At 44.6% G+C, this 55825-nt stretch overlaps 1 protein-coding gene across 2 annotated transcripts; it reads left to right on the top strand.

Moving 5' to 3' along the window:
- Positions 1 to 560: 560 nt before the first annotated feature.
- TESPA1 (thymocyte expressed, positive selection associated 1) lies at positions 561 to 40866 on the top strand. Of its 2 annotated transcripts, none has more exons than XM_069972219.1 (9): positions 561 to 596; positions 18703 to 18886; positions 19195 to 19240; positions 22184 to 22224; positions 27361 to 27414; positions 33146 to 33182; positions 34012 to 34095; positions 34734 to 34942; positions 39848 to 40866. In XM_069972219.1, the coding sequence occupies exons 2-9, from the start codon at positions 18739 to 18741 to the stop codon at positions 39955 to 39957; spliced, it is 729 nt and encodes a 242-aa protein (XP_069828320.1). In that variant the 5' UTR covers positions 561 to 596; positions 18703 to 18738; the 3' UTR covers positions 39958 to 40866. The 2 variants fall into 2 exon arrangements, with proteins under 2 accessions (XP_069828320.1, XP_069828319.1); XM_069972218.1 differs by lacking the exon at positions 561 to 596 and adding an exon at positions 15194 to 15266.
- The last annotated feature ends 14959 nt before the right edge of the window (positions 40867 to 55825 follow it).

Here is a 55825-nt window from a genome sequence, read left to right as displayed (position 1 = left end):
GGGGTACGCAGATGGCCTGGGATTGTAACGCTGTCCTGAGAGCACCTGCAGCTGTCAGCACCATGGAGGCAGACCACTCTGTACTACGGGGGCCCAGGCCACCTCAGTCCCTTAGTGGGTGCGTGGTTTGCCTCCATGGTAGCTATGCCACTGTGTGCACATAGCCATAGGGCTGCTGCTGGTGTCATTTTTTTTCTGAATCCAATGTTGTTGTGGACACCTGTGAGCAGCAGATGATTCAGAACACTACATGGACCAGGTGAACCAGTATTTCTTGTTACAGTATACACCTCAGCTTGCCTGCCAGCCTCTGTACAGGAGCATCTCTCCATGTCTTCCCTGACTCCTCTGTCATTCTTAACCAATTAACTTTTCTTACGTAAACCAAAAAACCTCCTTCTACTTGGGCGCTGCTCTCTACATCAGAGATACGCTGCTGACTCAGCTCTTTGTTTATTGTGACAAAATGACAACACGTTTCACCATGCAGCGCTTTGTCAGGTCATATTGATGCCACTGACAAGATGCTTTTATATATAATAAGCACTGCCCAGACAATGGTGTTCCTGGAAGAACCGGGTTACATCAGATTTCAGGTGAGTAAATGATAATCCACAGGCAGTTTTATTAAAAAATGACACATAAAAACTTAAATGGTAAAAAACTTGCATAAATAAATATATAATACCTAAATACCACAAATGAACAAGTTAACCCTATTAATTTCTTTTGTATCTGCGCTCAATCTCACTAGTCAGAAATAACATCAGATAAACTGATAAGCTTATATATAAACTCGCAGAACCCTTTAAGATAGAGCAATAGGTTTGTAGATTGTAAGTCCTCCTGGGCAGGGTCCTTTCTCCCTATGTCCCAGTCTATCATTTACCTTATTCATATCTTTATTTTTAGTTTGCAGTATGTGACATTCAAACATGTGATATATTCTGTATATAACCCCTTGATATATGTACATAAAATAAAATAAATAACTAATAATAACAATTTTACCTAAAAAGACATTGGGAACATAGCCTCAAAGTGTATGGCTGGATTTGTGTTACAAACGTTTCATATAGAAGAGGAGTATAAGATCTAAAATATCATAGTTTGGTGTTTTAGGCTATGTTCACACTACGTAAAACTACGGCCGTAGTTCTCGCCGCAGAACTACGGCCATAGTTTTGTGGTGTGGAACATAGCTTATCTTCAATGGGATCCCGGCCGGAGCGTACACACATCATACACGCTCCGGCTGGGATCTGTGCGGCCCCGCAAATAACTGACAGGTCAGTTTCTGCGGCCGGAATTCAGTGATTTCCGGCCGCAGAAAGACCTGTCAGTTCACACAGTGAAGCGAGCGGCCCCGGCCGCTTGCTTTACTGTGAGCTATGGGAAGCTCTAATGCGGGCGCGCACTGATGTACTTAAGATGATCCGGCCAGAGACCGGCCGTTCCATGACCCGGCCGGGGTCACGGAACGGCCGGTCTCTTACGTAGTGTGAACATAGCCTTAATATGTAGCTCTAATGGCCATTGTAGTCTAATAGAGGCCATTTAGGCTAGGTTCACACAATGTTTTTTGAGGCAAAAATATGGTTGTATTGTGATCATTACGGCCATAAATAAAGAGAATGATCATTAAACTTTGGTGGCTATGTTCAGCGGGCTTGCTGTAAAGCATATTTCTAAATACTGTTAAAACTGTCCCTATAATAGTGTACAAAAAGGGAAATAAAAAATGTCAATTAAAAAATGGAAAAAAATATATATAGCATTTTGATATATATTTAAGTTTTAATATATAATTTTTAATACCAGTGGGTGTGGATTGCTGTTTACCTACATGTAACCTGACTGATGTCACCAGGAATTCTTTGAAATACCATTTTTAGGGAAGTACTTAGAACATCAAATGTATCTTGTCCGTGGTATCAATGTTACCTAAGAAAGGTGTGAGGTACACGCTGAAATGTCATTTCATCACATTAAACTAGGAGTTGCTGTAAACTAAGATTGACTCACACAGCATACCTTTCTATGAGGAACTCAGCAACTCCTGGGAATAGGAAGTTTGTGTTGTGAAGAGTCAATTAGTTGAATCCCCCCAAGTACTCCTAGGGATTTAAGGGCTGTATTACCAGGCACGATATTGAGGAGAAAGCAAACACCGACCTGTCAGGTCAGTGCTTGCTTCCTCCTCGTTCCTCGCTTACTGCCTGTGCTATTACACACACAGACATCTAGCGAGGAGGAATGGGGAGTTGGGGGCGCAGGAACTGAGGGAGGGGCAGCTTGGACGATCCGGGCAGCCTATTCAAGAGAGTGGTGGTCTACTGCCGCCGCTCCTATTACACGGAGTGATGGGTGGCAAACTGTCGCTATCATGATCAATTTGATAGGTCATGTTTAAAGACAACGATCAGCCAACATTGTGCACGTCAGTTAATTGTTGCCTTTTTATATGACCAATAATATTAAACGATTATCGGCCAGAATGGGCGGTAATTAGCCAAATATGGCCGATAATTGGTTGGTGTAATAGGGCTCTAAGTGTAACAGTTCTGTCTGGTGCAGCAGCCCATTGCAGGCAATCGGACAGACAAGCACCCCATAGGGATGCCATGCTTTGATAGGTAGAGATTGTCCAAAAATAGAAAAACACGGTTGTTTTTTTCCTATACATGTTAATTTATAGTAATAGCAGAATCAGCTGCCTTACTGTACCTTTTTTAATTCTATGGCTGCTGGAATTGATGTACTCCATAGCATTCTTGTTTCAGCATGACCCGGTCTGGTCTGTGGTGCCATTTTGGGTCGTGACGTTGCTGATGCTCGTCACTGTTTGCGGCGTTCATTCTTCTGGAACGTCGCCTCCCTCCAGCCATTCTCAGTGGAATTGAGGAATTGAGGGCCCACCTACCTGGTGTCATAGGTGTTACTAGGTGAGGTACGGAGCAGCGTGTGGCTCTGTGCTATAAGCAGAAGTTCACCGGGCCAACAGTGTTACCATAAGTGAATTCAGGGGGCTTAGCAGCTGTTTTCAACTACAAACATCTGCAGAAATGAGGTAAGTATGAACCATTGCATAGATGTTTTTTATAGTTTGCCCGGATTTCTCCTTTAAAAACTTTGGATTCTGATCCAGTGTTGGTGGCCCACTTTATGTTCTCATGTATGTTCATAGCCATCGAGACCAGAAATTGCTCTAGCAAAGTGAAATTTCCTTCTGATCCAGCAGCCCTGATGACAGGTGCACGTTTTAAGCCACAGTTGATGTCCAAAGAGTTATATACTGTACAGTATGTTAGGAAAATGTACTCAGGAAAATGTACAATTGTGTTTGCACTTATTGTAAAATCTGCTAAAAGTTTGCATTTGCCGCTCATAGCAGACACATTTGCACTAAATGTATTGTGTCTTTTAGGGGGTGCCTTTACGCAGATAGATGTATCTGACAGATTTATGAAGCCAAAGCCAGGAATGGATTTTAAAAGAGGAGACATCTCAGTATTTCCTTTATGACCTGATCTCTGTTTGTAGTCTGTTCCTGGCTTTGGCTTCAAAAATCTGTCAGATAGGAAATAGTACTTTAGCAGGGAAAAGGGCATGGTAAAAAAAGACCAAAAAATCATCATAACATTTTAGCACTGACTATACATAAAAAGTAAGCCAAGTCTAATGATGCTCTAAATTATCATACAGTATTAAAACACATTGGGTCTTCCATATTGATTCCATTGTCTAACCCTCAAGCTATGTTCACACAGTCTTTGTTTTTGGACATACAGTATGATAGACGTCCAAAAATACTTCCGAAAACAAACATATATACATATTCTCAATGCATAACTTGAAATGGCATTAATGACATATTTTCCATATAATAAATGAAGACAAGGGGGAATTAGTTGGCAGTGCACTCACTGTATAAAATAATGATAATAATTGATTACGACCTTCCAAATAATGAACATACTTATTATATATGACCTGTATTTGCAAAATATGGATTTTTAAAAAAATCTGTTCATTGGTTTATTTTCACTCAAAATTATGGCCGTATGTTGCTTTTATTTAAATCGTTAGGCTATGTTCCCCCTTTGAGAACTTATCGTGGAAGGGCGGCCATCTTGTAATATAGATGGCCGCTAATAATGTTCATGATCATTATTAGTGTCCATCTATATATTTCTCAATGCTCAAGTGCTCAACTCAAATAACAAGCCCCCTTAAGAACAATGGGACATAACAATTTAACCAGGTGCCCTCTGCTCAGCAGAGCGAAGGGTACCTAGTTAATCTGAACTCTTACAAAGTGACAGTCTGGCCCTCAGGGGGTTAAGTTAACCACTGGGTGGGGGGGCAGACTGTGCTCTGTTGGGGGGAAATTATACTTACTGCTCTGGTTTTCCATCTTCTATGTCCACTATGGCTGCTCAGCTAATCTGTGCCTGCAGCGATGTCCCACCTCAGACACTGATTGGCTGAGCATAGCTCCCTCCCATTGGGTTTAAGGCTGTGTAAATGTATTGTGCATTATTATTATGCATTATAAACAAGCTTTTATATACTAAGCACCTCAGCAGCATAAGGAACTTGGTTGAGCATCGAGCTTGACCAAGCCCCATGCCTGACCGAGCATCGAGCTCATCTTTAGTTTGCATAATTATTCTGTGTTATATCAAATGACTCTAGATCTATAGTATAGACTCCATGTGTTATTATACAGGTTACATGAACACAGCTCTGCGATCTCACATAGCAATGCATGAGGTACAGATGGCTCTGTCTCTGGAAATTGTAACTAGCCATTCCTTCAACCAAGGAAAAGATCCAGTCTTATGCCAGGCCAAGGTAGGGTAGACTGCAGATAACCTTTATGGAACTCAACATTTGGGGCAAATGTACTACCATCTCTTAGTGGTTCCCCCATGCAGAAAGCTGTCACTATATTAGACAATATTTATGAGCAAGCGTTAACATAATCTGACAGTATTACCAATTAAACAACTCTGGAAATTCATCAGAACATAATACAGTCATCTCATGACATAAAAGGATTTCAGAAGTCCACGTGGCCCTCATAGCATAACGTTTTATAGCATCCTTATAATGCTTCTTTATGCCCTTATAAATGTTACTAAGAAAATTGTCAGAATAATGCAATAGTACATGGAGTTACCAGGAAAGAGTTACCAAACTGTGTCTAACAAGTCAAGTAATCCTTCTATAAATTGTTGGCTATGGAACAGCAGCCATGTTGTGGAGGAGGTTGACAGGCAACCTGATGTCTTAATACACAGGCTCAGGTTGTACAGCCAAATGTGCTGTGTTATCTTTTTCCCATTTCTCCTTGGCATATGGCGCTCCGCTCTGCAGTTCCCGTAGCATACACGTCCCTGTCACCTGGGCACAATTATATAACACTGCTTAATGAACCCAGTTTATGTGACAGGGGATTATGACAACTTCTGTGTGTGTGGTGCACGGCATGTATTCTAATCCTCTGTTTCCCATGTAGAATTGCGTTGGGGTGCATAATGCTAATTTAGTATAGACACTCTGATATTTACGGATGACCAAACGACATCTGGCAATGTATTTTAGAATATTACAAAGTATGTATTGTATGGCTGAAAGTCTGAGCACAAATCTGGGATCATAAATGGAAAATCCTGATGTATCTCATGGACAGTCAGCGCTCCCATATTATGGATGATGTGAGAGGCCATGGAAGGTCCAGTGCAGGTTGATGTCAAGTCACTGGACAACTTATCATCACACCAACTATGACACTGTTATTGGAACAACTAAGTTTAGGCACAATTAGCCTTAAAATTAAAGGCAGATCAGATAAATCCATGATATATTTTTAAGCCAATCAAATGAAGCTAAAAAAACCTAAGTGCAAAGTTATCTGGTCCGTTGCGCCAAGGACAGAACACATCTAGACATCATTCAAGCCTATACACTAACTTAAACTGGTCATACACGTAGAATAGGTGCAGGCCGAAGGCTCGTTTGCCAACAACAATCTCTCCTGGTCCCAACACACATGCACACTCAGCTCAGCTGATATTTTAAGAATGGAAAGAGGGAGAAGTAAGATTTTTCCAAGCTCTTATAGAAGCAAGTAAAATCCAACATGTCTCATCCTTCTCTTTCTCAATACCTGCCTTCGGGGGATAGTTGGCGGCTACTATAAGCATTAGATGGGTGGCCAATTGTAAACAAATCTTTACTTCAGCTGACACATATCCAATATATGGTGGATGTTTGCTCACGGTGTGTGCAACAGGCTTAGGCTATGTTCACACTACGTATATAACCGGCCGTTTCGTGACCTGGCTGGTTGGCACTGTTGGGCCCCTATACTGTATGCTGCTTATAACTGGAAAGTTTTTGATATAGTTATTTGTACAATGTATGACTGTATACCCCTAAAATTATATTAATTTTTGCTCCCAAACATGCACTATATCTTATTTTCAGGGCATGTCTTATTTTTCCATGAAGAATTAACAAAAAAAATGAACAAAAATGTTTTAACATTTATTATATACTGTACAACATAACCAAACATAACCCTGGTGGTGGCGGGGGTCTTACTTTCGGAAGGGTGCCTTATTTTCAGGGGGATGCCTTATTTTAAGCTATCCTGTGAATCTTCCACAGTGTTTTATTTTCTGAGGATGTCTTATTTTTGGGGAAACAGTGTACCATATGGGGAGAGTTGTCAGAAAACATTGCACTGGGCACCATTCCGCACCATGCCAGCCCTTCTAGGGCCAATTTCGTAGAAACCCAATTATCTTCTCTTTATGTCCATGTTTTTGTTTTGAATGATCAGATATTATAGTGTCATATGCACCTAATGTTAACATATAAAGTCCTATTATTCATGTAGTAGAGGCAGGTTGTAACAGGATAGAACTGGATTGTAAATTTTACAGTTCATATGGAAGCTATGTCCATACAGATTCAGCATCTGGATATGTAGGGTTGGCAACCAGGCATTGTTTTTCACGTTTTACTTGATATGTGACACTGGAAGCCAAATAGTTCTTGTACCAACAACTATACAGAAACATAATTATCATTGTTAGTAGTCTCTCCCGACTTCCTTGTGAAGCACTCCACCCTCTTTTTTCCTCTTTCAGTTGAATTTCAAAACTGTAACATATTACAGAAGAATGACTGTGTCACATATCACATATATGTAACATGGTTAATGCAAGCCCAAGTCATCGTCAAATGATGTCATGCATAGTGCTGGAGAAAGGCCAGTTATGTATAAAGGCGTATGATGATCTAATTAATGTTCCTTGTTTTATCAGGTGAAATAATTTCCTCTGATTTTATTGTCACGTAATTTGTCTAGGTTGATTTACATGACTGATATCAGGGCTAAATCAAAAAGGACAAAGACATTACTATAAAATAATGTTTTTTAGGTTATCAGATGTTGAAGTTAAAAGTAGAGATGATCAAACAGCAGAAAATCGTATCAAATTCGAACCTTGCCAAACCTTCCGTATTTGATTCCCGATGCCTTCCCGGTCTGTGGGGAAGGAGGAGACATACCGGGTACCGCCGGGCTGTCTGTTCAGGTGTGGTTTGCAATTAAAGGGGTATTCCACTCAAACATGAATTTTGATATGTTGCTGCCCATGGTGAGACTAACAATTCATTGCATACTTCAGTCTCATTCCCCTAGTTCTTAGCTGCTGCTTTCTGCTGAAGACACAAAAATCTTTTTGTGAGCTTGTCTCTCTGTCTCCCCCTGAAGTTTGGAAAGAAGTGTTAGTCTCACCATGGAAAGCAACATATCAAAAGTCATGTTTGTGTGGAAAACCACTTTAAGCTCCATTTACTTCAATGGAACTCAGCTGCAAAACCTACCCAAATTAGAGACAACATTTGTGCTGCCTCTGGAAGAGAGTGGCCATGTTCTTCTAATGCTGGATAACTCTTTTAATTTTCATTGAATACTGATACTTTGGGTAACGATATAAAGGATGAGCCTCATAGGGTCCAGTGATGTTGGGGGGGGGGGGGGGGGGTGTCATTGTGCTTGTTGTGGCCGTGGGTGACAAATACTTTTAATGGTAAAGCCAGTTTAAAGTGCCAGGTCCCCTTCACCTTCACATCACTTTAAGCAAACAAGCACTGTATATCAAAGTTGAACATACTGCACCATTATCAGAAAATGGCAGCATTATCCTCACAGTGTGAATGTAACAAACACATTGATATCACTGTTAACTGTAATAACATTTACCGCCACATACTGACACAATAGCATGAAACATTTTCTCACTGCACCCCTTGGGCAATGGAGGGCATCAGAACCTCCCACAGCGCCCAATGAAGCTCGCTTCATTGTGTGAACTGACAGGGTTTCCTACGGCCGCCATTCACTGAATGGGCCCTGGGCAACAATTTTGTTGCCCCCCCCCACAAGTAAACCATATAGCAATCTATATAGGTGGCTGATTACTGTAGGGGACTTAGCACCTACCCCTCCTCACTCCTGGCTGTGTGGCTCAGCATTCTCCTCTGTTCTGCATATGATGGTCCCTAGAGGCTGCAGTCCAGAGGAAGATGCCAGGCCCTAGAGACAGGATGAGGAGGGGTGAGCATCATGGTGTGATCCAACTTAGTTCAATGCGAGAACACAGCACTTTAGCACTTTCTGTGCGCTCTTGCCCACTGTGTTAGCCACCACAGCTAGCATGTGCAGTTGTGAATTGCAGGCAGAACCTGGACTTCCCAGAAAGTCCTATCTTCAGTTTCCAACCATATAAACTACCTGAAGCAGTAAAGAGCACCCAGAAAGTACTTAACCCCTTAGTGACCGCCGATACGGCTTTTTACGGCGGTCACTAAGGGTCCTTATTCTGCTGCCATCAGCTTTTTACGGCGATGGCAGAGAATAAGGCTGCGGGGCCGGGACGGCCCCCACCCCAACCCCCCAGCTACCGGAGGTAGCTGAGGGGTTGGGGCAGTGTGTGGGGTCTGTCCCGCCCCCCCCCCCTTACCGACGATCGCCGCTATTAACGTTATAGTGGCGGCCGTCGGTAAAGGGGATTACCGGTGCCGCCGCCGCCTTTCATCTCCCCCCGCCGTGAATCCACGGCGGGGGGAGATGAAATAAGTGTCCCCCAGACCTCAGATCAGACCCCCTAGTAGGGCGATCACTAACCCCCTTCCCCAGGCGGCCATCATTTCCAAGATGGCCGCCGCCATCGCTGTAAACCAACTAATGTCTGTTCACAGCGATGGAAAAGTTAAAATGAATGAAAGCCCCATGCTCTCCGCCACCGAAAGTAGCGGAGAGCATGGGGCAGTGATCGGGGACCCCCCTGTGGCACTTTTTATCCCCTGTACATAACCAGCCCACGTTGCCCGTAACCATCCCACGTTGCCTGTAACCACCCCACGTTGCCTGTAACCACCCCAGGTTGCCGTAACCACAGCAGGTTGCCCGTGACCACAGCAGGTTGCCCGTGACCACCGCACGTCGCCTCTGACCACACCACGTCGCCTCTGACCACGCCACTTCGCCTCTGACCACGCCACGTCGCCTCTGACCACCGCAGGTTGCGTCTGACCACCGCACGTTGCCTCTGACCACCGCACGTTGCCTCTGACCACCCCAAATTGCCAATGACCCCCTCCAGATTGCGGTAACCATGCCAGATTACAGGTACCCACCCGAGATTACCTATAAGCACTTCAGTTTATCCGTAACCACCCCACGTTGCCCGTAGCCACCCCAGATTGTCTGTAAGCACTGCAGGTTGCCCTTAACCACCCCACGTTGCCTGTAACCACCCCACGTTGCCTGTAACCACCCCACGTTGCCGTAACCACAGAAGGTTGCCCGTGACCACAGCAGGTTGCCCGTGACCACCGCACATAGCCTCTGACCACACCACGTCACCTCTGACCACGCCACGTCGCCTCTGACCACGCCACGTCGCCTCTGACCACCGCAGGTTGCCTCTGCCCACCGCACGTTGCCTCTGACCACCCCAATTGCCAATGACCCCCTCCAGATTGCGGTAACCATGGCAGATTACAGGTACCCACCCGAGATTACCTATAAGCACTTCAGTTTATCCGTAACCACCCCACATTGCCCGTAACCACCCCACGTTGCCCGTAGCCACCCCAGATTGTCTGTAAGCACTGCAGGTTGTCCGTAACCACCACACGTTGCCCATAACCACCCCACGTTGCCTGTAACCACCACACGTTGCCCGTAACCACCCCACGTTGCCTGTAACCACCCCACGTTGCCTGTAACCACCCCAGGTTGCCGTAACCACTGCAGGTTGCCCGTGACCACCCCATGTTGTCCGTAACCACCCCAGATTACCTGTAACTACCTCAGGTTGCCCATAACCACCCCAGACTGTCCGTAACCACCCCACATTACCTGTAATCTCATTTTTTTTATTTTATTTTAGTAACTGCGCTATTCTAATAACCATTACTAGCTGCGGTTTTGCTTCAGTAAATTGGCGCTCCTTCCCTTCTGAGCCCTGCTGTGTGCCCATAAAGTGGTTTATACCCACATATGAGGTACCGTTTTACTCAGAAGAACCTGCGTTACAGATTTTTGGGTACATTTTCTCTCCAGTTCCTCGTCAAATTGAGAAATTTCAAACTAAACCAACATATTATTGGAAAAATTTGAGTTTTTCATTTTTACTGGCCAATTTTGAATACTTTCCTCTAATACCTGTGGGGTAAAAATGGTCACCACACCCCAAGATGAATTCTTTGAGGGGTGCACTTTCCAAAATGGGGTGACTTTTGGGGGGAATCTATTCTGCTGAAACTACAGGGGCTCTGCAAACGCACCTGGCGCTCAGAAACTTCAGAAAAATCTGCACTGAAAATGCTTATTGGCGCTCCTTCTCTTCTGAGCCCGGCTGTGTACCCATGCAGTGGTTTATGCCCACATATGGGGTACCGTTCTACTCAGGAGAACCTGCGTTACATATATTGGGGTGACATTTCTCTCCTGTTCCTCGTGAAATTGAGAAATTTCAAACTAAAGGAACATATAATTGGAAAAATTCGATTTTTTTCATTTTTACTGTCTACTTTTGAATACTTTCCTCTAATACCTGTGGGGTCAAAATGCTCACCACACCCCAAAATGAATTCTTTGAGGGGTGCACTTTCCAAAATGGAGTGACTTATTCGGAGATTTTACTCTGCGGACACTACAGGGGCACTGCAAACGCACCTGGCGCTCAGAAACTTCTTCAGCAAAATCTGCATTGAAAAAGCTAATTGGCGCTCCTTTCCTTCTGAGCCCTCCTGTGTGCCCATGCAGTGGTTTATGCCCACATATGAGGTACCCTTTCACTCAGGAGAACCTGCGTTACAAATTTTGGGGTACTTTTTTTCTCTTGTTCCTCATAAAATTGAGAAATTTCAAACTAAAGGAACATATTATTGGAAAAATTAGAGTTTTTCATTTTTACTGTCTAATTTTGAATACTTTCCTCTAATACCTGTGGGGTCAAAATGGTCACCACACCCCAAAATGAATTCTTTGAGGGGTCCACTTTCCAAAATGGGGTGACTTATGGCGAGATTTTACTCTGATGGCACTACAGGGGCACTGCAAACGCACCTGGCGCTCAGAAACTTCTTCAGCAAAATCTGCATTGGAAAAGCTAATTGGCGCTCCCTTCCTTCTGAGCCCGGCTGTGTGCCCATACAGTGGTTTACGCCCACATATGGGTACCGTTGTACTCAAGAGAACATGCGTTACAAATTTTAGGGTGCTTTTTCTCTCATGTTCCTTTTGAAAATGAGAAACTTTAATCTAAACGTATATATTATTGGAAAATTTAAATTTTCCATTTTTTTACTGCCTAATTGTGAATACTTTCCTCCAGCCCCTGTAGGGTTAAAATGCTCATTATACCCCTAGATTAATTCTTTAAGGTGTGTAGTTTCCAAAATGGGGTCACTTATGGGGGTTTTCAGGATACCAGACTTCTAAATCCATTTAAAAAAAGAACTGGTCCCTAAAAAAATCAGTTTTGGAAACTTTCACGAAAATGTGATAATTTGCTGATAAATTTCTAAGCCCCATAACACCCTAAAAAAGTTAAATATGTTTACCAAATTATGCCAGAATAAAAAAGACATATTGGTAATGTGACTTAGTAACTAATTTATGTTCTACGACGTTCTTTTTTTAGAAGTAGAGAATTTCAAAGTTCATAAAGTGCAATTTTTTTTTATTTTTCATGATATTTTGATGTTTTTCACAAAAAACACACAAAGTAGTGACCAAATTTTGCCACTAACATAAAGTGCCATAAAGAATCGCTAGCATACGTTAAAGCATCACTGAGCTATAAGAGCATAAAGTGAGACAGGTCAGATTTTGAAAAATAAGCCTGGTCATTAAGGCCCAAACTAGCTGCAGCACGAAGGGGTTAAAGGCTGTGTAGAATATATAGCAGATATGGTACATGTGAATATACCCTAAGGAGCATGGCATATATAGCTGCACACAGGCTGTATATCATACACTGCACACAGGCTATATGTCATATGCTGCACACAGGCTATATACTACACACAGGCTATATATCATAGGTTGTACACAGGCTATATACCATACACTGCACAAGGCTATATATAATAGGCTGCACACAGGCTCTATATAATATGCTGCACACAGGCTATATATACCATACACTGCACACAAGCTATATATCATAGGATGCCCACAGGCTATTTGTGATATGTTGCACACAGGCTATAGCTATATATATATATATATATATATATATATATATATATATTTATTTATATATATATACTCCTGCTCTGATATATGCCCCCATAGTATATACCCCTGCTCTGATATATGCCCCCATAGTATATGCCCCCTGCTCTGATATATGCCCTTATAGTATATACCCCTGCTCTGATATATGCCCCTATAGTATATACCCCTGCTCTGATATATGCCCCCTGCTCTGATATATGCCCCGATAATGTATGCGCCCTGCTCTGATATATGCCCCTATAGTATATATCCCTGCTCTGATATATGCCCCTATACTATATATCCCTGCTCTGATATATGCCCCTATAGTATATATCCCTGCTCTGATATATGCCCCTATAGTATATATCCCTCCTCTGATGTGCCAATACAAAACAAAGCCTCATATTCACCTGATCTGGCCAGATGACAGGTCTTCTCTCTTCTGGCTCTTCTCTGTTCCTTCAGCCTGAAAGCCACTGTGGCAGATCCTCCAGCATGCTCCATGATATCACATCCCTGCTGGAGAGATCAGGTTTCCTTGCTGAGGTCCCACGCTGCCCTCTCCTCAGTGAGGGGGACGGTCGAGGGGGGAGTGAGGACCTCTGCAGGAGACAGGAAGCTTTACAGGAAGAATCCATTCAAAGACCCACCAGGGGGGAGTCTGAGCCTGCCGGGAGGGAGATTTTTAGGATTAACCCTACACCTCCCTACCTCCCTGGACAGCATGCAGTGTGCCCAGTGCTGTGTCCAGGTAGGGTTTCCACATGCTTTTTGCGCGTGCGACTGGCTCCCAGACACCACTTCTGGGTTTGAGCTGGTGGAGACCCCCTAGTGGTAGAGGTCCCTTGGCACGTGCCTCTGGCGCCCTCCCTTTAATCCGGCCCTTAGTGTATTTGTCATATCGGAACATCTTTGACATATCAAATGTATTCATAGTATTCATCATAGTGTAGTACAGAAGATTGTCAACATGTTAAAGTACAGTGATCAATACATGACCTATGATAACCCCACATTTATTTACAGTGTGTCTCATGCTTCCACGTACATAAACAGAAAATCAAACAAACGTCTGTAATGGTCAAAGAAAAGCTTTATTAGTTATTTTTTTAGTGGAAAAAATGATGAATTGAGCGGACCCTGAGTCCGCACCCCTCACCCCCCCGTTCCGATCCCACATCCCCCCCTCACCCCCCCACCCCCCGGCGGAAAATAGACAGATGCGAATACGCATTTTTTTGCATGATAAATTTCCCCTATTGTGATATCCAATGCAACATGCTGCAATAACAGCATGAAACGTACAGTATATTCATAGGTTGTTTTTTTTTTTTTTACTGAAGAATTGCATTGGATGTACATTTTGGATAGATGTATGGTTACACATACCTATATGTGCAGTTCACATTTGCTAATCTTCTTTACACTTTTATTTCTTTTAGTTCTGCCCAGTCATCAGTGTGAAGGGAGAAAGAGAAGGGGACTTATGGCTGTCACTCATTGCTAATAATGTGTGTTATCTTCCACCAGTTTTACAGTAGACGGTGCTACATTTTATGGAAATTCTCCCTGTAATGAGAATGATATGACTTCCGAAAAGTGTTCTCAACAGAACAGGTAGTGACAGCATGTCATGAGACTAATGATTATTTCACGTAAGTGTATTACGGACACACAAATCTGACCAGTAGAGAGGAGCAAATCTACATAAGGAACAAAGCAAACCGCTGTGTTCTTATCTGTATTCCGCTCATCAGGCTGCGGGGCTTTGAAGTCTGCTCCGCTCTGTGCCGCTCCTCCCAAGGTACTGGAAAAAGATGGATCCAGTCCTGGGAAACTTCTCCGAGTTTTCCAGGACTGGATCCTTCTTTTTCCAGAATCTTAGGAGGAGGGGCACGAAGTGGAGCAGACTTCAAAGCCCACAGCCCGATGAGCGGAATACAGAAAGGAACGAAGTGCTTCACTTAGTTTCTACTGTAGATTCGCTCGTCAACCCCTCTAATGCTGACTGCAATCTCTGCTGGGGTCTCTAGTATTAGGCTCTCTCTTTAAAGCAGCTCAAATACAGTAGGTTGCTTATGTGGGTCCCCAGTTCATTCTTAATAAAACTAGCCCTATATCCACTATACTATACACAGCAGCAATCGTTGTAACACCAGTAATTGAATATATTTAGCAAGACATTAAAAAATATATAATTTTTTGCAGAATCTCCCATTTTAACCATGGTACACTTTGCATGTGCAAATATACACATTTGTTTTAACATGTCTACTGAGAACGAGTGATAAAAATACAGAATGTGCCGTGGGAGGGCCATAAATAACATGTGGTTACTAAAAACTTAATGTTGTAGCTAGATAGGAAGATTGGCATACTGAGCTTCCTGTATATGCGATTCAGCAGATGTGCCTGTCATATCTCTGTAAACAGAGCACAAGAACATGTGGTAAGTTCTATCATGCAAGAATTTCTTTAATAATTTACATAAATACATACATGTTATTTGCTGTATAAGTATTACTTTAATGATATGGTGTGCTCAATGATAGATTTTGCAGTTGGTCATGTTAACTCAACTTTGATTCTCTCTATGTCAATGTTCTTTGTTTATTCATTGGAAACTATTGTTTGTAAAACTAAAATGTTGAAAAAATTTTCAATAAAAACTATTGAAACAGATTTTACAGCTATGCCATTGGTGTCAGAAAGCGATAAAGCTATGGTGGAGTATGAATGCATAACTTATTGATATACCCAAACCAAATATATTGTAAATTGCTTGCCTTTGGACTGCTATGCCTTGTAACTGTTTGTTAGTTTAGTAGTGTTTATTCTTCAACTTTACTGTCAACATGTCCCAGGCCTAGGCATTGTGCCACCTTAATTTATGGATCAGTTTATATAAGTAACTTGTGGGTGACAGTGTGTAGTTACCATAAACAGGCCTCAAATTGTCAAATTAAAAGAAAGAAAATAAACTAAAGTCGATGCCCATGCTATCCTAGATACCAAGTAACTGTAGGAGGTACAGAGATTTGATAAGTAAGGGGCCCTAGGAAAGGTTTGGAATCTGGGTGGTAGGAGCATCAGGATGCGCTTCTGCCTAGGTCAGGGATGGCTGGATGGGGAGCCTTTGACCATCCAGGAATGTTGGGAATTGTAGTTTGGCAACAGCTGAAGGAGCAAAGATTCCCCATCCCTGGCCTATATGTATGCATATTTTCTTTAAATGGTTAATGTAGCCATATTATTAGCCATGTTATTTTGAGGTAAAAGGTAGAAGTCAATTCTATTGCTAAAGCCTCTAACCATGTAATCATGTCTACCCTCCTGCCTCCCAAACATACACATTTCTGCTTTCACCAGGTAGAAAAACAGGATGCTGGGAAATACAGCTGCAGGACCCACAAACTTCTTTGGAAAATGTCCTCATGGGAAAACTCCTTTAGGATATGTTTCACATAGCGTGCATGTATGCTATGGATTATATGATGCAGATTTCATGCTATATTTAATAAATCATTTATATTAATTTATTAATTTATTAATTAGGCTATGTTCACCCTAGGTAAGAGACCGGTTGTTCCGTGACCCCGGCCGGGTCACGAAACGGACGGTCTCTGGCCGGATCATCTCGGCCGATACTTAAGTACCGGACGGATGATCTTTCCAGCCGCAGAGCTTCCCATAGCGCACAGTGAAGCGAGCGGCCAGAGCCGCTTGCTTCACTGTGTGAACTGACAGGGCTTTCTGTGGCCGGAATTCACTGAATTCCGGCCGCAGAAAACTGACCTGTCAGTTTTTTCCCGGCGCCGCATGGGATCCCGGCCGGAGCGTATACGATGTGTGTACGCTCTGGCCGGGATCCCATTGATAATAAGACTATGTTCCACCCCGCAAAACTACGGCCGTAGTTCTGCGGCGAGAACTACGGCCATAGTTTTACGTAGTGTGAACATAGCCTAATAGTGTAATTAAACATAGTATAAAATCTGCTGCATATATTCCGCCAATAATATGCTACATGTGAACATTCCCTTAAAGGGAATGTACTATCATGAACATTTGCTTTAAAGGGAATGTACCATCAGGCCTGGGTTGAAGCACTGGAGGCGGGCTTACCCACCCCCAGTGGGAGGAAACCCCTGCCCCTCTATGACACTGCTCCATTAGAATCAATCGAGCTGTATCATAGAGGGTCAGGGGCTTCCTCCCACTGGGGGTGGGTGGGTCAGCCCGCCTCCAGGGCTTCAGCCCAAGCCTGATGGTGCATTCCCTTTAAGCGTTGCATATGAATAGAACGGAGCTAGAGCGGCGAAGCCAGTGCCGCGGTCCTTTTTTTAACTGCGGCTTGGTTCCTGCGCACGTTGCAGGTTTATTATCGAGCACCAGCCCAGGCTTAAGAACTGGAGGCGGGGCGGCCCATCCCCAGTGGGAGGAAACTCCCTCCCCTCTGTGGCACTGTTACATTCGAATCAATGGAGCCGCATCATAGAGAGGCAGGGGTTTAAACCCACTGGGGGCGGGCCTGACACCATCAGTGCTTCAGCCTGGGTCGTTGCTTGGTAATAGACCAGCACCAGCGCAGGGAAGCCGGTGCTGCGGTCCTTTGTTTTAACCTGATCGTACATTTGCTTAAATCAAACTTATTACACTGCTAAAGTTGGCTGATAATTTAATTCTACCACATATTAGTCAATGGATCACAGTGCTATAGATGTATTTTTTTTTTATTTTTGCATGGATAAAAATATATATATAGATACACAATGCATTTGGAAAGTCTTTACTCATCATTCTGCGCTCAGTACCCCATAATGACAAAGTGAAAACAGATTTTGCTAATTCTTTCAATTGCTAATTTATTCAAATGTAAAACCTAAATTATTTCCATGACATAAATATTCAGACATCACACTCAGTACTTACTGAGTATTTGACAGGCGGCAGAGGAAAAATTAACAAGCAACCTTTGTTTACCTCTCCCCATGCCCATGATGAGCAGCATGACTGGAAGGCATTTTCACCCGAGTTGTAATGATGTCACGACTTAGGGAGAATGTCACAACTTTGTAATGTATGTTATGTTAGTGAATCGCCCCCTTCCCCCTGTTTCCCGGCACCCACACCAGACCCGGAAGTGTAGTGTTCTATACATACCTGGGAAGGGGGGCGATTCACTAACATAACATACATTACAAAGTTGTATAACTTTGTAATGTGTGTTATTTAGTTAATAATTGTTTAGCGATGCACTACCCCTTTAAGAATATCTTTGTACTTTGTTCCTAAGCTTTATTTCAACCCTGACCAGTCTCCCTGTCCCGGCTACAAAAAGACACCCCACAGCATGATGCTGCCACCACCACCATGCTTCACTGTAGGGATGGTGTTGTCCAGGTGATAAGCAGTGTCTGCTTTCCACCAGATACGATGCACAAAATTGAGGCCAAAAAGTTCATGCTTGGTATCACTAGATGAAAGAATATTGCTTATTTTTTTGCAAACCTCAGGCAGCCCTTCACTCCCAATTACCTACTGTAGTTTGGTGAGGTGGCCAGCTTTTGGAAGGGTCCTGGCTTTTTCAGGCCTCTTCTATTCAAGAATTATGGAGGCCATTGTGTTCTTGGGAACTTTTAGTGCAGCAGAAATTTGTTGTACCCTTCTGCAGATCTGTTCCTCCACACAATCCTGTCTCTGATTTCTTTTTTATGAATATGCATTCTCATTATGTGGTATTGATTGCAGATTGGGGGAGATTGGATTTTCTTTATTTTATCTTAGCACAACATGAAAAATTCAAAAGGTCTAAAGACTTTCCAAATGCATGCAAATATAAAGATAGTCATTGTTTTACCTTACAACAAGTTTTAATTTTTCAGATTTCATAATTCCTACAATCCACAAAATTTTCAGCAATGACGGGCATTATATCACCCCACAGACCATTGGCATGGTCACGGTCACGTCATGCAAACAACATAGTCGAAGTAGAAGACTCATTAGCGCTAATAATGTCCATGTCAGAATTGACTTTCCAAGATATGGATGAAGCTTTTGTGGAAGGTGAGTATAAAAGCATAAGACTTACTCCTTCCCTGCTGCTAAAATCTTCATTTAATTGCTTCTGTTTTATACATACATCATACTTAATAGGCATCATGTGTAGATAATCTATTCTTTTTCTGTGTAATTTTGGATTAGTACGACTAGCACAAGGCCCAGTTTAATATCAAATGATGCTTTGGCCTTTTCTTTGTAATATTTTTTATCCATCTCTTTCTGTTATATAAATAATAATGTGAAGTAAAACAGTAAATGATATTGAATACAACACAAATACAAGATTTTCTTCCCTTTTCTCTTCCTTTCAGAGAGTTGTGCCAAGGAGAAAATACAAACCTGGCTGCAGGACTGCTGGTGGGTGAGCATGGTGCAGCACCAGTCTTTATAATAGTTATGACTATTTTCATTTTTGGACACCATTTAGCCAAGGCGTGCCTGCCGTGTGACCAACAATCACAGCACCATGCAACAGATCAGCAGATTACCCATTTTTCACTTAAATTTTAATGTTGCAGGGTTTTAGCAAGACAAACTGTAGTTATCTGTAAATCTGCAGAAATGTACTAGTCTATGAAAGCTGAGCTGTTTTGCATTAGCTGAATGCCAATATGTACAGTATGTTCTAAGTGTTTCAAATAAAGGACGTTATCAAAATTCCTATAGGCTATGTTAGATGGAATTTGAGGTCCTAAACTTGTGCACTGTCCACTCAGCCAAATAGTGAGTGAGGTGGAATACCACTAGGCCGCTGATTGTGGTAGAGGAAAGGGTTGCCGCCTCAGACAAACACAATGGGAACAGCTCTGGGAGAACAGCAGCAGCAGAGTGAGAAAGGCCAGGGACCTCTTGACGCGAAGATAGATATAGGTGTAGGTCCCTGAGGTGGGACCTACATGTAGAGGGTACTTATGGCATATTCTGTGGATATGCTATAGGTGTCCCAGATAGGTATACCCCTTTAAATATAACCTGTCAGGTATTTATGCTGCCTTGTCAGACAGTAAACATTTACTTGTCCAGTTGCACCATAACCCTTGGTGCACCTGGCCATTGCCTCCTTATGAGTATACATCACTTGCTGTGCATCGACATTCAGTTAAAAATACTCTTGAATAGGCAGCATCCGGATTGAAGCACTGAGGGCTGTAGTACTGCTCCCAGTGCACCCTCTTTAGCATAATAATAGTGGTGCAGCGTAGGGGTCTAATATAAATGTATATTGGTAGTCAGTGCCCCTGCTCTATAAGTTTATAACAGGTTAGATTTGTTTAACCTGCTGCTAGGTTTTCTTAGGCCTGCCTAAAAATTTGGGAGTATGGGGCTGGACAACTACTTTAATTCATATTGGACATTGAGAAAAATTCATGACATATCTCTTGGAAGAAAATAATTACTGTCAGCCCAGTCAGTATCCTCTAATTGTGACATGTGAATAATTCCCAATCTCATAGTAAATCCTCATATACTGTAAATCTTGGCCCTTGCAGATTTTCAACATCCTATTACCTTGTCTGACTAAACGTGTAGGGTAACAATATTTAACAGATTAATGCAAAATCTACAAAACATTACACCTTCTACATAGTGTGCAGTTGTTGTATGTGGAAGTGATTTTTGTTGTTCATGAATATTAACAGAAATTCACTACTTTCACTGGTACATGAGCCCTGCTGAGAACTGACAAGAACAGACAAATCATCTGCCAAGGTTTTTTTTTTGCGGAACATGTTGCCCTATATTTTATCTGTTTGCAAAAATATTCTAGGTAAATACATTGTTAAATATGTATATGGCTATGTTCACACACAGTACTTTTGCTCAGTATTTTGCTCAGTATTTTGCAACTAAAACCAGGAGGGGATTGAAAACACAGAAAGGCTATGTTCACACACTGTTGAAATTTAGTGGATGGTGGTCATTTAATGGCAAATAATGATGGTTGTTTTAAAATAATGGCAATTATTCTTCATTAAATGACGGCCATCAACTCAATTTCAACAATGTGTGAACAGAGCCTTCCTGTGTTTTCAATCCACTCCTGGTTTTAGTTGCAAAATACTGACCGAAATACTGAGCAAAAATACTGTGTGTAACCATAGCCTAACAACACTTTGTGCCCCCCTTTGTGAAGCCCCAATTACACAGGGTGATCTGTGGGAGCAAGTGAGCGCCGACTTGTCAGGTCAGCGCTCGCTTGCTCCTCATTCCCTGCTCGCTGTCAGGGCTAATACATGCCCAGACAGGGAGCAAGTAAATTGGGGGGGGGGGGGGGGGGGGGAGTAGACCGCTGGGAGCTGTGCGGGTGCTCATAGTTAATAATACAGCCGATAATCGTTTCTGGTAATAGGGCCTTTAGCTACTGTAGGTGTCCTCTAGGTACAGTTGCCTGATAGAGTATTACTTGGGAAAACAAGCAGCTTTAACTTTTCTTTTAGCTGACACTGCTTCATGGCCACAGTATTGTATACTGTAATGGTTGTGTACTCTTTCAGCAGTATAATGTATTCTACCACACTGCAAAAAAAATGTTTAGGAACAGTTAGGGAAAAATTACTAAAATTTCAAGTGTTGACTCAATTGCGCAGATCTCATCCCAAATAAACATGAGTCCATGTGTGATTGAGATAAATCTGTTTTGGTGGTAAGAAAGAGACTTGGACCATGTTAGGTGGTTTCAATTTTATTGCTCATCTTAGTAAATTCTTCAAAGCATTATCAATATCAAAGCTGTGACTCAGAATATTGTTACAAATGACATTTGAAGTCATATTTTGTTACAAACACTGTAAGGCTATGTTCACACAACGTTTTTTTCAGCTCCGTTTAAAATGACGTCCATTATTTTGAGTATAAAATTTTGGACGTTTTTCGAAGCCTGGCATCCCCTAAGTGCAATGACTGGTGTTTGCACATTATTTTAGTGTGGGGTTACTAATTGGCCTTTGGTTGTGGCTTAACTGAAAAATCCATTGAATTTAATAGTAAAAACGGAGAAAGAACAGTGACAAAAGAAGAACTGTGTGTGAACAACTAATAAAAAAACGTCCGCTATTTGCAAAAAAAGTCCGAAAATAATGTTCATGTTCATTATTTTGTCGTCCGCAGCAAAAACGTCCGTTTTTCAATGCATTGTGTGCATAGGACGTCCGTCTTCCCATTGACTTCAATGCAATTGCATTGAAGTCAGTTAAATTGCTGCAAAAACAGACTTTTTTTAAACAGCGAAATCGGACGTTTTTTCTCCATTTTTGACGTTGTGTGAACATAGCCTCACCAATGCTTTTCCATGTTTTGCAGTTTAAGTTCTGAAGACTCATGTGAAGATGTTAATCCTAAAGGTAAATCTGTTAAATGAAATATGTTTATTTGTACAAGTCTCATTCCCGAACTGTCTAAACTATAGCACCTGGCCAGGCAGCAATAAAGGGCTACTGAGGTTCTGGCTTGCCATTCTGGTAGAACCAGTTCACTTTATGGGCACTAATGACTGAAGATCCTCGGGCCTGTATTTAACCATCATGCTCGCCCCTGGGTGACATTACCAGCAGAACATCCTTAAAGCATTACTGTGATATGCAGTAACTTTTGACGTGTCATCAGACATCCATCCACAAACCTGCATTTTTTTTTTTGAATGTCTGCGTCAATAAAGCTGTCTTACATGGACTGGTGAGTGCCAAATTTAGTTTTTTCTTGGGCTGTATTAGTAAGTTATATATCTGGGGGTATAATATATACAGTATCTATATATACTGTATGTTTCCTATGCTTGGCAGCTGACTATCAATTGTGGTAACAACAATGAAGACTTTGGTATTCCCTTGGTTGTACGCAGTCACTGCCAAATGTTCGATATCTCAGAATCAGTACTAGTTTCTCGGTCTAAATTTAAACTATCTAACCGTAAATGTCCCTCAGGCGACCATCTTCATTGTGACTACCTCTTTACTTCTATTTAGTGATGGGATCTCCATGGCACACTTTTCACTACCACAACAGAAGTCTCATGGGTCTCTTCCGCCATAGCTTTCTCTCTCTTTGTTAATGTTGTCCATTTCTATGCTGTTGGTTGTCCACTTATCTCTGTTGCTCCAGTAGACATCTCTCTCACACCAATGCACCACTGCTAGGCCATCACACAGACCAGGTATGCTGATGTTTTTTCCACGCTGCTCACACTATGGCACTACACAATCATTTCTAGCTGGGATTCCATGCAGTTTAAAGTAGGCAAAGGGACTTGGTCACATGGTCTCAGCCTCACCAGACAGTCACAGTCTTAATAAAGGCTTCACATGCAAGTCCTGGCTAGCTACCTAATGGCCTCATGGTGACCAGGAGTGAACCTCCCTGCCACTGTGCTGGTAAACTTTGTTGGACACCACCCTAGTAAGTCTTGGAAAACATGAATACAGCCTATAGACTGCATCTGTGTTTTCCTGGCAGCCCTTGGGTGGCATTCCAACTTCTACAGCTGGGAAGAATCAAACACCGAGCGTTTGGGTTCAGACAATGTTGACAAACTTGGAACATTTTGACAAATTCTCTCAACACCAACAAATACCTTGGTTAACAACACCCATAACATTTCTCGGTTTTACATTAGACTAAGCTTACCCAGGGGGTTTCTGCAGTTTGTTGACTTTCAGTTTTAACCTCCTTAGGGTATATTCACACGGGCGGGCTCGCAGCGAGATTCTCGCTGCGAGCCCGGCAGGTCCTGGCAGTTCCCATACACTACATACTTGCTGCGGTCTAAACGACCGCAGCGAGTATGTAATTATACCGCCCTTAACCCCTTCTGCTCCCGCCCGGCTCCCCCGCTGTGTATATACTTTACCTGTCCTCGCTGCACGGGTCCGGCGTCCTGCTCTCCCGCCCGGCCAATCAGTGGCTGCGGCTGGGCGACACACTAATTGGCCGGACAGGAGAGCAGGACGCCGGACCCGTGCAGCAAGGACAGGTAATGTATGCTTACAGCGGGGGAGCCGGGCGGGAGCAGAAGGGGTTGAGGGCGGTATAATTACATACTCGCTGCGGTTATTTAGACCGCAGCAAGTATGTAGTGTATGGGAACTGACAGGACCTGCCAGGCTCGCAGCGAGAATCTCGCTGCGAGCCCGCCCGTGTGAATATACCCTTACAGAATATTTAACCATAAAGTGTATAGCCTCTCCTGAACATTATTGTTTATCTACACCGATTTCTTACAACATTTTTTTATATATCCTCATAGCGGTCAGAGCATTATGTTTCTGATATTGCACCCAAAAAAAGCATTAAAAAGAAATGCTGGTTAATCCTATCCAGTAGCCTATCCAAGAAATGTTTAGTTTTCTCGGCATTCAATGCCAACAAAGATACACAAAAAAACTATAAATATTGGAACATACTGCTCAAATACATCTAACACTTAGGCTGGGTGTTCTCGTACCAGGTCTAATGATTGTCAAGTATGAGGCGTTGCATACAGTACCTACAGGGAATCTAGCCTTTGAAAGTCTGCATATTCACTTGGAACATAGTAGCACACCACCAATCTTGTTGATGACTACTACAGTTGTATGACTGCCGAGATCCCCACTGATCCTGAGACTGAAGACAGAACACTAGTTTAGCACTGAGCCCTTTCACAGTCTTTCCCTGCACAGCTTTGCCCTATACCTACCTGTACCCCCTTCATTCTCAGGACTGGATTTTTTTTCCTTTTGTATCCAATAAATAAACAACACATTTTAATGTCAGTTTATAGTTTTTATACTTGCCTGGTTCTTACGTAACATCACTTTGATGACAACAGATAAAGATAACTCAAAACAGGAAATCCTCACTGCTTCTTGTAACTGAAGTTATTTATAGATAACCACTTGTCAAAACGTTTCTGTTGAAAAGACAAAACCTAAACAAAGTTTGCTTGTGAGTTGGGTCTGTATGAATGATGCAAAATATAGTATGCTTGCAAATGACAACCAAACAAGTTAATCTGAGCTAAATAAAGAATAAACTAAATAAAGAATAAAATAAACAAATTAAAGGGGTATTCCCCCCAAAATTATTTTTGCATTAATACGCAGCCCACCCGTAGCTTTCCATCTTTCCAATATAAAGTTATTATGGATTCTGCACAGTATTGCTGTTATCCAGCTGCATTCACCTCCACGGATTGCATAGAATCATCAGACCTCAGTCCACACCGACACACTCCCTGCTCCTGGCCCCCACCCTCCGTGTCGGCATCAGGTGTGCTCAGTCCCAGCACAGTGAAGTGACTGAGAACACTAATGGGGTGGCTGCTGTTACAGAGGGAGACAGTGATGAGCGCAGCTGTGACTGCATCCCTCTCTAACAGCAGCCACCTGGTCACCCCCAGCCCAGAGCTCACCCCCTGTGTCCAGAGCCTCCCGGCAGCACTCACCCGCAGCACACAGCCCCCCGGCCCACAACCAGCCGCCCCCCCCCATCACCCGTGGCATCCCTCACTCACCCGAGGCATAGCCGCTGCACTCACCCGCGGCGACCCCCCCCCCCGTGGCAAGCTCCGCCCCCGCGATCGCCCGCGGCAAGCTCCGCCCCTGCCCCGCGATCGCCCACGGCAAGCTCCGTCCCCGCGATCGCCCGCAGCAAGCTCCGCCCCCCATCGCCCGCAGCAAGCTCCGCCCCCCCAATCGTCCGCGGCTCTGCTACACTGTCCCCCCCAACTCAGCTCTGCTACACCGTCCCCCCCAACTCAGCTCTGCTACACCGTCCCTCCAACTCAGCTCTGCTACATCGTCACCGCCAACTCAGCTCTGCTACACCGTCATCCCCAACTCAGCTCTGCTACATTGTCATCCCCAACTCAGCTCTGCTACAATGTCACCCCCAACTCATCTCTACTACAATGTCACCCCCAACTCAGCTCTGCTACGCCGTCGCCCCCAACTCAGCTCTGCTACACCGTCATCCCCAACTCAGCTCTGCTACATTGTCATCCCCAACTCATCTCTGCTACAATGTCACCCCCAACTCAGCTCTGCTACAACGTCACTTCCAACTCAGCTCTGCTACACCGACACCGCCATCTCAGCTCTGCTACACTGTCATCATCTCCTTCATTGTCTCAGCTCTGCTACTTCACCATCATCAGGTATAAGCATTGCATGATGGGAAATGTAGTTTCCTATCTTGGATATAGATCGGCTTTTAGAAAAACTTGTAACTCAGGAACGGCAGCAGCTAGAAAGATGGGAGACGGCTCAAAATACTCAGAGGGACTTGGTGAGTAAGACCAGCTAGGTTTGGGAGCATTTATTTGTTTAGCTCTTGGGGGGAGTACCCCTTTAATTAAATAAATGTTTTTATGTTCTGGGGAAAATAATAATAATAATTAAAATTTTATATATATATATATATATATATATATATATATATATATATATATATATATATAGTGGTACCTCGATTTAAGAGTAACTTGTACTGAGAGCGTTTTGCAAAAAGAGCGCCCAGTTTTTCAAAATTGTAACTTGGTTTAAGAGCATTGCTTTGGTTTAAGAGCTCCCTGTACTGGGTGGACTGTGGCGGTAATCTCTTAATAGCTGTAACCCCTCTCTCTCTGGAAAGAGAGGGCTGCTATACTGTGCCTACATCTGCCCTGCTCATTCTATCTTGCTCTATGCAGTCTCTGTCAGCCCTTGTGTTTGCCATCATCTCCATTCCTGCTATAATGTGCCCACTCATACTCAGTTATACACACTGCTGCTATAATTTGCCTGCACTTACACTCAGCTATACACACTTCTGCTATAATCTGCCTGCACTCTCACTTAGGTATACACACTACTATAATGTGCCTGCACTTACATTCAGCCATTCACACTGCTGTATAGAAAAGTTTCTGTCACTGTCCTATAGTGGAGTCTTTCCCTGCAAGGCATGATGTATCAATATGATGCCGGGAGCAGGGAAAATATTTAAATTTTTATTGCACTATAATGACACAGCTGCACAACTGCTTCATTACAGTGCCGCAAAGATTCAAACACTTTCCCTGCTCCCGGCATCATATTAATACATCATGCTGCATGGGGAAAGACTCCACTAAGGGGCTTTCCCATCCATGCTGTTCATGCTTCATGGAATAAGCCCTAAAAGTTAGAAAATGAAGTTAGTAAAGATACCCATAAACATGCCACAAGTATGTGCCCCACAGCAGACTGCATCTCTTATATTAATCATTTTAGTTCAGTAAAATCATGTCATTAAGCACACACATTGGATGCATTTATTACTATACATGCATTTCCTTTCTGCCCTACACTTGTTATCTCACTATATCATACATGTCAGTAAAATAAAGCCCTGTCTGTATCCATTATAATCACTGATGATTTATATCTCTGGTTTCGTCTATGCCTATATACATATGAATTAGTTCTCGGTGCTTCAGCTTCCCCCACCCAAAAAAAATAATGATTATTTTTCTCGTTTTCAAGTGCTATTTTGTAAGGGAAACAGCTTGGATGATGACTTTACCCTTGGAGCTGAAGGTAAGACTAAAAGACGAGCATACTGACAAAGTAGACAATAGAAAAGGATCTTCTTCTGCTCCCGGAAACAGAGCAACTCTTGTTCATGGGCTTTGTGTAATATCAGCTATAGGCCATGTAGAAAGGCCTGATGACAGATTCTGATAACGAAACAGACCATTGTCTAATTTTTTAATTAATACATTGTTTTAACACTAATGTTATTTAGTAATATTCTTGATTAACCCCTTAAGGACAGAGCCTGAAATGGCCTTAATGACAGAGACAAATTTTATGAATATGACCAGTGTCACTTTATTCATTAATAACTTCGGGATGCTTTTACCTATCCGGCTGATCCTGAGATTGTTTTCTCGTGACATATTGTACTTTACATTTCTGGTAAATTCGAGTCGATACTTATAACTAATCTTTATGAAGAAAACCCAAATAACGTGAAAAATTGTGAAAAAAATGCATTTTTCCAACTTTGAAACTTTTTTGCTTATACAGAAAGTGGTTATACCACATAAATTATTTATTTTTATCCACATTAATTATATATTAAATAGCATTAGCAACATGTCTACTTTACGTTGGCGGCATTTATTAAACGATCTTTCATTGTTTTTAGACAATAGAAAGCTTAAAACATAAGCAGCAAATTTCCAAATTTTCAGTAAAATTTCAAAATCAGATATTTTTAGGGACCTGTTCAAGTTTAAAGTGTATTTGAGGGGCCTGTATGTTAGAAAGCCCCACAAAGCACCCCATTTCAGAAACTGCACCCCCCCACACTCTGCAAAAGCACATCCAGAAAGTTTTTTAACCCTTTAGGAGAGTCACAGAAATAAAAGCTAAGTGTGTGAGAAATTTGAAAATTTTAATTTTCTGTGCAGAGATTTTATTGTAATCCAATATTTTTCATATTTATAAACTTACTACCAGAGAAATTCACCCCAATATTGATTGCCCCGTTTCTGCAGTTTATAGAAATACCCCATATGTGGCCCTATTGCGCTATTTGACACAACCACAAGCCTCAGATACAAAGGAGCGCTTAGTGAATTTCAATGGCTCCGTAATATTTGGTCATTTCTGACTGTACCACTTCAGGTTGGCAGAGGCTCTGGGGTGCCAAAACGTAAAAAACACCCCTAAAGGGACACCATTTAGAAAACTACACCCCTCATGGAATGTAACAAGGGGTGCGGTGAGCATCTCAACTCCACAGGTGCTTCACAGATTTTCCTAACAATATAGCGTGAAAAAAGAAAAAAAAAATTTTTACACTAAAACGTTCTAGCCTTCATTTTTCATTTTCACAAAGGGATGAAAGGAAAAAAGAAACACAAAATGTGTAGCGCAGTTTCTCCCGAGTACGGAAATACCCAACATGTGGACATAAAGTGCAATTTGGGTGCAGGGCAAGCCTCCAAAGGGAAGAAGCGCCAATTGGCTTTTGGAAGCTGGATTTCACTGGAATGGATTTCAAGGGCCATGTTGCATTTACAGAGCCCACGTGCTGCCAAAACACTGGAAACCCCCCACACGTGACCATATTCTGGAAACTACACCCCTCAAGGAATCTAACAAGGGGTGCAGTGAGGATATGGACCCCACTGGTGACGGGCACAAATGTAGAAAAATGTGACGTGAAAGTGAAAATTTTCATTTTTTCACTTTCACGGCACATATATGCCCGTCATCCAGGGGTAAATATCCTCACTGCACCCCTTGTTAGATTCCTTGAGGGGTGTAGTTTTCAGAATAAGGTCACCTGTGGGGGTTTCCAGTGTTTTGGCAGCACAAGGGCTCTGTAAATGCGACATGGCGTTCATCATCCATTCTGGCCAAATCCAACCTCCAAAATCCAAATGGCGCTCCTTCCCTTCGGAGGCATTCTCTGCACCCACATGGTGCTTTATGTCCACATGTGGGGTATTTACGGACTCGGGGGAAATTGTTCTACACATTTTGTGGCTTTTTTTCTCTTTTAACCCCTTGTGAAAATGAAAAATTCAAGGCTAGACCTACATTATAGTGTAAAAAATGTAATATTTAATTTTCATGCCACATTGTTCCACATTTGTACCCGTCACCAGTGGGGTCCATATGCTCACTACACCCCTTGTTACATTCCCTGAGGGGTGTAGTTTCCAAAGTGGGGTCACTTGTGGGGGTTTCAACTGTCTTGGCAACACAGGGGCCTTTTAAATGCAACAAGGCCCTCGAAATCCATTCCAGCCAAATCCAGCCTCCAAAAGCCAAATGACGCTCCTTCCCTTCGGAGGCTTACCCTGCACCCGCATGGCGCTTTATGTCCACATGTGGGGTATTTTCGTACTCTACTGAGCTCTACACATTTTGTGTTTTTTTTTTTTATCTTTTAACCCCTTGTGAAAATGAAAAAATCAAGACAAGATCAATGATTTAGTGGTTAGTAATGTTGGTCTAGCCTTGATTTTTTCCATTTCCACAAGGGGTTAAAAAAGAAAATGAATGCAAAACGTGTAGGGTAATTTCCCCTGAGTACAAAAATACCCCATATGTGGACATAATGTGCCATATGGGCACAGGGCAAGCTACCAAAGGGACAGAGCGCCATTTAGAGGCTGGAATGGAGGATGGAGGCCATGTCGCAATTACAAAGCTCCTGTGCTGCCGGGACAGTAGAAACACCCCACAAGTGACCCCATTCTGGAAACTACACCCCATAAGGAATCTAACAAGGGGTACAGTGAGCATATGGACCCCACTGGTGATGGGCACATGTGTAGAACATGTGTCGTGAAAAAAAAAAACAAAACATTTTTTCAATTTCACGGCACAAATGTGCCCGTTACCAGGGGGCCATATCCCCGCTGCCCCCCTCAATAGATTCCTTATGGGGTGTAGTTTCCAGAATGGGGTAACTTGTGGGGAGTTTCTACTGTCCTGGCCGCACAGAGGCTTTGTAATTGCATCATGGCATCCTCTAATGGCAATGGCGGCCATACCTATTTAGCTGGGGAAAAGGGACAATTTTAATATATTTTGGGGGTATTGGGCCAATTATTAGTTTATAAGGTTGAAAATGACAGGTGTCCATCAAATTCAACCTGTGTTGATCCAGAGGAAGGCAAAAAAACCCTTGTGAGGCAGACGACAGAAGCCTCATCACAGGGGAAAAATTCCTTCCTGACTCCATAATGGCAATCAGAATAATCCCTGGATCAACGTGACCCCTGAAATAGGAATAAGGGACAGAATTTAGAAAATGTAGAACCCCAATGACGTGTGGTACGCCTTGAAGCAATCCAGTATGCAGAGGCCGGGGTGATCAGGACAGGCGTCACACTGGAAAATGGCGTCCTTCCTGATCCCCCTGTTACGCCACACTCTGCACTTCTCCTGGGGTCTCCCATTCTCCTGTGTGCGGGACGTCACCTGGAAAATTTTGTCCTGGTGCGATACGGGGTCCTTCATATCTAGAAGCGCTGGGTCCTCTCCATGGCTGCTAAATATTAGGGCTTTATTACTGCTTCTGATATTTTCGGATCGTGCCGCAAGCTACAGTAGCTCGAGCAGCGAGGGACCGGAAGAGGGGGTGCTGGTATAAAAGTTATCCCCGTACAGGTGGTGACCTTTATCCAGCAGTGGGAAGATCAGTTCCCAAACGATCTTCCCACTAACTCCAAGGATTGGGGGGGGGGGGGCATCTGGGGGCTGGATTCGGGTGTCCCTTCCATCATACACTCTAAGGGTACGTGCACACTGCGGAATGGAGAAGGATAACCCTTTGTGCATTCCGCAGCTGGCACCCACCGGCAGACTGATGCAGGCGCACGTCTCCGCTCGTGTCACACTCCATTCTATGCACAGGTGGATTCCCCCCTCCGTCCAAAGAATAAACGTGGTTATTCTTTGGACGGACAACGGAATCCGCCCGTGCATAGAATGGAGTCTATGACACGGGTGGAGACGCGCGCCCGCATCAGTCCGCCGGTGGGTGCCAGCTGCGGACTGCACAAAGGGTTATCCTTCGCCATTCCGCAGTGTGCACGTACCCTAAATCTGTAAGTGTACCCTGAGGTACTCTCACAGAGTTTGGATAATTTCACGCCATACCGTGATCTCTTATTGGGACGGTACTGGTGGAAAAGACGTGTCTGGGGAGCAGCGTACGCTACGCTACCCCCAGACACGTCACTGGATGATGAGGATGAATGGAGGAAAGAAGGATCCCCCCCATTCATCCTCACTGGCTGTTTCGGTGTCGGAGGCAATAATAACGTATGCGTCCAACGCCGAAAACACCCTTGGGGCCATCTTTATACGGGGACTAGTATATGGGGTATGTAAATGTGTACTGGTGTAGTGTAAAACTTTATTCCATGTAGTGTGGTGTAATGTAGTGTTTTTTACGTTTTTTTGACAGTAAGAAAAAAAATATCCCTACGCCAAGAAAGTAGTTGCTGATAAATGCCGCACTTATGTGCAGCACTTATCAGCAGACAGTGGCGGTAGGATATAGGGGGGAAAAACGCCCCTATGCCAAAAAGGAGGAGTTGCTGATCAGTGGCGCACCTACGTGCGATGCTGATCAGCACTCAGTGGCGTTAGGGCGCATAAAAAGTAAAAAAAAAAAAAAATTAGAAAAAAAAACTAAAACAAAAAAACCCACTTTTTTTTAACCTAAAGCAACTGATCAGTGAATAATATTCACTGATCAGCCACTAGAGGCTTTTACAGAGAAGCTGACGAAGACTGACGAAGATAGGGGCCACGGAAAAGCCCGAAGAGCCGGAAATTGCCGACGGGACCCGACCGAACTCGGAAGTGAAGAGAAGAGGACGCGCGGGATCCGATCGCCGCTCCGGACGCCCAGATCTGGTGAGTATAGTGCACCTACACTATACACACCTGTTCTGCACCCCTCAGCTACCTAGCTGAGGGGTGCAGAACCCGGGGACATTGTTTTTTAACGCTTTTATCGCCGTGATGGGCCGGCCGGTACTGGCCGGCCTATCACGGCGATCGTGGGGGTGGCACTGGCGCCATCTTTTCCCCGGACACTAATGGCGATTGGTGCTGTCTCGGACAGCACCAATCGCCAGTGCTTTCCGGGTCACCGGGTCACCGATGACCCGGAAAGCTGTTTTCAGCTGCTATTGGCTGATCTGTATTGATCAGCCTATAGCAGCGATCGTCGGCACGGGAGGGGTTAATCACCCCCCGTGCCGACGAGCATAGATGGCCTGCTATACATTATAGCAGGCCATCTTCCCCGATCGCTGTGTGTGAACACACAGCGATCGGGGAAACATCGGGCGTAAATTTACAGTATGTGTAATTTTCTGTTTACCATTCAACTTCCGTTGAGTGGAAACTTTAGTAATTGCTGAGACGGCTCGCTGCTGTCGGGAACTGCATGGCTGTCTAGATCTTGCATTTTTTAGACCCCTGCTCTGATCAAGCACTGCCATACAGCGCTATATAGGATGGTACATCCGTCTCTCCGACGCTGTGCGCCGCAGACTCCGACAGGAGCTGCATTTTTTTTTTTTTAAATCCATCTTAAGGGTGCCTTTACACATTTTGGATTACAGTGGATTTCACGCTGGAACTCTGTACTGACTGATCTAATTGTCCACAAGGTCCCTATGGTTTTAGAAGTAATTTACTTTTATTCTTTTTTTTTTTTTTTTATATATTTTGCTGTCATTTGGGACATCTCTATACTTATTGTGTGACACTTTTTTTCTTTCAGCAACTTTTTTATCTAATCACTTTCAGAACAGAAAAAGGTAAAGAACAATTCATGTACTGGTAATCCCATTGCTTTATTGCTTCGATCTCTTAGACACTTTTACTGTATATACACTGTATAGTTGTTGTTTTTTTTTTAGAATACTTGAGTGATAGGAAGCCATACAGTATATGTAACACATTTTTTCCCTAGCTCATGCTCTTTCTCAACCACTACTGTATAAAGCAATCTGTGAATCCTGTAACCCACCCCAACCCACTGGAACATTTGTGCAGTCATAAATAAATGATGCCCATGCTGTGTTTTAAAAGAATCTTGGTCTCCTTATTTGCTGAAAAAAGTAGTTTGAATCCGTTGACAGCAGGATCAAAGAGGCGGGGCCTAGGGCTGCCGTGCCATGTCTCTGTGCTTTCTCCCTGCCTCTCTCCAGGAATGCCCATGAACTGGATTACATCCACTTTGTATCATCTGACTCTGATAGTTCAGAGAACAAGTCTAATGTGTGGTCTTTTTAAAGGGGTTCAATTGGTTAAAGGGGTTATCTAGCGCTACAAAAACATGGCCCCCTACTGTTGTCTCCAGTTCAGGTGCAGTTTGCAATTAAGCTCCATTTACTTCAATGGAACGGAGTTTCAAAACCCCACCCAAACTGGAGACAACAGTAGGGGGAAAGTGGCCATGTTTTTTGTAGCGCTGGATAACCCCTTTAAGGAGGCCATCTGCTTATAGAGGGGCAACTAAATCTAGGAAATGGGGTCTTCTCAATAGAGTGGTCTTAGGAGATTTCACTGTACATATACATTTAGTAAATTCTATTTACAAAGAATATTTAGTTACACTACATTTGCTGTTATTATTGTTCACAGTGAGGTGTTAGATCGCCCAAATCTGAAGATCATGAACCTGGGTAACAGTATGGCCTCTGACACTACCACTAAAACCAGTTCAAGGTATGACCTAGTATATGAGTGTTCAGGACTTCACTAATACCCTATATCTGACTTCTTTCTCACATAGGGTTAAAACTGCTGTGTAACTGTGATATATGCATTACACTTAAAGGAATCTGTCAGATGGTTTCACATAGTGTAACTAATGCCATAACCAGGTACAGGTTAGAAGCACCTTCACAGGCATGCCTTTACATCTGCCATCTTCTACATCTGCGCCAAGCCATTTGTGTACTTCCATATATATGCAGATGAGCAGCAAGTGCCCACACGGTGTCCAGCATTTTCTTCCTCTATCACGCTTTGCCTCCTCTTCCCTCATTTGTTTAATAGCCTCTGTGTTGTGTACTGTATGGAATGGAAATGCTTAAGGCAATTGGCTGTGACCTGCAGCTACAAAAGATGGTCGGCCCAAGCCTGTAGGCACTTGTTGCTCATATGCATACATGAAAAAATACAAACTGTTCAGCTAACAAGTAGAAGCTTGCAAATGGAAAGGTACCCTTGTGATAGTGCTTATAACCTCTATCAGGTGCTGTGATCAGTGACACTATGGGGCATTTTAACTTAATGTAATGATATTAACAGGACATGCTCTACAATTGCCTAATGTCTCACTGTCATTCTGTTTTTTCCAGTATATCAGAGGTCCTCACCCAATGTCAAACAGACCCAGAGACTGTCCTCTATAATTTGGGATTTGCCAGTGAGAAAAGCTGTTCTATGTATAAAATCCCTTCCAGGTTTTTCCTCATTCCTTCCAAAGCAGAAGGCATCAACTTCACAATGTATTTTCAGTCCCTTTTGCACAGAATAATGAGAGGAGACTCCAGCTATATACCAGCAGGTAATCTAATTATAAAGAATAATAATACTGTTGCTCCAGGTATGTATGTATGAAGCCATAAGGGGTGTGTCTGTATAAGGGTGCCTTCACACACACCAGATCCGAATTCGCAGTGAAATTTGCTGTGGCTCCAGTGTCAGTGCCTCACTATGAGAATACATACTCGCAGTGGCATTGACATCCCGCTGTGTGTATGTAAGTTACCCCGGGTAGCCGGAGCACACATCGCCTCCTCCCCGCTCCAGCTTGCTTCGGGGGTTCTCGGCAGGACGTCCCGCTCAGCCAAACATTAGCTGCGGCAGGGCAGTGCACTGATTGGCTGAGTGGGATAAGAAGACTCCTGGAACCCTTGAAGCAAGCCGGAGCGGGGAGGAGGTGACGTATGCTCTGGCTGCCATGGGGGCGGGAGGTTACCTTACTTACACACAATCCCGCTGCAAGTATGTGTTCTCACAGGGATGCACTGACACTGGATCCACAGTAGATTTCACTGCAAATTCGCAGTGTGAAATCTGCTGCGGAGCCGGTGTGGGTGAAGGCACGCTAAACCCTATCCACATATACAGTCTATTTAAAGTGTGCAAAATAGAAGCTGGTGTAAAGTGCCCATAGGAACCAATCACAGCACAGTTTTTAGCTCTGCTGAAATGAAAGCTGAGCTGTGATTGGTCCCTTTGGGCTCTTTACATCAGTTTCAATTTTGCACACTGTGATAAATCTGGGCTGGCGGCAATAGTGCCTCTATTTACAGTGCCATATGAGTAACTCTTGTAACAGTGCTCAGTGGCTGCCCTTTCCAAATACAGTGTAAGCAGCATACCCTAATAAACTGTGCCAGAAGACTGTCCCCTATTAACAGTGTCAGCAGACTGACCCCGCCCCCCGCCCCAATAAACTACGCCAGCAGCCTTTCATAATAAATAGAAATGATTGAGTAGTGAAATATTCAAATTTTCAAATGAATATTGAGTTGAGTAGACCCCGATACTCGACTATTCGATCGAATATCGAATCCCATTAAAGTCTATGGGAGAAAAATGCTCGATCAAATCAAAATTCGACTGCTTGGAGGTCACCAAGTCCACCATAACACTTCAGGAAATGATGCCAACACCTCTGGAATGCAACTGGGACAGCAGGGAAAGCATGCCTGGGTGCATCTAACACGCCAAAGTCGCATCATTATGCCACTATCACAGCCTCTCAACAAACTCCAAACACAATATAATCTCTATGTAAAGTTGAAAAAACACCAGGAAACCTTCTTTCCTCTACATTATCATGGCCAGAAAGCCAAATTTTAGGCAAAAGAAACATTTTCATGCACCCCTTTAAATCACGTTGCCTGTGACAACTACAGATGGCATAGGCAAGGGGGAAATCAAACAGCACCAACCGCTAACTGTCCTTGTGTGTGTGTGTTTGATGTGATCAGTCATTTTCTACATATAAAGTAGTGTGGTTCTCATAGAAACCATGTAAAAACTGAAATTGAGGCCCGTCTAAGAGGTGAGCCCTCCAAAAATCAAGGGAGTTACAGGAGAACTGATAACAATACAGTCTTCTTAAGAAGCCCTGTAATTTGAATGTTCAAACTTTAAATCCTTTAGGGTACAAACACACACAGCAGATACACAGCAGATACGCAGCAGATTTGATACTGTGTTCAGTTCTTTAGATCTAATCTGCTGCGTATCTGCTGCGTATCGCAGCAGTAAATACGCAGCGTATAAGCTGTGTGTGTTTGTACCCTTAAAGAGAATACAAATTTAAATTTAATTTGATGGAAAAACCACCCACTACTACTTCCTCTACCGACCTGATTGATCCTGCCTGCTAAACAGTGACTTCTTCCACCTGAAAAGATATAGAAAGAAAATTAGTAGGCCCTAGAAGTGATTCCTTCAAAAATTGATTTTGTGGTGAGGCCTCCAACATTTCTATTCAATTCGATTTAATTTACAAAAAAAAAAAAAAGTAAATGAAAGATTGAATTGAATTCAAGTTAATGTAAAATCAAAGATTAAAAAAACAGCCGATAAAACTGCCCCTTTATCGAGCTGCTGGCTTCTGCCTTTGAAACAGCTGTAAAATGAAAAGTAGGTAGAGGACACCCCCAGCAAGTTTTTGTCCACAAATTAAATGGTTTGAAATGGACAACACAAAGATCCTATTAAAATAGCAAGATTCTGATTAAAATTTGAAATGACAAGTTTTTGCCCACACAAGTTTTCGCCCTAACAAGGGCTTTTGCGGGTCTTTCCTGCCTGAAATCAACTAATAACTAACTAACTAACTCTGCTACACACTGTCCCTCTCTAGCTTCAAGTAGCATCTGATAACGAATCTCAAATCCACTATTCTATACATGGCAATTAAGATGAGCCCTTCAAAAATTAGCTTAAGGCCCTTAAGGTGAACCCTCAGAAAAAGTGTATGGATGGCCCTTGAAATGAGCCCTCTAAAAATTCTATGGAGTCCCTTGAAAAAGCCCCCGAAAAAATTATGAGCATAGACCTCTTAAAAATTCTATTGAGGCCCTTGAAAGAGCCACCTAAAAATTAGGTGCATAGCCCTCTTAAAAGTTATATGGAGGCCCTTGAAAGAGCCCTTGAAAAAATTATGAGCATAGCCCTTTAGTTGAGCCTCAATGCTGCTCCTTCCCACTTAGCCCAGTGACACTGCATGCCTGAGGTTTGCAGAATGTGCAAACTGCGCTGAGTTTATCATCCGCGCACACATTTAAAAATCTCCACACCAAAGAAGGTGTCCTTGATGTGGGAGTTTTTCATGAATGGCTGCTACGGGGAACAGCTGGAGCCCCGCTGCCTCTGCCCTGTGTTCTCTCAGTGGATCGCCCTCTGCGTCTAGTTGCCTTTTGAGGTGCTGCACAGCCCTCCTCATCTCCACTGCTTTCCCTGCTGGACATCACCTGAGGCCAGGTCGGGTCGGTGACTTCATCATCCAGCACCTCCTCTTCCACCTTCTGCTCCTTCTCCTGCCCAATCCCCATACCAACAGCCTCCCCTGATGGCAACTGTGTCTCATCATCATCAATACCTATCACTACCTATCAGTATCATCAAGTACCTTAATGGAGTCCAATTTGGGAAAAGGACCCGAAAAGAGCTCCTGGGAGTGGACTTGGGTAGCATGACTCTGTTGGTGAAATTGGGCAGGTTGAAAGGAAGGAGTGGACTGGATAGATGTTTGGGTGCTGGACAAGTGAGTGGAAGCATTATAAGCTATCTACTTTACCACCTGTTCACGCTGCTCGGGCCTCAGCAGCGGTGTACACTGGCCCCTGCTTAATTGTCGAATGAATCCAGGGATGCTGGATTACTGTAATGCTGGCTGCCCTCACCAGTACGCATTGCATCTCCACTCCTGTGGCTTGTGCCCCCACTGTGCCTCCCGTGCCCCGTCCTCATCACCTTGCGCTAGCTTTATGCATTGTATCCGTACAAGGCTTTTCAATTCTGTACAGCACCCAGAACAGTGACAACACGCTTAGATTTTTGAACTTGGCACACAAGGAGCTTACAGCCGTATACCCTTACTAATGTGATGCAAGAATGCCCTACAGCAGGCAACAGGCATTTGACTTTATAATGTGCACCACAGCACCCAGAACAGTGACAACATGCTTAGATTTTTAAACTTTGCACACAAGGAGTATACACCCTATACCCTATACTGAGAGATACATTGCAGCCTATTCCACACACTGCATTCCAGCTGCCTGTCTGTCTGAACACATGTGCTTGTGCTGCTAGCCCTAGCCGGTTTAATATCTGTGTATCTTTGGCTTAATGTGTTTTTTTCTATAATTTTAGTTCCAAAAAGGGCTTTTGGGTGTCTCTCCTGCCTAATATGACCTAATACCTGACTGTCCCTGCCACACACTGTCTCCCTCTCTAGCTCCAAATCTCATCTGAATCTCAAATACACTTTTCTATGACTGTAAAGGTCACATGGTTTACCCAGCCAATGAATGTAGGTGATTTTTTTTTTCACAGCCTGTGTGCTCCTAGTGCCTGTACCCCCACCCCCCTTGCATAGTTATTGGTAAAAAACAAACAAACAAAAAAACGCCAGGGAAGGTGAAAGGGGATTCGAGTTTCTGACCGAATACTCGATCAAAATCGAGTATTTTGAATAGTGTACTATTCAATCTAATACCTACTCTATCAAGTAGTACACGTTCATCTCTAATAATAAACAGTGTTAGCAGCCTTTTATAATAAACAGATAAAGCCGGCCAGGGATTTATTTACATGAGCTGTCTCGGAAGGGAGGGAGGAGACAAGAGAAAAGCTCTGACACAGATTTTTGTGTCTTTAGGGGAAAGTAGCAGCTTAGAACTGGGGGAAGGAGACTGAATATATAATAATAAATATGGAATGAATTGTTAGGCTAACCATGGGCAGCAATATATGAAAAGTTATGTTTGATCAGAATACCCCTTAAATTAGGGTAATCCAAATGATGTTGAATTGTAAATGTGTTGGCAGTAGGGATGGTCCGAACCGGTTCGTACGAACCCGAACTCTCGGTAATGATTCCCGCTGTCTGCCCGCTCCGTGGAGAGGGTGGATACAGCGGGAGGACCGCCTGGAAAACTGGGATACAGCCAGAGCTATAGGCTGTATCCCAGTTTTCCAGGCGGTCCTCCCGCTGTATCCACCCGCTCCACGGAGCCTGCAGACAGCTGAAATCTGATGCCGAGCGTTCGGGTTCATACGAACCCGAACCTCGTCAGTTTCGGTCCATCCCTAGTTAACAGCATGCATGTGTTTGTGGACGCTGTCTTTCTAATTTTACAGTCATTATGGACATTTTTATTTGGGTTAGGCCTCTTGTCTACATTTTTCCTTCACAATAGTTTTCTATGTGTCTTTTTAGATCATGGATTGCTGAACGACAAACTATATCCACCTCATAATTCATACCCTTACATAAGGACACCAGGAAAAAAGGAAAACAACCAAAGACATTGGACACACTTACCTTGACATGAGTATATATCAAGTGAAAGAATGTCTTACCCACTGAACTGAGAACACCGCCTGAGCACTACAGTGTCACAGAGATACTTATGGACTGTAAGGCCAATTCAGCAGACTACTGAGATACACTGCAATAAACTACAGACATGTATTATTTATTTATAAGAAATATATTCTTGAGCTTTCAATCCTACCCCATCCGTGTGACTGTGTCATTACAGTACCACGAAGATTCAAACACTCTCCTTGCTACCCAGCATCATATTGATACATGATGCTGGGCGGGAAAGGAGTCCACTACAGTGTTTTACCTGTCTGTAGGTTCCATGTATTAGGGAAAGTAAGAATAAGCCCTTAGTGTGAGCCCAAGAGAAGCCATTGTTAGTGTAGGACCATGCCTTGGAGGGCACCTTAACGTGGTGAGATGGTACACTCTATTTGATCAAATGGTTTGAGAAAAAAATAAATTCTTTCAAGAAATCTATAGAACAATTTTTTTTTTGTTATGTTCTTATATTTTTCACTGATGTGTTACAAGTTTTTTTTTTTCATGACAGTGCCTATTTAAGTTACAGCTGATAGGAGAAAAGTAAATCAAAATCATTCCCTTTACTTTTAATTTATGAGTATCAATTACTGTATCTATACCAGTGGACTCCGATCTGTAGTGAGACTACAACTCCTAGCATGCCTTGATAGCTGAAGTGTTCAGGGCATATTAAGAGTTGTATTTTACCAACAGCAGGATGTCCACAGGTTGAAGATCACTGATATGTCTATTGAGAAGACTGTGTCTACCCTTGTACAATACAAATGTAGAAAATAAAGATATTGTGGATTTTTTTTAATTTTAGCACACATGCAGGTGGATTGCCCAAAATACATGTCAAACATAAAGTCTAAAAACTTGAAACACCTTTGATTTATATCTCTGTTGTACTGACATCTAGTGGCCCAAAGGGAAATGTTTTTTTTTTTTTTTGTTAAGATTTTATTGTAAATTGATTTTTTTCCTTTAAAAATGGCTGAAAATTTTTCATTACATTTACACAGTCTTAATTGCTACGATGTTACAACTTATATCTTGATTTTCTAAAGTTCAGGTAAATGCACATTATATATATAACACAAAGTAAGTAAACTCATTTTGTAGCTTGTGTACCACTTTAGAAGACAGAAGTCTTGTACATGGCTTTGGCCAGACACGGGCTAAAATTCAGCCCTGGCATTGGAAAGCACAGAGACCCACTTACTGTCTTGTTTATTTTAAGCATGTTTAACCCTTAGACGACCCAGGGCGTATAGTTACACCATGGGAAGTCTGTCCCCAGACGACCTAGGGCGTAACTGTACGCCCTGGGTGTTTCTCCCGCTATGAAGCGTGCTCCGGAGCGGAGAGCGCTTCACAGCAGGTGGGGGCCGGCTGCAGTGAGCAGCCGGGACCTCACCGGTAATGACACGCTGCAGCGATCGCGCTGCCGCGTGTCATTAACTCCTTAAAGTGTAAGTGACAGGGGGAGTCCCCTGTCACTTACCGATCGGGACCCCCGCAGTGTGACTGCGGGGGTCCCGATCGGTAAAACGGACCGCCGGAGGTCTCTTACCTGTCTCCCTGCGGTCCGATCGGCGATCTGCTGCACTGAGGCTGCACAGGCAGGCTCAATGAGCAGATCGCCGATAACACTGATCAATGCTATGCCTATGGCATAGCACTCATCAGTGTAGAAATCAAACTAATGTATGTACAAGTCCCCAAAGGGACTTCAAATGTGTAAAAAAAAAAAGTTAAAAACACTAACACACTACCCCAAAACCCCTCCCCCAATAAAAGTTGAAATCACCCCCCTTTCCCATTATATAAATAAAACATATAAAAATAAATAAACAAATAAACATATAATATACCGTAGCGTGCGTAATTGTCCGTTCTATTAAAATATAACAAGCGTCATTGCGAACGGTAAACGGCGTACACGAAAAGAGGGAAAAAAGTGCGCGGATTACCGATTTTATGTTGCATTATATATAAAAAAAAATTAATAAAAAGTGATCAAAACGTCCGATCTTCACAAATATGGTATTAATAAAAACTAGAGATCATGGCGGAAAAAATGACACCCCATACAGCCCTGTAGGTGAAAAAATAAAACCGTTATAAGCGTCACAATAGTCCCATTTTATTTATAATTAATTGCCAAAAAAAAGGATTTCATAAAAAAATATATAACATTAGAGAATCTGTGTAACCTGCATATGGTTGTGTTCGGGCTGACCTATAGAATAATTGTATCATGTCGCTTTTACCATATAGTGCATTACGTAGACACAGGAACCCCCCAAACATTACCATATTGCATTCTTTCTTGCGATTTCACCAATTTATATCTTCATAAATAATATATTTGGAATTCCATCGTACATGTTATGGTAAAATGAATGACGCCATTACACAGTACAACTATTCCTGTAACAAATAAGCCCTTACATGGCCTTGTAGATAAAAAACTGAAAGTGCTAGAGCTCTTAGAAGGGGAGGAGAGAAAAACGGAAACACTAAGATCAAAATTTGCGCGGTCCACTGGGTCATTTTGGGTTTGGGTTAAAGGGTTAAAGGTTTTGTTCACAAGAATTTTTCGTGTTTTTACAAACCCATGCCGAGTTTCGCCACAGTATCCTGCTAATTTTTCAAGTGTTCCTGTATGCTAGCCAGGTTGTGCTAGTACACCTTGGAATGTAACTACTGTTACTGGGGCCTGTACTACTGGACTTGTCACTCTTTGCCCTCTACCAGCCATAGATGGGTCACAATGGTGTTCACAATATTGCATAAATAATGTCATATTTACTGTGTACCTGCAATGTTATTATGAAGAATGATTATATCAGGCAGCACTGTGCACAATCATCATCAAGTTGGCGCCTAAGGTCCTTTTTTTTTTTTTTTATAATTTCTTTTTATTTTATTTTCAGTGCTAAGGGTGATCTGAGAGACACTCCTCTCTCCATTCCTCCCTTTGCCTTCTAACCTTCTCCCCTTTTTTGGAATCCCTAATTTATAAAAGTTCAAATCGTTTCACCATTTTAACCTTCAGGAACCATCAACTTGCACATAATGATAACTATAGCTAGTATCATTAGTTTACTTATTGTTCTTTTTCTTGTTTTACATAAATATTTCCCCAAACTATTGCTCGAGGGTCCGGTACCAGTTCCACCTTGGGTACTCTATTAATTTTAGCCGTAACTTCTTTTCAAAATCTTTATATCATTATATCATGTGACAAAGGTCTGAATTTACATGATTACACTTACAACATTTCCTCTTATTTGACTCATTCCCCTCAAACTTATTCAGTAACCTCGGTGTGTAGTATTACCCATAAGTAATCTTTGGTTGTATCAGCCTATAATTTATATTATTAGTTGCGATAACATTTTTATAAATATTCTCCCAGTCCTGACTAGAGTGACTATCAAAAATGTTATCACAAAACCGACTCAATCTTATATGTGTCTTATCTGCAGTAATCCCCATGAAGTGTTTATATATAAATGTCAGGGGCTTACTTCTATATGTGGAGAGGGCAGTCATTAGGGGGTTAGGTATAAAATAATGTAAAACCAGAAATACAGACACTGGACCCATGCTCTCTTGTGTGTCTTCCCGCAACCCAGACTGGTCACCCTATACACCCCTGCCTCCCTCCCCACCTCAGACTGATTAATCTGTGCTTCCCCTGTCCAACCTAAGAATGGTCACTTTGTACACTCCTGCCCCCCTCCCCAGACTGGTCACTTTGTACACCCTTTCCCCCCTCCCCACTCCAGGCGTGCTCTATAGTGCAGACTGTACAGGACCTGCTGCGACATCGTAGTCACTTATCAAGGTCCTTCAACATCAACAGCTACTACTGAAACTTCTGAATTGTCCCCTTGCTGCTGTTTAGCCCTAATTTGAGCAAAACTGCTGTAAAAACTTGTGGCAGATTTACAGCTTGGAGACAATACCAGGGTCGGGACAAGGAGTTTTGGTGCCCTAAGCAGAGAAGGCAAATGCCCCCCCCCCCCCCCCCCCACTCCTAAAAAAAACAAATATACACCTAGGGAGAAAATTATCAAACTCCATACAACACCTCACATAGTATAGCCCCCACAGTGTGTAGCCAGTATATATACAGTCTCCATACACCCCCTCACATAGTATAGCCCCCACAGTGTATAGCCAGTATATATACAGTCTCCATACACCCCCTCACATAGTATAGCCCCCACAGTGTATAGCCAGCATATATACAGTCTCCATACACCCCCTCACATAGTATAGCCCCCACAGTGTATAGCCAGTATATATACAGTCTCCGTACATCCCCTCACATAGTATAGCCCCAGTGTATATACATCTCCATAAACCCCCTCACATAGTATAGCTCCCAGTGTATATACATCTCCATACCAGGCAGAGGGAGGCGGAGGAGTGTGTGTAGATGTCTGCCATTGCAGGACTAGAGCCCTCAGTAGCAGAGAAGTGATGCAGTGCCACGGGTGAGGTAGGGTGGGGAGATTTACTGTCTGCCCGGAGGAGGGGGAGGGAGAGAGAGTGAGGACAGGTGTTGACACTGCTGATGCAATGTGAGGTGGAGGGGCGGTGCTCGGCAGCGCAGGGCTGGAGCCTGCAGCTGCTTTAGGGCAGAGCGGAGGAGCGATCACTGTCTGCCCGGGGGGAGGGAGAGAGAGTGAGGACAGGTGCTGGAGGAATGTGAGGTGGAGGGGCGGCGCTCCGCAGCGGTGAGGCTGGAGCCTGCTGTATCTTCAGGGCAGAGTGGAGGAATGATTCAATGACATTGAAATTGCACCCCCTGTAGTTTACCACTAGATGGCGCCCTAGGCCATCGCCTATGCCTGCCTACCCTTTGTCCCGGGCCTGGACAATACAGCATGGAAAGGATGTCTGCTGATCAGCTGAAAACCTTCCCCTGCCTCCCCACACTGACAGAGAGGCCATGACTGTTTCCAGGCTGCCCCAAGCCCTGCCATCCTTCTCTCTCTGCTCTCTGTGCCGTGCCCCACCCTCCCTATGCCCCTGTCGGCAGGGATGATTGGCAGGCAAAAAGGCCTTTCAGACAGGCAGAAAACCATGAGTAGTTATGGCCCAGCAGCCTCTCTCTTTGCAGCGCGCCGGAATAAAACAATGTTTTCTCCTACAATATATACCCAATAGGAGGACAACAAACCAAATATGGTAAGAGAAGGCTTTAGCAGCTCTATTAGGAGCTGCAAACAGCTTTATATGTATTATAGTAGTGATTGGTTCCGTTTACTTACTCTGGACTTACTGTGGATTCCTTAACCTGCAGACTACACTAGAAAAGACACAGGAACTACGCCTTAAAGTGACATGCGTCAGTGGGGTGTCCCACCACGGATGTTTCATGTTTTACACCTGTCGAAAAGCTTCTCCTCTAGGTTCAGGGGTGACGAAGGTAGCATTCTCTAGTTTCCCCACTTGATGTCAGTACTTTTTATATATGCTCTTATGAATTGCAAAGTTGAAGCTAAAAGAGGGAGAAAAGTCGGGGATAAACCTAGCCCACAACGAGAACCACTCTACAAAGTTTAGGGCACTATCCTGATATACAGAGGAACTAGCCTGGATAGAACAAAGATACCAGAATGTCTACGTATTCTATCTCGCAGTGCAGGTGACACCAGGACACCCTCAGACACTTAGCTTCACCCAGGTAACCAAGGCTGGGGCTTGTATCACCCTAGTAGGACAAGTACTTCAACACTGTAAGGCAGAAGGTGGTCAGACATTAGTCTAAACACAGGCACTCTACTCTACACTCTACAAGCACCGCTACTACTACCTCTACCATATCCTGCTATTCCAAGTATCTACACAGCACAAGCCAAGTTAAGCATTACTACCTCTACTACATCCTGCTATTCCAAGTATTTCTGCAGCACAAGCCAAGTTAAGCATTACCACCTCTACTATATCCTGCTATTCCAAGTATCTCGCAGCACAAGACAAGTTAAGCACTAAAGCCAGAGACTGCACAGTAAAGCTGTTCTATTTTTATCACTGGGACTCAGTCATCTCTTACTTCGCACCAGCACCAAAACACCTTCGCTACTCACCTTGGGTCATTTTCTCCTTTCTATGGGTGGCGGTACCGATAGTCCGGCTGGGTCAATTGCCACTCAGGACTACCGTGATAAGAGCACAAGAGACCCATCTTACCCCGGCAGGTCACCAACCATTTTGGGGAAGTACAGCCATCCACAACACTAAAAGCAGGTACCAATGTCGCACCTGTGTGCTGGACTAGCACTGGTGTCACGACAATAACATCCCGGGCTAAGCTATACAACACAACCGACCAACCACCACAGAAGTGGCATCACCAGTAACATCACAGCACTTCACGGTCGAGTACCACATTAGGACTCAGGGAGGGCTTTTACTTTTTTTCACTTTTTTTCACTCCAAGCCTGTGATAGGGGTTCAGCGGTACTGCAGCACCAGCCCTTGCAAACAACATCTAGCACCTCTGGGTTACCACATCGCTTTTTGTAGCGTCCTATGAACAGGATAGAACTTTATTGTGCTAGAACTCCTATGTGTTTGTAGTGTCCCAGTACAGGGGTGGGACAAAGATGAGGGGTGCCATTTTGCACTTTTACCACTTGGTGTCTCACAGCAGGAGGCCTAGAAGGGTTAAATATGTTCTTGTGTTGCTTTATATTGTCCAATCAGTGAATTAGGTGCCTCACGCCACACATCTATTGGGCATCTACACTTCTTTTTTCTAGGACATTAACCACCAATAGCAGGTTCGTCCCTGTCACCCCTATTTGAGTCTGTTAGTTCCTCGTAGGAGGTGTCTTCTGGTCTTATAGTTTTCTGTTAGGTGAAGAGAGAAGATAGTTTTGTTGGAGTATTGTGATAGGAAGTATGCAGTGCTAAACCTACACCTGTGGTAACCATCAGATACCTAGTCAGGACAATCCTGCTATCCAGGATTGGTCTGCAGTGAAACAAAGTGCTTGTAAGCCGACGAACTCCATTGATTCCTGCTCACCCTACTCTGGGAACCTTGAGGGGTTAGCTACACCCAAAGTGTTATTCTGATGCTGGATTCTGTTCCGATTCTGCACCTGCACCTGCACCTGCACCCACACACGCCTGGTTCTACATTTTTAAAGCCTAGTGTTAGTAAAACCAGGGTCGGGATAAGGTGTTTTGATGCCCTAGGCAGAGAAAGCAAATGGTGCCACAGCCACACAGGATCATGCTGGGAGCTGTAGTTCTACCATGGCCACACAGGAGCATGCTGGGAGTTGTAGTTCTAGCACAGCCACACAGGATCATGCTGGGAGTTGTAGTTCTACCTCAGCAACACAGGATCATGCTGGGAGTTGTAGTTCTACCTCAGCCACACATGAGCATTAACACCCACACTCCGTTAGTACACACACACACACTCACTTAGCGCACACACACACACACACACACAAACACACAGATACATGCATATACTCAGCCACAAAGCAGGGTCTCCCACTCCTCATCTGTCTCTGTCAGGAGGGGAAGGGGGGGGGGGCATCTCTCACTACAGTTGTCTCTGCACTTCTCCCCTCTCTTGCTTGACTCCGGACATCATGTAACATTGGTCCGAAGCTTATCTTCAGCTCTGGTGCCAAGCAGAAGAGAGGCGGAGAGCAGGTGTCTGCTGCCACAGGGCTGGAGCCTTCAGCAGCTGCGGGGCACAGCTGGGAAGGGATGCTGCCACTGGTGTGGTCGGCCTTGGGCGCCCCCTGTAATTCAGCAGGAAATGGCGCCCTAGGCCACCGCCTATCCTGATCTACCCTTTGTCCCGGCCCTGAGTATACCCGGGGGGTTGAACATACCACTCCTGGCCACCATGACAAGCAGGATTGCTTCTGCCATGAGGCGAAATGAGCACTTGGCCTTAGGCGGCAGATTTTGGGTCCATAAAGGGGCGGCAACTCGGACTGTCATTTTAGTGAAGTCAGTCTGACAGGGCTGACCAACTCATTAAATGTTGTGTTAGGTGCCCCTGGTGTAAGGCAGAACAGGAGACAAGGACAGGTGAGCCATGAGCTGGCCCCCGCCCCGCTGCCCCCGCCTAATTGCCTCAAAGCAATACAACACAATAAGGAATGGTCAGGAAGCAGAGTCTGCAACAATCGGTAACAGAGGTACAAAATCGAAATCCAAAAAGCAAAGTCGAGGTCACAAGGTCCAAAAGGTCAGAGTCACTATAACAAATGGTCAGAGGATTGCTAGTTCAAGGCTTAAGGTGCGATCACAGGCATTGGAGTTAGGGAAGGGGCTGGGATTTATAGTGAACAGGAAGCTAAATGCTGACAGCTAACTGGCTAGGTGTCAGGTGTCGGTCAGAACACAGCAGAAACAATCAGAGAATGAGTCACAGCAAGAAAATGCAGGGAGAACTGAAAAAACATGGAGCGGATCACAGAAGACATAAACAAAGAACGTAACAAAACCAGGAATGTCCAAAACTTGAAATCTCAATAAAAATTGAATGTTAAAAAAACAAACAAAACAGGAATGGACTAAGATTAAAAGTGCCGCAGCGCACAAACAGGAGACCGGCTGCTAAGGAGGCCGTCAGTGCGCCCTCAGCAACCGGCCCTGCCCGTAACCACGGACGCTATCAGCGTCTCTCCCAGGTGACCGAGCGCGCGGGGGTACGGTATGGGGCTGCATTGTATTCAGAAGGTCCAGCGTGTGGCACTCTTCAGAGGGGACTTTATGCTCTGGAGGCACAGCATTTGGCAGTATTATTTTATTTTTCGCCTTATTTTTCGCTATTTTAATTTTTGCCTTAGACAGCAGAAAAGCTAGAATAGGCCCTGATGACAAGTGTCTAGTGAGTACACCCCAACACCTAGCCCATTGCTAACAGCACCTGCATGTTCATTGGTGTATATAGACTGATACACCGCAAGTTACCTCATGCTTGCACTATGGACTATGGGGGACATTTATGAAGTCCCTTACAAAGGGCTTACAAATGTCCCCGCAACTCCGGAGCAGGGGATTTCATCATAACAGCTGCAGACATAGTCAACATTACATATTATTAACCCTCAGAAAACCATTACAAACATGTTAATGAATAAAAAACAATAAAACAAAACACCTCAATGTGTATACCTAGTCACAGATCCATGGTTGGGCCCCCAGGATATCACCCACTAGGTAGTGCAGAAGACCAATATGTTTTTAAACAGCATAAAATATAAGGTACTCACAGGGATAGTTTACTGTAAGGCAGTTGTTTGGCACTCAAAAAACTACCATTGTTTTGAGTGTCAAACACGGCTGTTGTTTAGCATGTTCCTAGGGCTGACATTGCAATATAAGCCGTAGGAACATTATTTTAGCTCAATATTGACTGCTGTCCCGTTTGGGTGCGTCCTGTAACAAAATTCTATTGACTTTAATGTAAAAGACAGGTAAAAAAAGTACTGTTTGTGGACAACTAAAAACAACGTCCATTGTTAGCAAAAAGTTCCTCTCTGCCATGACTCTCCTGTACGTTCCAGAATTGGTTTGATTTGTTTCCTTTTACAAAGAACATGCAATGCATATGTTTTGACACTAGGTGGCACAATACTACAATAAATGTATTGTAGTGTCCATATATTTATTGGAATTATCTGCTCTCTCTGTCTTTTTAGATAACCCTAAAAAGACTTCTATTCCACTGGTCTGTGGTTCACTATTGATCCATCTTACAAAGGGCAACTCCTCATAACCACACAAATTTTTACACTTTATTTTAACAACAGTGACCCATTCTGGCTGCTGGCCACATCAAGAGGTATTTAGCAGAAAGAGATGGTTAATGTTAATGCCTCAGGCAGCAGTAATAAGGAAGCCCCAGGGAGAACCACAAGTATCACCATCACCAATCACCTTGGTGCAGTCCCTCTCCTTAACCCCTCTGGCAGTTTTAAGAGGGAGGGTTGCCTCCACTCAGCCTGTGACAAGGATTTTATTTATTCACCGATTCTCTCTGATCCCTGAGTTCCCCTAACTCCAGTCTGCTACATTAGAATAGATGATTTATTTAGAAAGCTACAGACTGCAGGCAAGAGTTATCACTAGGCACACTAGCTGTCTGAGAGATCTATCTAGAGATGAGCTTGAGGTTTGTGATTTTTTTACCGCTAAATTTGTAAACTTCGCGAACCAAACCTTAAAGTGACTATCCACAATCTGACTCTCCCAAACCGCTTGTACTGTTAGATAGCTGCTTTTAATCCAAGATCTGTCCTGGGGTCCGTTCGGCAGGTGATGCAGTTATTGTCCTAAAAACAACTTTTAAACTTGCAGCCAGTGTCCAACGGCTGCGGTCCCGGCCAGTGATTGGCTGAGCGGTCTGTCAGTTCAGACAGCCCCGCTCCGAAGCTGCTGCGCGCGGGACCCCGGGAGAAGGAGAAGACCTGCAGCCCGGACAGGTAATGTATGGTGCAAGGGCTGCAAGGACATCGGTAACGATGTCCCTGCAGCTCTCGCTTAACGATCATCGGGGCCGTGGAATAGGCCCAGTAAACGAGCGCCGATCTAGCAGATTGGCGCTCGTTTACATCGTTGATTGGGCCCCCGCCGGCCTGTGGAATAGGACCCTAAATCTGGTGTCTTTTTGTGTGTGTGTGTTGTGTGTGTGTGTGTGTGGGGGGGGGGGGGAGTTTATAGTGGAATTGTTCAGGTGAGCAAACCATTTTATTTTTTATAAATATTTTAAACAAAGCTTGAAACAAATTGGCTCCGCTTGATTTGCTTTGCTCATTCCTAGTTACAATGGACAGAGGTAATATATTTTCTCCTGTTAACATTAACATGAATCTAGGGAGTAAAGGCATCATCCCCCCATAAAGGGAAACATGCGTGGTCAGCGCCCAGTCAATATATTCATGCTTCTTCGTCCATTAACAAGTATGTTAAGCATGAAGGTAAAGCCCCTGGATTTTGCAGTATTCATACAGAATAAAAGACCAGATCCCTTCAGCTCTCTTAAAAATTCATTCATTTATTGATGCAAATCTTTAAAAACAAACGTTGCGTTTCGAACCTGTCTGGTTTTTATTCATGGTATCTGGGTCTGGATTAATAAAAGATAAACATACATCTTGAGAGTCATCATAGAGCAGTGTTTCTCAACCTTTTCAAGCCAAGTACCCCCATGTGATGAGATGATCCAGCCGAGTACCCCCAAGGATGCAATCGATTAAAAACATTGCCTTACGTGGCTGCCGCCATAGGCCCTGTATAAAATCTCTATCAGCAATTGATTTACAGATCAGACCTCTCATAACAATGTGACTGATCTGTAGGACCCGGTAATAATGCCAGGGGACTGGGGTGACCGAAAGGGGACTGGGGCAGCTGGGGGTGACTGGGGTGACTGAAAGGGGACTTGGGCAGCTGGGGGTGACTGGGGCAACTGGAGGGGACTGAGAGGGGACTGAGAGGGGACTGGGGCAGTTGGGGGTGACAGAGGGAACTGGGGCAGCTGGGGGTGACAGAGGGGGGACGGGCAGCTGGGGGTGACAGGGGACTGGGGTGACTGAGAGGGGACTGGGGTGACTGAGAGGGGACTGGGGCAGCTGTGGGTGACAGAGGGGACTGAGGTGACTGAGAGGGGACTGGGGCAGCTGGGGGTGACAGAGGGGACTGGGGCAGCCGGGGTGACAGAGGGGACTGGGGTAACTGAGAGGCATCGGGGCAGCTAGAGGTGACTGAGCTGGGGGTGACAGGACTGGGGCAGCTGGGGGTGACTAAGACGGGACTGGGGCAGCTGGGGGTGACTGAGAGGGGACTGGGGCAGCTGGGGGTGACTGAGAGGGGACTGGGGCAGCTGGGGTGACTGAAAGGGGACTGGGGCAGCTGGGGTGACTGAAAGGGGACTGGGGCAGCTTGGGGTGTCTGAGGGGATCTGGGGGTGACAGAGGGGACTGGTGTAGCTTAGGATGACCGAGGGGAGCTGGGGGTGACAGAGGGACTGGGGTGACTGAGAGGGGACTGTGGCAGCTGGGGTTGACTGGGGTGACTGAGGGGAGCTGGGGGTGACAGAGGGGACTGAGACGACTGAGAGGGGACTGGGGCAGCTGGAGGTGACTGAGGGTAGCTGGGGGTGACAGGGGGGACTGGGGCAGCTGGGGGTGACAGAGGGGACTGGGGTGACTGAGAGGGGACTGGGATAGCTGGGGGTGACAGAGGGGACTGGGGTGACTGAGAGGGGACTGGGGCAGCTGGGGTGACAGAGGGGAGCTGAGGTGATTGAGAGGGGACTGGAGTGACTAAGAGGGGACTGGGGAAACTAGAGGTGACTGAGAGAGGACTGGGGCAGCTAGAGGTGACTGAGAGGGGACTGGGGCAGCCGGGCACACACCCCTCCGCCTCCTCTTACCCGCATCACAGGCGCTGCACATGGAGCTCCCCGGTCTCTGGAGGAGGCCGCGGGGACTGCAGGCTAAGGTGATCGCATGGCTGCAGTTCCTGAGACTGTAAAGAAGGATCGGGGATCTGCACTGCACCCCCTGATCCTGCTAAACAGCTCCAGGACTCGCAGCGATGCAATCACCTTACCCTGCAGTCCCTGCTGCCTCCTCCAGAGATCGGGGAGCTCCATGTGCGACAGGGATGCTAGGGGATCAGCGGCGGCTCTGCTAGCTTAAGCGGCTGGAGGCCGCCCAAACCACCATACACCACTCCGCCCGTTGACGATGCACACCTCACTGCTCCTCTCTGGATTGCCTGCTGCCGACGCACACCACACTGATTCATGTGTTGCAGTACGGCAATGTAAGGGTTAAACTGCTGTCATCAATAAATAAGTTACTGATAATAAGGAACAAGGGAGTCCAGAGAAGGGAGCTGACCCCCCCCTCCCCTTCCTTACACACACACATACATCCCGGCCCTGATATTGTACTGCTGTGAACCCCCCCCCCCCCCCAACACACACACACATCCCGACCCTGGCCCCCCCCACCCAGCTGAGCCCTAATTAGATAAGGGAGCAGGAACTTACATGCTGCTATCTGTCTTCCTCTGGGTGCAGGCCGGGTCAGGGGAGGAGACGCTGTGGATGGGTGCTGCTGCTGTCTGTGTTTGCAGGGCAGGAGAGGATTATAAGAGCAGCACAGGATTGTCAGGAAGTTCCTACTGCACTGTTCTCTTTTACCTGCAGCCACAGGCTTTGGAACCCTCCGCTGCCCCGGGTGTGCTGCTGAATCATCTTCCTAGATGCGTTCTCCTCACTCCCCTCTGTTATGTTCTGGCCCCGATGTGCCTCGCAGCCAGGGGCGTAGCTAAAGGCTGATGGGCCCTGGTGCAAAATTTTAGCTTGGGGCTCCCCATCTCCCCCCGATCAGGCAACGTCCTATCTAACGTTATATCCAATTACTCTAATGTGCCACCATGTTCTAATGCCCTTTCACTGCCTCCCACCTCATGTACTGCACTACTGCCCTCTATAATTAATGGACTGTACTGTGTCATTGTCTAATCATTGTATTCCAATCTTTGACTCTACAGCTGAAAAACTACAACTCTCATCATGAACTGCCAGTTGGAAACGATGGGGGTTGTAGTGCTGCAACCTGGAGAGCCACATGCTGCAAAACTACAACTCCCATTATAAACTGTCAGCAGGGCATGAGGAAGTTTGAACTTCTGCAACCTGGAGAAGTCACCTGATATCACCTGCAGTTCTATGTAACACCACAGATAACAGTGATATCCCTCTGAGAACAGATAATGTAGTAGTCACCTGCAGTCCTATGTAACACCACAGATAACAGTGATATCTCTCTGAGTACAGATAATGTAGTAGTCATCTGCAGTCCTATGTAACACCACAGATAACACAGTGATATCTCTGAGTACAGATAATGTAGTAGTCACCTGCAGTCCTATGTAACACCACAGATAACACAGTGATATCTCTGAGTACAGATAATGTAGATGCAGCACAAGCTGGAGCTCAACGCGGTAAAGATACGGCCATAGGACATAGCTTGGGCCGCCAAGGCAGATGTCTGGAGGAGGGGGGCGCTGGTACTTGCTGTCATCTGATTATGTAAGAGGCCCAATCAGATGACAGCATGTGCCAGCGGGCGCAGCGGGACAGATTAGCGCAGTGCTTCCCAACCTTTTTCACCTCGGGGCACCCCTACTAAATGATGTTCTACAAAATAAGAAAACCGTCATACAGTGACTCACAGGTGACGTCTTCTTTGATCTGAGGCGTCACTTTCCCTTTTCCTCTCCATCCGGCCCAGTCTTCCATGATGATTCCTTCCAGATACGTTTCATCCCCTTAGAACCTGCGAGACAAACAATTTAGGCTCCGCACATTTCTAGCAACTTCCTTCCCTTCCTCCCTCCTGTAGGCTCCCATAGTAACTGCGCTGTGTGGTGTAATGTGCAGTAAAGTGAGTAGGAATGTGGGATGCCCCCTGTATGTAGGATTCCCTGCTGTGCCCCCATGAGCTAATAATGGCCCCAGAGGTGCCCCCATACAATAATAATGCCCCCAGAGGTGCCCTCATGAGCTAATTATGCTCCCAGAGGTGCCCCCATGAACAAATAATGGCCCCAGAGGTGCCCTCATGAGCTAATAATGCCCCCAGAGGTGCCCTCATGAGCTAATAATGCCCCCAGAGGTGCCCCCATGGACTAATAATGCCCCCAGAGGTGCTCCCATCAACTAATAATGCCCCCAGAGGTGCCCCCATGAACTAATAATGCCCCCAGAGTTGCCCCCTATGAACTAATAACGCCCCCAGAGGTGCCCCCATGAGCTAATAATGCCCCCAGAGTTGCCCCCATCAACTAATAATGCCCCCAGAGGTGCCCCCATGAACTAATAATGCCCCCAGAGGTGCCCCCATACAATAATAATGCCCCCAGAGGTGCCACCATACACTAATAATGCCCCCAGGGGTGCCCCCATATACTAATAATGCCCCCAGAGGTGCCCCCATACAATAATGATGCCCCCAGAGGTGCCCCCAAGAACTAATAATGCCCCCAGAGGTGCCCCCATATACTAATAATGCCCCCAGAGGTGCCCCTAAAAAAACAAACATCCTACTCACCTAATCCGCGCTGTGGCTGCAGGCAGCAGCTCTCCCTCCTCCTCTTCGGGCTCCATCTTGCGAGCCGCAGGGACGGGACTTCCGGCAGACGTGATGACGTCACATCATCACGCCTGCCGGAGAGGTCACGGCCCGGCCTCCCATAGGCTGCTGGTATGAAGTGCCGGCAGACTATGGGAGAGAATACAGGAGGAGGACGCTGACAGGTCCTTCTCCTGTATTCTGATCGCTTTAATGTTCCGCCCGCTCACTGTGCGGTCGGAACATCAAAGCGATCAGTGCATCCCGAGAAGCTGCGCGGCCGCAGCTTCTCGGGATGCTTAAAGTGACACTGTCACAAGTGGCAAGGGGGGGCCGTGCGGGCCCCCCTAGCGTAGGGGCCCGGTCGCCATGGCGACCCCAGCGACCCCTATAGCTACGCCACTGCTCGCAGCCACAATCACATCCAGTGCAGGCAGAGCATCTGTAACAGGCAGCCTGCGCACAGGACATGACAGAGGGGACTGAGGAGAACACATTAAAGTTGGGGAAGCAGGTGACTGATGACCCACATCTCCTTCCCCCTGTAAAGACATCCCGGCAGCAGCCCTCCACTGCTGATCAACCAGGGCAGAGACGGAGGGCCGTGGCAGTGTTGTTAGTTTTTTAAAGTAGTTTTTTTTCTTCACTCTTTCCAGGTATCCCCTCAACCTGCAGCACGTACCCCCTG

This window comes from Dendropsophus ebraccatus, chromosome 5, assembly GCF_027789765.1.
Source record: "Dendropsophus ebraccatus isolate aDenEbr1 chromosome 5, aDenEbr1.pat, whole genome shotgun sequence".
Lineage (NCBI taxonomy): Eukaryota > Metazoa > Chordata > Amphibia > Anura > Hylidae > Dendropsophus > Dendropsophus ebraccatus.
Note: the sequence above shows the minus strand (reverse complement) of the source record. Positions and strands in the feature narration are given on the sequence as shown.

What these genes read in the sequence shown, in the direction of transcription:
- TESPA1 (XM_069972219.1), top strand. Translation starts at nt 18,739, where the DNA reads ATGACGGGCATTATATCACCCCACAGACCATTGGCATGGTCACGGTCA. An exon ending in GGATGAAGCTTTTGTGGAAG is followed by an intron (nt 18,887 to 19,194) that starts GTGAGTATAAAA and finishes TCTTCCTTTCAG; the next exon opens with AGAGTTGTGCCAAGGAGAAA. An exon ending in ACCTGGCTGCAGGACTGCTG is followed by an intron (nt 19,241 to 22,183) that starts GTGGGTGAGCAT and finishes CATGTTTTGCAG; the next exon opens with TTTAAGTTCTGAAGACTCAT.